The sequence below is a fragment of the Sus scrofa genome, chromosome 7 (genome assembly GCF_000003025.6).
Source record: "Sus scrofa isolate TJ Tabasco breed Duroc chromosome 7, Sscrofa11.1, whole genome shotgun sequence".
Classification (NCBI taxonomy): Eukaryota; Metazoa; Chordata; class Mammalia; order Artiodactyla; family Suidae; genus Sus; species Sus scrofa.
The window spans coordinates 74,943,825-75,010,660 of NC_010449.5; the positions used below are offsets into that span (position 1 = coordinate 74,943,825).

A 66,836-nucleotide genomic window follows, 5' to 3' on the forward strand; every position below is an offset into this window, starting at 1 on the left:
GAAGAAGAAGAAGAAGAGGCGGTCTATCCCCCCTCCTCCACTTTCCTTGAGTTATAAAAATGAAGCCCATCTAATACTTGGGACAGAGCCTCATTGCCGGCCCGCTTGTATCCCTCACAAGTGTTCTGTCTTAATAAATCTATTTCTTGCCTATCACTTTGCCTCTCACTGAATTCCTTCAGTGCTGAGACACAAAGAACCTGAGCCTCAGTCCATCCAGACACCAGGTGAATGATGCTAATTTAAAAAACCGTGGGTTCAGAGTTCCCATCGTGTCTCAGCAGTTAACGAATCTGGCTAGCATCCATGAGAACGCAGGTTCGATCACTGGCCTTGCTCAGTGGGTTAAGGATCCGGCGTTGCCGTGAGCTGTGGTATAGGTCACAGACACAGCTAGGATCCTGTGTGGCTGTGGCTGTGGCATAGGTCAGCAGCTACAGCTCCGATTCGACCCCCTAGCCTGGGAACCTCCATATGCTGTGGGTGTGGCCCTTAAAAAAAAAAAAAAAAAAAAAAACCATGGGTTCAAGTAATCTGTGTTTAGGCTGGGTTCGGGTCAGAGGTGTTTTGATTTCAACAACTCTAAGTTATCACCTGGGTTTCTAGCCAACAGGCCGTTCCAATAAATCTTGTCTTGAATTCAATTAATTTCCTAGAGCAACTCACTGAACTCAGAGAAACATGTGCTTACTAGATCAGCAGTTTATTATGAAAGGATATAACTCAGGAACAGCCAGATGGATGAGGTGCACAGAGAGAGGTGTGTGGGAAGGGACACAGAGCTTCCAGGCCCTCTCTAGACACCACTGCCCCCCAAGATCCATGTGTTTACCAACCCAGAAGCTCTCCCAACCAGTCCTTTTGGGGTTTTATGGCGGCTTCATGACAGAGGCACGATTGTTAACTCATTGCCATTGGCATCTGATTCAATGCCCAGACCCTCTCTCCCCACCATAGTTTGTTTGGGGTGGTAGGGTAGATACTGAAAGTTCCAACCCTCTAATCACAAAGTTGGTTCCCCTGGCAACAAGCCCCATCCCTAAGTTACCTAAGGGCTTTCCAAAATCACTTCAATAATATAGCAAAAGACATTTCTTTTTTTTCTGCTCTCTGCCCTGGCAATTTCAAGTGTTTTAGGACCTCTGTGCCAAGGAGAGAGTCTAAGACCACCTAGCCATTTCTTGTTGTAAATCAGAATATCACAGAACCCTTTCCAAATAGAACATTTTCTCCATTACTATTCTCTGCTCAAACCATGGGGTTTTGTGACTTTTTTCTTTTCTTTCTTTCTTTCTTTCTTTTTTTTTTTTTTTTTTTTTTTTTTTAAGGGTTGCATATGCAGCATACGGTAATTTCCAGGCAGGTGCCGGCCTACACCACAGCCACGGCCATGGCAACACCAGAGCCGAGCTGCATCTGTGACCTATGCCACAGCTTGCAGCACCACTGGATCCTTAACCCACTGAGTGAGGCCAGGAATCGAACTCCTATCCTCATGGCTACTAGTTGGGTTCTTAACCAGCTGAGCCACAATAGGAATTCCTGTTTTGTGACTTTTCTAAGTTGAGTGCAGCCCAATCTCCAAAAGAGACAGTTAATTTGCCCATAGTTGCACCCTTTCCCCTTCTGGGGAGGGTTTGTTTTTCAGCAGCTGGGAACAGAGATAAAGGTTACCCTGATAAGCGGGAGCAGGCTTGCATCAGTGGGAGGGACCTGCACTGCCACAGTGGGAAAAAAAAAGTTTCTTCCCTTAAGTTTGTTTTTTACATCCATACCTAAAGAAAAAAAAAAAAAAGGCCTTTGTATTTCTTCATCTGCAAAATTTGACAATAGGTCTGACCTCAAAGAATTGTGACAACTTTCTGTGAAAGTGCTTAATGAACCATCAAGCGTAAAAGACTAATTAGCTCTTTATCATCGTTGATGATAACCATGGTGATAACGAGGCCTGTGGTGGGAGGGGGAGTGACTCAGCCCATCTGGACTCCTTGTTTTTTCCAAAGTTCACACTGTAAAGTTCGCACTTTTGCTCATGACATCCTCTGATGGATCACTTCTCTCAGGTTTATGTCTGCCAAAACCCTACTTGTCATTGGAACACCAAGGGCTAACTACAATCAGGTATTAAATGTGATGCCAAAAAAGTGGAAAATGCACCAAAAAAGAAAACAAAACAAAGAAATGTGATGCCAGCAGACCGTATAGCTGCAAGAGGGAGCATCGGGAGTCAAGTTCTAGGTTAGGGTGGTGGCAGGCGGGAGAGGGAAGCTGTTGCTGCATCTCTGGTCCATGTCTTGGGGGAAAAGAGGAGGCTGAAATGCACAATTACTGTACACTTTCATGAATTCATTTTAGGAAAATTGGAAAATACAGAAAAAAATATAAATATAGGAGTTCCCATCAGGGCTCATCAGAAACAAGTCTGACTAGCATCCATGAGGATGCAGGTTCAATCCCTGGCCTGGCTCAGTGGGTTAAGGATTTGGCATTGCCGTGAGCTGTAGTGTAGGTTGCAGACTCAGCTCGGATCTGGCGTTGCTGTGGCTGTGGTGTAGGCCCGCGGCTACAGCTCCAATTGGACCCCTAGCCTGGAAACCTCCATATGCTGCTGGTGTGGCCCTAAAAAGCCAAAAAAAAAAAAAAAAAAAAAAAAAAGTAAGAAAATAAAAATCACCTGAAAACTAACCACCAGTACTTTAAACATTTTTCTATTTGTCCATTTAGATTTTTTTCTAAGCATATATATATATATATATATATATATATATATATATATTCTTTTTTCCCAATAAAATTTAATGTTCAAGTCAAATAACTAAATGTTTATTGATAAATCATCCCATCTCCCTATCTAATACATGAAATCATATTTTTAGAAGGTCATTTTTGTGGTAGAATATACATTACATAAAACCTACCATTATCTATTTTTTTATTTTTTAAAGTTCTATTGAAGTATAGTTGACTCACAAGGTTGTGATAATTTCTGCTGCACAGCAAAGTGATTCAGTTATACATGTACACACATCCATTCTCTTTCATATTCTTTTCTCACATAGATTATCACAGAATATTGGGTAGAGTTCTCTGTGCAATACAGCAGGTCCCCACATTAATCATTAATCTACTATTTAATCATTAAGTCCACAGTTCAGTGGCATTAGGTATTCACATTGTTGTGCAACCATCACCAGTGTCCATCTCCAGAAATTTTCATTTTTCTCAAACCAAAACTCTGTGCCCATTAAACAGTAATTTCTCATGCCCTCCTCCCCTTAGCCCCTGGCAACCACCATTCTCCTTTGGGTCTCTATGAATTGATTATTCTAGGTACTTCGTATTAAGTGGGATTATCCAATATTTGTCTTTTCGTGACTGGCTCATTTCACTTAGCATAAAAGCTTTTAGGGACTTCCCGTCGTGGCGCAGTGGTTAACGAATCCGACTAGGAACCATGAGGTTGCGGGTTCAATCCCTGCCCTTGCTCAGTGGGTTAAGGATCCGGCGTTGCCGTGAGCTGTGGTGTAGGTTGCAGACGTGGCTCGGATCCCGCGTTGCTGTGGCCCTGGCGTAGGCTGGTGGCTACAGCTCTGATTCAACCCCTAGCCTGGGAATCTCCATATGCCGCGGGAGCGGCCCAAGAAATAGCAACAACAACAAAAGACAAAAGACAAAAAGACAAAAGACAAAAAAAAAAAAAAAAAAAAAAGCTTTTAGGTTCATCCACATTGTAGCATGCGTCAGAATTTTATTCCCAGAGTTTCCTTGTGGTGCAGTGGGTTAAGGATCTGGCATTGTCACTGCAGTGGCAGTGGCTTGGGTTGCTGTCATGGCACAAATTCAGTCCCTGTCCTGGGAATTTCCACATGCCACAGGCATGGCCAAAAAGGCTGAGTAATACTCCATTGTACCTATTTACATTCCCAACTATACTTCAATACAAATTTAAAAAATGGAAAAAAATATGAGTTCCCATTGTGGCGCATGGGAAACAATCCAACTAGGAACCATGAGATTGTGGGTTTGATCTCTGGCCTCGCTCAGTGGGTTAAGGATCCAGCACTGCCGTGAGCTGCGGTGTAGGTTGCAGACGCGGCTCGGATCCCACGTTGCTGTGGCTCTGGCATAGGCCGGTGGCTACAGCTCCGATTCAACCCCTAGCCTGGGAACCTCCATACGCTGTGGGAGTGGCCCAAGAAATAGCAAAAAGACAATAAATCAATCAATCAATCAATCAATCAATCAGTGCACTCACTGATTCAGCTGTGTTCTTTTTGTAGATGGATGATCTATGTGTTTTCTCTCTAGCCTTTAGATTGTCTTAATTGTTCTGTTTTTTTTTTCATCTTTCTCAGCATAACTGTTCTTCCTATATTTGCAAATTCTTGTCTTTCCTCAATTCTTGAAATTTTTCAGCCATTTGCTTCTCAAATATTGCCTTGCCTCCATTTTTTTCTCTTCTCCTCATGAGGTAGGCAATTTGATGATTGTTATTTGCCTCTAGATTTTTTATCTCTGTGTCTCTGCTGATGTGTTCTGATGTTTTTTTGTTTTTGTTTTGTCTTTTTAGGGCCGCACCCGCGGCATTACGGAGGTTCCCAGGCTAGGGGTCCAATTGGAGCTACAGCTGCCAGCCTATACCACAGCCACAGCAACACAGGATCCAAGCTGCTTCTGCAACCTACCCTGCAGCTCATGGCAATGCCGGATCCTTAACCCACTGAGAGAGGCCAGGGATCGAACCCACAACCTCATGGTTTCTAATCAGATTTGTTTCTGCTGCACCACAATGGAAGCTCCTGATGAATTTTTTTTTTCAGATCCATCTTTTAGTACACTTTCTTCAGCTATATCTTCTGCATTGCAGTTTTAATTTTAACGGATGGGCACATATAATTTTTTTTATTTCTTGATATTCTGTTTTTTCCCTAAGTCTAGTTGGACATTTTTATAATCTCTTATTTCATGCTAATTTTTTTTCTATTCCATCTTTTATTTCTTTAAACATTTCGCAATAACTTCTTTAGAGTCTTCATCTGATTGTCCCAAACTCTGAAATCCTTAAAGATTTAAACCCGTTGATGGGAGTTCCCATCGTGGCTCAGTGGTTAACGAATCTGACTAGGAACCATGAGGTTGCAGGTTCGATCCCTGGCCTCGCTCAGTGGGTTATGGACCCAGCCTTGCTGTGGCTCTGGCAAAGGCTGGTGGCTACAGCTCCGATTAGACTCCTAGCCTGGAAACCTCCACATGCCACCAGTGCAGCCCTAGAAAAGACGACCAAAAAAAAAAAAAAAAATGCCAAGAGAGTTCAAAATTTACGGGGCCCTGAGGTCCAAGCTAAGGAGCAAGTGGAGGCCTGGAAGATTGTAGCTATGCCCAAGGCAGGCAGATAAACACAATAACACCTTTATGGCTTGAAGGTGTATGAACAGCACCTCAGCCTGTACACCTACCTGCACCTGCAGCTCAGAATGGACCCCTAGCCTGGAAACTTCCATATGCTGCAAGTGCAGCCCTAAAAAGAAAAAAAAAAAAATCCTAAATAGTTTGCAAATAGCATGGACTGACGTCACTAGAATTCATGATGTAGATCCCGGAGTTCCAGTTGCTCTAGAAACCTCAGTTAAACGCTGGCCACTTTTGCTCCAACTAACAGAGCCCATGAACCACTGGACAGAATGGAAAGTTCATACCAAGGTGAGCACCGTCCTGTGAGAGCTGGCCCATGACCCACAGGGTTGGGTCTCCTGTAAAGGAATGAAAGCCCAAGACTAGCCATATCTAGCTCTACAACCTCCAGCTATTGTCAGGCTTTGGGCAGGTAATCTATGGACACCTTTTATCTACTCTAAATCCTTAAGGTTCCCCCAAGCTCCTGAGTTCTCCAAGGCCCTTGTCCAGAGCACATGCTTGTCAGGAATATTTATTAACCAGAGAATTTTCCCTGAGGAATTGCTGCAGGAGGAGAGGGCAGGCAGGCTCTGAGGTGTTCCACTGCAGTGTACACCACCAAGTCAGCAATTCTTTTTGCTGGGTCAATTCCTCTCGCTGACCACAATGCCCTAGGAGTGGGTCTTGGTCTTGCCAGCAGACAAATCACCACCAGTGGCAGGAATACATACAGGGACTCCCACTACACTGCTGGATGCTTCATACCTTCCTCAGACACCTTCACGACCAGCTGAAGCTTATATGAATATAGCAAAGTTTGATGGTTCAGAGAACCCTCCTGCACTGCTGGTGAGAAATTAAGCTGGTACAGCCACTACGGAGAACAGTATGGAGGTACCTTAGAAATCTATACATAGAACTTCCATATGACCCAGCAGTCCCACTCTTGGGCATATATCTGGACAAAACTTTCCTTAAAAAAGGCACAGGCACCCATATGTTCATTATAGCACTATTCACAATAGCCAAGACATGGAAACAACCCAAATGTCCACTGACAGACAATTGGATTAGGAAGATGTGGTATATATACACAATGGAATACTACTCAGCCATAAAAAAGAACAACATAATGCCATTTGCAGCAACATGGATGGAACTAGAGACTCTCATACTGAGTGAAATAAGTCAGAAAGAGAAAGACAAATACCACATGATATCACTTATAACTGGAATCTAATATACAGCACAAATGAATCTTTCCACAGAAAAGAAAATCATAGAATTGGAGAATAGACTTGTGGCTGCCAGGGGGAGGGATGGGAGGAGGAGGAGGGATCAAGAGCTTGGGGTTAATCTATGCAAACTATTGCTCTTGGAATGGATTTACAATGAGATCCTGCTGTGTAGCATTGAGAACTATATCTAGATACATCACAACACAACAATGGGAGGGAAAAGTATGTATACATGTATGTTAACTTGTACCCCACGCTGTACAGTGGAAAATAAATAAATAAATAAATAAGTACTTATCCCCTTAGAGTTGACATGCGAATTAAATAGCTAATATATGTACATGGCGTGTGGTGCGCTTTAGAAATGTGTTAGCTCTGACCTTAGGGCAGCTGTAGGAGAGCTGAGTCCTAGGCCCCTAACATGCTCCTCAGCACTGAATCCTCAGCACCAGCAGGCTTGGTGGTTGAGCTAGGAATCCTGCGGAAGAAGGAAACGACACCATTTGTAGGAGGCTGTTGATTATATGTTCCTGGAAAGTGAGGACGCCTTCTGTGGCGATCTAAAAAGGGGCAACTAACCCGGAAGCAGCACGTTCTGAAAACCACTTGCTTCCTTTCTGCACCCCGCCCGCATCCCCGTCCCGGTCTCCCCGCCCCCGTCCGTCCCCCCCCCCCCCCCCCGCCCCCAAGGGCAGGACTGCAGAGGCCTCCGTCAAAGAGGAAGTCGGTCTGGCTGAGTAGAGAGAACAACCTGGGGAGCCGGGAAGCGGATTCCGGGAAGCGGAGTCTGTGACGGGGCTTGGAGATTGATTCCTCTCCCAGCGCCGCCCCCCTTTCCGTGTGGGCTCTCAACTTCCAGAACCCTCTGCACCTACCAACTTGATGTCCGGCGTTAAGTTATGGTGAGTAAAGAGTGAGATATGGATCTGGAGCCACCCCCCCACCACACACACACACACACACACACACACACACACACACACACAATAGGCACCCCGCGGGCTCACTCAGGGGATGCCACCCACCCATGTGCCAAGGCCCCGGGGCATAGTGGGTTTCACGGGGGAGGCTGGGGATTGAACTGACCATATGCAGTCATGGGGGTCACGGGGATGGGGTGGCATGGGGAACAGCAGTGCTGACTTGGGGGTCATGGCCAGCTGATGACCAGGCCTCCTCTCACAGGCACGTTGGTGCTTCAGCGCCCCTGGTGCCCATCGAGGACTTGGAGAACCCGAAGTTCATCGGCAAAGGAGGATTTGGCACGGTCTTCCGGGCGCAGCACAAGACTTGGGGTTTAGACGTGGCGGTCAAGATCGTTAACTCGTGAGTGACCCAAGCTGCTGGCAGCTGGTGCCAGCCAGGTGTTTGGTGGAGAAGGCAGGCCGCTGTAACTCAGGGCCAGGGTGGGAAAGGGAAGGGTCTACCCAGAAGCTGAGCAACTTCTCAGAAGCAGACTCCAACTCTCTTCTGATTGCAGGCAGGCGATATCCAGGGAGGTGAAGGCCATGGCAGGTCTGCATAACAGCTATGTGCTGCTCCTGCTGGGGATCACAGAGAAGCTGGAGTGGGACTATGTATCTGGGCCGGCTCTGGTGACTCAGTTCATGGAGAATGGTTCCCTGGCGGAGCTGCTACAGCCCCAGTGCCCTCGTCCCTGGCCGCTTCTCTGCCGCCTGCTCCAGGAGTTGGTGCTCGGGATGTGCTACCTGCACAGCCAGGACCCTGTGCTCCTCCATCGGGACCTCAAACCCTCCAACGTCCTGCTAGACTCAGAGCTCCATGCCAAGGTCAGCGCATCCCCGCCCCAGCCCAACCTCTGGACAAAATCCTGCTCCAGAGCTGCTCCAGCTCCACTCACTGGACATGAGACCTATCTGCTGCAGCCCAGGATACCCTCAGCAACTCCCTCTGGATATAGGGCTGCCATCCAGGAGCTTTAGCTGCTGCCATACCAGGTGATAGAGGCCTTGACCAACATGGTCAGTTCCACTGTGTTAGAACCCACTAGGACCTCCAAACACCCATGGCTAACCTAGCTTAGGAGGCTCAAATCTTGACCCAGCCCCATGGAGAGAGGACCCAGACCTCCAACCAAGGGCCCCACTTGTCCTACCACTTCTCTAACCCTCCACACCCCCTTTCCAGGGCTGGACCTAAACATTCTATGGGGTAGTGGGAAGAAAGTTCTGGAGGCTGCCTGGCCCTATCCATCCGTATCTCTTCCTTCTTATCTCCCTTTGCAGCTAGCAGACTTTGGCCTGTCCACATTTCAGGGAGGTTCACAGTCAAGGGCAGAATCTGGGGAATCAGGTTGCACCCCAGCCTACTTGGCCCCAGAACTGCTGGCTGATATAAACCGAAAGGCCTCCATGGCCAGTGATGTCTACAGGTAAGGTACCCACTCCACATACACATCCCAATTTCTACACCTCTCTGGGTCCTTCTGAGGGACAATATATGGAAGGGAGTCTTGCCAGCAGTTGGGTCAGGCCTCAGCTTTTGTCTCCTGCAGCTTTGGGATCCTGATGTGGGCGGTGCTAGCCGGAAGAGAAGCTGAGGGTAAGACTCCAGGCAGACTCTGGGATCCCGAATCTCAGGTGTCCCCCTCCTCCAAGCCCCCACCCCCCCAAGCTCTCCTCTTCCTATTGACCTGCTCACACTGCCCTACTCCCTCCTCACCTCTCCTTGGACTGTACTCCCTGCCCCTTTCCATGATGGGCAGGTGGCCCTCACTCTCTGAATGCCTTCTCTCCACGTCCCCCACCCCCTCCCCAGTGGCGACCCAGATATCACTGGTGCGGGAAGCAGTGTGTGAAAGGCACGTCCGACCCCCATTGGATGAACTGCCCCAGTCTGGCCCTGAGAATCCTGGTTTGGAAGGACTGAAGGATTTAATGCAGCGCTGCTGGAGCCATGACCCCCGGAATAGGCCCTCCTTCCAAGGTGCGCTGGCCATTTAGTTGGCAGCTGAGGTAGGCCTGGGTCTGTCCGCAGGGGGCTCTTCCCTGATAATGAAGCTATGCTCACCCACCACCCATTCTGCCTTCTCTCCAGACTGCCGACCCAACACCCAGGGAGCCCTCGATCTGGTAATGAAACAAGATGTAACTTGTAAGAAGATGAATGCCGCGGTCTCCACAGTGAGTGTCTAGCACCCCTAGGAGCTGGGCAGGGAAGGCACAGCATGGCTTCCTTGGCCACCCAATGACTCCCCGCTGACTGTTGTTCTCTAAGCCTTGACTCTCATGCCCACTCCCCCCAACCCATCCCTGAGTTCCCAGGCAATGGACATGGGCCAAGAGGCTCCTCCCTTGGGTTAACCCTGGCTCTCCCACCTCCATGCCCAACCAGCTCTCCATCCTTACAGGTGAAGGAGTTCTTGTCTGAGCACAAGAGCAGCAGCAGCTTGTTGTCTGTCCGTGAGCCAGGCCTGGAAAGTCCAGAAATGGATGGCCTTAGGGGGAGCACAGGAAGCCATGATTCTGTGGTCTCTGAAATGATGAACAGCCTGAACCTGGAGGAGTACCCCAGCTCTGTTCCTGAAAAATGTACAAACCCTCCTGAGAGGATCAGGGCCCAGAAAGAGCAGGTTCAGCCTACCTGGACAGCAGAGATACCTTCAGATTCAACAGCCCAACCTCCTCAAACCCCAGAGACCTTACCTTTCATGAGCCAGAAGCCCAGCCACACCTCAGCTTGGCCCCCAGGCCCTGGACCCCAAGAGAATCAGGTGAGACCTTGGCAGGACTCAAGGATGCACTAGGACTCCTGTGAATCCTGTCCCCTTGCCAGGGAAAACTTGGGGCTGCAGTAGGGGAACAGGCCCAGGGACAGGGAGCCTGATGGCACTGTGTTGTCTGTAGGGGCCTGAAAGACGTGGCACCAACTGGTCTCCCATGGCACCAGGGCCAAATCCAATATCAGGTACCCATTCCCCATTCCCTCCTTTCCTCTGCTCAATTCTTCCACCAGCTTCTTCCTCAAGATCAAATATAGATCCAGGGTACTTGGGGAGGGGGATGAGAAAGGGCTAGAGGTCACCTACCCCAACTTTCTCATCTTATAAATGAAGAAACTGGGATTGGGTCCCACTTAGGTCACACAGCAAAGCCTGGATTTGCCCCTGAGCCTTCTGACTTTCCAGCTCTGTGAACCTCTAAATTCCATTGCTGCTATGTAGGCCCAGAGGGCCACCCAGCAGAAAAGACCCAAATGTCAGCGTCTCAGATGTTCGTTGCCACTCCTCTTGAGCTTCTGCAAACCCAATTCTGAAACCCGAAAGGGAAGACCCAAGGCACTCCTTGACACAGTCGTGGGCAGGCCCAGAGACTGCCTACTTGCATTTCCCCAGGGTGAACACAAGGTGCCGCTGCCCCCCACCCTGCCGCTCCTCCTCGCTTAGACTCTCAGATCTGTACCCTTTAACCCTCCCTCGAGCATCACTGTTTCTCTTAAAGGGCCATGGTCTTCTCAGTTACTTTACAACCAAGGGGTGCAGATTGGAAACAGCAACTACATGGTTATAAAAGGAAGAACTGCCTCATCCACGCGGGGCCCGGTACCTTGGGGCATGAAGAAGGGCCCCCAGCACAAGTAGCTTTCAAACAACTAGAAAGAAGGACTGCAAGAAACGGAAGCCTGGAGTGGGCCACAGGGCTGGTATCATGATAGCAGTATCAAAGCAGCTTCTGAACTGCCTTCTGGAAAACCCAGCATTCTCTGAGGGTCATTAGGCCTGTACCCGAACTGTCTTTGTTCCCCCAGGACTCAATAAACTTGGTGGAATTTTAGCCCAAGCACTGTACAGGAGGCTAAAGCTTCAGCCAGGGGAGGGAAAGGGACATGGATGAGAGACCGGGGAGCTGACATCGAGGGAGTGGGAGGTACTGCCCTTCAACCACAACCACGGACCACAACCAACCGGAAGCAGGATGCTGGGAATGGGCAATGTTGTGGCACACAAGGTCAAGGCCCAGCCGGTGGCAGGAAGGAATCCTGGAGGCCTATCTCCTGGGGCTGCTCTAATCTCAGGGCAAAGCATTTCCTGTAGGGCAGGTCAAGACCCCACCCCAAACCAAACCCTGGATGTAGAGGCTGTGGCCCAGCCACCCACCTTTTCTTGTGGGCTATGGAGGCTTGGCAGTGGGGTCCTGGGGAGGGGGTTCTCCATGGGAACTCGCAGTCCCCAGCACATCTTTGCCCTGCACGATGCCCCTAGTCTCTCACAGGTCAGCCTCCATATTACCACTCCCTCCCCCAGGTACACCCACGCACACATTGCTGTAACACGGAGGCCTCAGAACCCTTTGATTCCCTGCTGGTGTCTAGGAGTGGAGAGCAATGGCTCCACAAAGCTACACACACACCCCTCCCTTGGAGTTGGACATCACTGGAGCATGGACCGGTCAGATGGGGCCACAGCACTGCCACCCAGTCTGGAGGGGCAGGGAATGAGCAGCCCTCTCATCTTGACCTAGACTTTAGCTCCCATACAGCACCATGTGCTTCTTCCCTGCATTTTTGCCAGTCTTCCTTCCAGCCCTCCCTCAGTCTCCCCACATCCAAGGTTCTGAGTCCATTTTGATACTGGCCCAGCACCCCCATGGTCTGCATTCTCATTCCTTGAAGGGGTTGATGGGAGGAGGCCCTGGTGCTGGGAGAGACAATCAGACTGGGGGAGGAGGCCTGTGGAGTCTGGCTAGGGCACAGGAAGGGCCGGGCTGTCCCATCAGGGAAGTGGGAGGGGGCTGAGGCGCCGGGAGGGAAGCGCCTGTGGCCCAGGGCTCAGAGCTACCAGCCCAGAGACAGGCGTGACTCCAGAACCTGCCCTGGGGTTAGTCCGTTCAGCTGCGGCAGCATCGTGGGCAGTGAGTTGAGGGAAAGAGGGAACCTGGGGCTCCTTTGCTTCCACCCCAACTCCCCTGCCCCTGGTGCTGAGGCTTTTGCTAGGGCACCTCTGCGGTCTGGGTTTGAGGGAGGAGGGGTGAAGGATTGGGCACTCCCCTCCCCTCGGACTGGGAGACGGGCAGGGAGGCCACGGGGAGTGCCTGGAAGATGGGATTGCTGCGAGGCCATGCGGTCTGGGTGGAAGTGGCTTGGACCCGGTGAGAAGGGCACAGTTGAGGCTGGCAGGGGCCAGACAATAACCCACTTTGGCCCTCCCCAGCCCGGGGTCCACCCCCAGGCCGTGCAGCACTGAGCTGGGGAGACCATGGCCCGCCTCTTCAGTCCCCGGCCGCCCCCCAGCGAAGACCTCTTCTACGAGACCTACTACAGCCTGAGCCAGCAGTACCCGCTGCTGCTACTGCTGCTGGTGATCGTGCTCTTCGGGCTCCTGGCACTGCTCGCTGTTGCCTGGGCCAGTGGCAGGGTGAGCAGAGGGGGACGAGGATTTTGGTGTGGGGTGCCTCCCCTGGGGCGGCTGGAGGGTTACTGCTTAGAGGACATTTTTGGGGATGAGACTTGTGGCATCTTCTTTTTGATGTGCTCTCTTTGCTGGGACCCAGGAAACAAATGCTGGACCTTGCTAGGAACTGTGCAGTGACCCTGCGCAAGTCACTCTCTGGGCCACAGTCTCTGGGTTTACACAGGGAGGTAGCTGAATCCTCGATGCTTCTGATTTCTCTCTGGGTACTGACAGACCTCAGACCTTACAAGCTTCTCTGGTCTACTGGTTCTAGAATAAATCCAACACCGGATTTTCCAATTTTCCAGGGGGGAAATTACACTGGGCCCCCTGGGAATCTGCTTCCTGGTTTTCTTTCCCTCTTAGGGACTGTGGGGCAGTTGTGCCCACAGACTCCCCAGAAAGCACCCTCCATCCCACTCTCATTTAGTTCCCAAAGAAACCCATTTCTAGTTTCTTCGGCGGGGTGCAAGGGGGAGGGAGCTTAAATTCCGTTTCTGGAAATACCCTGCTCCAAGTTTTATTTTCTTACTTTGGGGGCAAGGTGGAAAAGCTTTGGATGCGACTGATCCTTGACTGTCCTCCATAAAGTCCAGGAAGAGGTGGGGACCAAAGGCAGAGACAAGGGAGGGCAGACTTCTATGCCTTGAGGCGGTGGGGTCTGTAGCTCCCAGGCAGGCAGGGGAGGTTCTGGGCGCCCTCTGCTGCCCAAGCCCTGCGGGGTGGGTATGGGGTGGGGCCTGAAACTCAGAGCCTTGGCCTCAGGCAGGGAATCTCCCAAGCAAATTGGCCAGATTTAGAAGGCTAAATGCCTTCTGTGAGTTAGGATTTTTCACTTGCTTTATAATCTCACGTGCTGGGTAGGGTGGGGGTGGGAGGTACTTTAATTCCTATTTGACAGGTGAGAAAACTGAGGCCCAGAAAGGTCACGGATTCACAAATGGCCAATATGAGGTTAGAGCCTGGTCTTCTGGGCAGATGGCCCAAGGCTTAGTCTTCCTGCAGCATGCAAGTGAGCTATTAGGTTGAATTCTATGATACTGCTGGTCCTGTACATTAATAACAGACTACCGCCCATTGCATGTGATTCAACCTAATATGAATGGCAAATGGAGGTGTCCTGTCTGCTTTTTGTACTTGGATTTGAGACATTTTTCAGAATGGGTCTGGAGTTCCCATCATGGGGCAGTGGAGACAGTGGAACCTTGAGGTTGCTGGTGTGATCCCTGGCCTCACTCAGTGAGTTAAGGATCCGGCGTTCCCATGAGCTGTGGTGTAGGTCACAGATGCGGCTGGGATCTGGTGTTGCTGTGGCTGTGGTGTAATGTCAGCTACAGCTCTGATTTGATTCGACCCCTAGCCTGGGAACTTCCCTATGCACTGAGTGCAGCCCTAAAAAGACAAAAAAAAAAAAAAAAAAAGCACTGCCGGCTCCACCTGTCCTTGGAGGAGCTCCCCAAACTCTACACCCCTATCTTTCCTCATATGCTCCCTCCTCCCAGGAGCTGGCCTCAGACCCAGGGTTCCTGACCACTGTGCTGTGCGCTCTGGGCGGCTTCTCGCTGCTGCTGGGCCTGGCTTCCCGCGAGCAGCGACTGCAGCGTTGGACTCGTCCCCTGTCCGGCCTCGTGTGGGCAGCGCTGCTTGCGCTAGGCCACGGCTTCCTGTTCACGGGGGGCTTGGTGAGCGCCTGGGACCAGGTGAGGCAGATGGAGCAAGGGGGAGGGGCCTACCGGGCCTTGAACTCTCACCCAGGCTCCAAGGAGCAGCGCCACAGCAGCAGCGTAAGCTTGCAGCTTCCCCTGCCTCTCTCCCCCAGGTGTCCTTTTTCCTCTTTGTCATCTTCACCGTGTATGCCATGTTGCCCTTGGGCATGCGGGACGCCGCCGCTGCGGGCCTTGTCTCCTCGACCTCACACCTGCTGGCCCTCGGGCTGTATCTTGGGCCTCAGCCAGGCTCACGGCCTGCGCTGCTGCCTCAGGTGAGCACGAAACGAACCCAAGCTGCGTCCAGGGCCGGCTCCGCTAGGTGCTACTTGGTTCCCCTGGGCATTCACCAACCGTCCATGAGCTGTGACTCCAAGGCAGGGCGCAACGCTGGGCGCGGGGTACAAACACAGACCCCGACCGTGCCCTTGGGGAACTGGTACACAGTGCAGTGTGACGCCTGCAAACGCCAGAAGAGGGCTCTGGGCCTAAGGGGAAGGGAGTGCGCCTGGGGACTAGGGTTATGGGGACAGATGTGGATGGGGGAATCTTTAGAGAGAATGTAAAAATTGCAACTTAAGTAGTTTTGTGCTGTGGCGGGGGTGGGAGGTGGGGATGGTGAAGTGTATTGCCGGCAGAGGAGACGTTTGTGCAAAGGTTTCTAGACCTAAGACGCCGTATTGGTGCAGCAGCCAAGTCTGGAGCAGGAGGAATGGTGTAGGGAAAGCGCCCCTGACGGATTCCACAGTGTGGCTGGCACCTCTTGCCTCGAACTACTTCGGTCTCCTAACTATAGAGTCGTCCCCTGTCCTCTTATTAGAGACCAATCCAGCTACACACAATAGCCACCCCACCCCCACCCGAGTCCAGCACCCTCTAAAGCTGAGCCTCCCCGGCAGCTGGCAGCAAATGCAGTGGTGTTCCTGTGCGGGAACGTGGCTGGAGCCTACCACAAGGCGCTGATGGAGCGCGCCCTACGCGCCACATTCCGGGAAGCGCTTAGTTCCCTGCACTCGCGCCGGCGGCTGGATACGGAGAAGAAGCACCAGGTCGGCAGGGCCTGGGAGTTGTTTAGACCACACAACCTGGCTCTGGAAGCTGAAAGACTTTGGGCGGGTCGCTTCGTTTTCTGTTTCCTCCTTTGTAAAATGTAGCCATTGCTCACTTTGGAAGGCTGCTGTGAAAGCACTTGAGAACGTTATGACACTAAACGAAGGGTTCTAATTCCAGTTTGGGTGCTGGGTTGGGTCCCTAAAGGTGATCATTGCAGGGTAGGGCTAGAGCCCAGCTATATGGGGCAGGGGTGGGGACGGACTTGGGCCAACACCCTAGGGAACACGTCAGGAGGCTGGGGAAGTCTGTAGGCTCTTAGGGGTTTGGGGGAACTTGGGGGGGGGTTAGTGCTCATAGTGACCTCCCCCAGGAACACCTTCTCTTGTCCATCCTTCCTGCCTACCTGGCCCAAGAGATGAAGGCAGAGATCATGGCACGGCTGCAGGCTGGACAGGGGTCACGGCCAGAGAGCACCAACAACTTCCACAGCCTCTATGTCAAGAGGCACCAGGGAGTCAGGTAGGAGGAAGAATGGCGGGAGGGGGGGGATGTGGGCTGAGACCCCGGCCTCACTGACTCCATCTGTCCTGCCCAGTGTGCTGTATGCTGACATCGTGGGCTTCACGCGGCTGGCCAGTGAATGCTCCCCCAAGGAGTTGGTGCTCATGCTCAACGAGCTCTTTGGCAAGTTCGACCAGATCGCCAAGGTCAGAGGGGGCTTCCTTCCCTGCCTTTAATCTCCCCACCCTCGAGAGCCCCTTCTGAGGGAATGTCCTGCCTTGTAAGAGGCAAGTCCCACTTCCAAGCCCAAGGGGACTCCTTGTATGGGGATAGAAAACCCTCTCACATAGCCCAGGTTAGGAAGCTGCTCACTGCACACCTTAAACCTGAGAAACCTGTCAACATCCTCACAGATGTCCCAACCACAACACCCCGAAATACACTCTGAGCCCCAGCATAGGTAGTTTCTGGATACCATGGACCCTACAACCAAACCTAGATAGATTTTCTAATGCACTGACCTTAAGAGGCCCTTCTCAGGGAAATCTCTGCCCTCTGCACCCTTAACCCAGCTGCCTGCTCAGTCCCAGCGATGTCCCCAAACAACTTAATCTTGCGTAAGACAAAAACAAAAACAAACAAACAAACAAACAAAAAAACCCCATAAAAACCTCAATCCAGAGGTGATTTTTGTATGCTCAGATCTGAATACATCTTACACATGCCCCAGCTGGAGAGAACCACAGACATCCCAACCCTTGGGACGCCCTCCTGGGAAAGATGGCTGCCTAGGAGAGCTCAGCCAGCCCCATTTCAAGTTAAGGGAGTCCCTAGATCTGACCTAGACATTGCTAACCTCAGAAGTTCTTCATGAGAGTTCTCCATATGGCTCAGTGATAACGAACCCGACTAGTATCCATGAGGACACAGGTTCAATCCCTGGCTCCACTCAGTGGGTTAAGGATCTGGTGCTGCCGTGAGCTGTGGTGTAGGTCAGTCACAGACGAGGCTCGGATCTGGCATTGCTGTGGTTGTGGCACGAGCTGGCACCTGCAGCTCCAATTCGACCCCTAGCCTGGAAAGTTCCATATGCTGCAGGAATACCTTCAAGAATACATTTGCTCCCACTTTTCCCAACTCCCTCCTGCCTCCTCTGGCCCCTAACCAGGTGCCCCCCTCCCCCTGCACAACCCACCCCACCCCCAGGAGCATGAATGTATGCGGATCAAGATCTTGGGAGACTGTTATTACTGTGTCTCCGGGCTACCACTCTCGCTGCCAGACCACGCCATCAACTGCGTGCGCATGGGGCTGGACATGTGCCGTGCCATCAGGTCAGCTGAGGTGGGCGGGCAGGAGTAGGAGGGATGCCTATGAGGGAGGAACAGGCAGGGTGGTGGAAGTTCTCCTGGAGAGAGGGAAGTGTGAGGCTGAGGTCGGGCTGAAGGCAGCACTCAGACTGTTCTCCACGTGCTCTGCTTAGGAAACTTCGAGCAGCCACCGGTGTGGATATCAACATGCGTGTGGGCGTGCACTCGGGCAGCGTGCTCTGCGGAGTTATTGGGCTGCAGAAATGGCAGTATGATGTCTGGTCCCATGACGTCACTCTGGCCAACCACATGGAGGCGAGTGGAGTGCCAGGGTGAGAGCTGGGGCTCCAGGAGGCTACAGGAGTCAGGCCTCCCACATGACTGGTTTTCATAATTTCCCCCCAACCCTCCCACCCTGGGTGTACCCATGACATAGGAAAGTTCCCAGGCAAGGGATAAAATCTGAGCCAAAACTGTGACCTATACCACAGCTAAGGACCGCAGCAAACCTGGGTGCTTAACCCATGGTGGCACAGTGGGAACTCCCCATAGTTCTTTAGAATGAGCAGATTCCCAGAGTTCCCTGGTGGTGCAGCAGGTTAAGGATCTGGTGTTGTCACTGCAGTGGCTTGGGTCACTGCTGTGGCATAAGTTCAATCCCTGGCCCAGCAACTTTCACATACTGCAGTGGCCAAAAAATAGTAATAAAATAAAATGAGCAAGTGGGGCTCAGGGAGATCCTAGGGTGCAGGGAGGGGAGCTGGGAGATACTCTCCATAGCACAGGACCTTGCTTGAAGTCAGACATCCAGGAATGATCCCTGAAAGAAGTGGGAGGATTCGGAGGCCCTCCCTTCTGACTCCCACTGCACCCTCCCTCTAGACGGGTACATATCACAGGGGCTACGCTGGCCCTGCTGGCAGGAGCCTATGCTGTGGAGGATGCAGTCATGGAACACCGGGACCCATACCTTCGGGAGCTAGGGGAACCTACCTACCTGGTCATCGATCCCCGGGTAAGAACCCAGCCTGAACCACATGGGTCAGCCCACCCTAAACACCCACAGCCATTGGGCCTGATCGCTTCCATGCCAGAGATTGAGTTCCTGGGTCCTTATGTATGTTGCGGAGGAGGAGACACAGGCTTTAAGGGGTGTTGGGAGAATGGGGAAGGGTCTGTGATCTTGACTCTCAGGCCTCATGTGACCCAGGCTGAGGAGGAGGACGAGAAGGGCACTGCAGGAGGATTGCTGTCCTCCCTCGAGGGCCCCAAGATGCGTCCATCGCTGCTGATGACCCGATACCTGGAGTCCTGGGGTGCAGCCAAGCCTTTCGCCCACCTGAGCCACGTAGAGAGCCCTGTGTCCACCTCCACCCCCCTCCCGGTGCGTGCATGTCCTTCTTGAGCCCAGCACTTATACACACTCCTCCCACTGCCCACGCCCAGCCCTTCCTGCTCTCACCACCAGTGAGTCACTTGATGACGTCCCAAGGTCCTGAACTTTCTAGTCACTGCTTCAGGACCTTCCTTGCCCTTCTTTCCAGAGAAAGGGCAAGAAAGATGCCTGTCCTCTGAGCTCAGCTCAGAGAAGACTCAAGACCCCACAGTCACCATGTCCATTGCCCCCTAGCCTCCACTCAACAAGCCCCTTGCCCTGGTACCATATTGCCTCCTGACCCTGAGGCCAGCGCTCTACACCCATTCCCACCAGGAACTTTCTCTGTTTAGCTCAACTCCCACCACGGCACACTGTCTTCTCCAGTCCCCCACTGGAAATGGGGGGGCAGGGGGGATGCAATCACTTGCTGCCCCTACTCTCTAGCACTTGTACACAGATAAAATGAGGTGAGAGTGAAAATCTCACAGGGCCTTGAAGAAGGAAGTCACCATGAGCAGGCGGAAGTGGGGGAGGGGGGAGAGGAGCCAGTCTACCCCTTGTCTGCGGGAAGCTAGGGCAGGGCCAGTTATTGGCAGACCTATGCCTCGTGCCAAAGGGTAATCAGTGATTCACCAGCTGCTGGAGGAGCCTGGATCTCCCCCACTGGCTGGCTCTTGGGATTGGTACTTGATGATGAGCGGCCAGAATCCCCACATGCAGGGACCCAGGCTCTATCCCTCTGAGCCCAGGGTTAGATTTCTTAGACCGTTCTCTTCCATTTTACTGGATTTTCCCCAAACCTATTCAGCATTGCAGGCTACCTATCCACAGATCTTCCCAGAATCTTCTCTACTAGATAGACCTGCTTGGATTTACAGGTGGTCCCAGAATACCTTTCTTGTGATCCACCCCCCTGCCCCCAGCTCCCATCCAGCAGGAAAGGTGTGAAGTAATGGAGAGGTTGCTAGGAGCCAGGGATTTCAAGACAATGTTGGGTTCAATCCTCGTGGTGGGAAGCCCCCACCCCAGAACTGGTGCCAGACCTCCCAGACCCCCCAGTGGTGTGCAGGCTAAGTGTCAGGGCAGAGGAGTGGGCACCCCTCATTCTAAGGTGTCTCTGGAGGCAGGACCTCACCCTCTCAGAGACTCCCCTCTCAGTCCCTGGCGTTCCGGCACCTCAGTCAAATGTTAGGAATCCTTAAGAATCCCACTCGGCTTACTATTAAACAGTGCGGAACTTTGGGGTGACAAGGTGGTGTTTGTGTGGTGGCTACCATCCATGCATTCACTTCTTCCACAGTCTTTGAGTACCTACTAAATGGCAGGCATTAGGTTAGTTCTTGAGAAGACAGAAATGAATAGGTTTTCCCTGCCTTTGAATAACTTATAGGCATGGGGCAGGGGCACGTAAGTAGTTTGATAAAAGTTAGGACCAGGTGTAGATGCAGGGATGGCCTCGTGCCTAGAACACACATGTCAATCACTCTCAGTCTCTCCCTCTCCATCCCCTCACATACACAAGGTTTTGGGTTGGGGGGGTGATGTGGCTCCTTGTGACACTGCTTCCTTCACATGAGCCAGGGGACCAGGGAAGGATGGTTGCTGTACAGCTTGCCCTGGGCAGTGGCCACTTTGCCCCTTTCCTTGACGCTTGTCCACACCTGCTTGCGTGCTCATTCTCACATCTCTGCATACATTGTGTATTCCTTGTAGTGCAGAAGAGAGCTACTGTACGGAGGCTTGTTTCTCTTCCTCTTTCCCTCTCTTCTCCACTTGTGTTTCCCACCCCCATCACCCCCCAGCTCAGCCTGACCATCACGAAACGGCAGAGGGGATTCAGTGTTTTGCATCACCCTTCCAGCTTCAACCAACAGGGGATTTTTTTGGCATGGGGTGGTGGGCAAGTTTCTGCCTTTGGAATCTGTGCTGTCCTTAGGGAAGATAAAACACAAAGAATCAATAGCCACTCACGCCTACAGAAGATCCAGGGTTTCCTCCTAAGTGATAATTCTGGAGAAGTCAGAGAGTATAGAGACTCTGGGAGTCTCAAGAGTCAGGAGGAAACTTTAACAAGTAAATATGGATTGAACTTTCCCTTATGGGCAGGTCAGATTTATTTATTTATTTATTTATTTATTTATTTTGTCTTTTTGCCATTTTTTGGGCCGCTCCTGCAGCATATGGAGGTTCCCAGGCTAGGGGTCTAATCAGAGCTGTAGCCGCCGGCCTACGCCAGAGCCACAGCAACCCAGGATCAGAGCCGCATCCAAAACCTACACCACAGCTCACGGCAACGCCAGATCGTTAACCCACTGAGCAAGGGCCGGGATCGAACCCGCAACCTCATGGTTCCTAGTTGGATTCGTCAACCACTGCGCCACATGGGAACTCCGCAGGTCAGATTTAGAAAGATACAGATGGAGATAGAGATACATCTAGAGATAGAGATGGATAGAGACACAAAGAGAGATAGAGGGCGATAGATCGAGATAGAGATAGAGAGATAGAGATAGAGAAAGAGTTCATTAGAGGCAAGAGGAACAGCCAGATCAGATGCTCAAGTCAAGGCCATGTGTAGAAATGGAATGTCTCACTGTAGAGGCTCCATCGTGGTGGAGGACACTCACCATTTCCCCATCTTCCCCCATCCCTGTTTGCCCTGCAGGAGAAGGCCCTGTCTTCCTTCAGCCCCCAGTGGAGCCTGGACCGGTGAGGAGGCCAAGCAACCTTGACAATGGGGCTGTCTGGGTGACCTACCTCCATCCTCCCCAGGGGTGGGGGAGTGGGCTGCTCATGATTTGCCCAGATGCTTTGGAGGGTCTCACTGTGCAGGAGCCGTACCCCCCGGGGATTCGATGACGAACTGGACACCGGGGATGCCAAGTTCTTCCAGGTCATCGAACAGCTCAACTCTCAGAAGTATGGAGAACGGAAGAGGGCTGGGAGGGCTGGAGGCCTGGGCTCAGGTGGTAGAGGAGGGGTGGTGCTCCTGGACCTGGAGGGAACTCACCTGACCATGCTCCCCCCTTGCCCTTTCCTCTTCCGGGCTCACTGCCCCCACCTCCCACCAGACAGTGGAAACAGTCAAAGGACTTCAACCCACTGACACTGTACTTCAGAGAAAAGGAGATGGAGAAAGAGGTGGGCTGAGGTGGTGACACCAGAGGATTTCCCAACCTCAGTTCCTGGGCCCTGGGGAGGGAGCAGGCCTTGTGGTCCCACCTACCCCACCCAGCTCTGCTGTGTTTGTGCCTCTGGCGGGTGAAGGTCTCTTACCTATCCATTGATGGGAGGGAGGAGGGCAGCTCCTCAAAGAACCAGTAGATGTTACCTGGGGCAGAACTGGAGGGTGGGATGGTGACACTGGGGACCCACTCCTTGCCTGGGATTGGCACTTTCAAGGTCATGGGCAGCACCGGTGCCCTGGCTCCACCTGACCCCCTCCCTTGCAGTATCGGCTCTCCGCACTCCCCGCCTTCAAATACTATGCAGCCTGCACCTTCCTGGTTTTTCTGTCCAACTTCATCATCCAGATGCTGGTGACAAACAGGTGAGAGAGCCCCTAGGCAGGGGAGACCCTAATTCTCAAAAAGAGCTCCCCCCCCCACCCCGCCGGCTCTTCTAGACCCCTGACCCACTCTTTCTTCCTTTGCTACTTCCCCTTGGTCCAGGGCACTGAGCCGCAGAGGAAGTGGAAATGTGTGCTCTGGGGAACCAGGGATCCTAGCCCTCATCTTACTGTCTTGCATCCTGTGAACTTTCTACACACCCCAAGTATTTTCACACGCCTGTCTCTCAATTTTAACAACAATCCCACCAAGGAGGTTTTGTTCTCACTGAGAGCCCAACTCTCACAGCAAATGAGTTTAGAAAGTAGGTCTAAACCTACTAGTGAACTAGGAGGGGTGTGCACTTGTTCAAAACTCAGCCAAGTGAAAGAGCTTTGGCCTGAAGGCCCAGAGACCAGTCTGATGCAGCCTTGGCCACTCTTGGGAGCCCCCTGCCCCCCAGGATCGAACCCAAGCCACAGCAGTGACATTGCTGAGTCCTTAACCGCTAGGCCACTAGGGAACTCCCTGCCCCTTCCAATATGGTCCCAGTACTGCCCTAGACCCTCAGTCTTCCCAGATCATCAACCTGTATTGTCTGTCTTCCATCAGCCCAGATCCCATCAGCAGCCGATTCAGATCCGCAGGACCACTTCTCTCCATGTCTCCTAGCCAGAGTGCCTGGCACCCTCCCAGCACACAGAAAGCCTGTTCTGGCTGGTCAAGGCTTTGCTCTTGTCTCCCTTTAGGCCTCCAGCTCTGGCCATCACCTATGGCATCGCCTTCCTCCTCTTCTTCCTCCTCCTCTTCATCTGCTTCTCAGAGTACCTGACGGTGAGGTGGGCTTGGGAGCAGGGTGGCGAGCTGGGGCCCTGACCACGACCCGGCCTGCAGTGGGTGCCCCAGCCCCACAGCTGAGATTCCCATATTCCTTCCACAGAAGTGTGTCTTGAAAGGCCCCAAGATGCTACACTGGCTGCCCACACTGTCTGTCCTGGTGGCCACACGGCCTGGACTGCGAGTTGCCCTGGGTACCGCCACCATCCTGCTCATCTTTGCCATGGCCATTGCCAGCCTGGTGAGAGAGAAGGGGCCCTCTGCACCCCCACCAGGGCATGCTGGGCCTGCCACAGGCTCAAGGGGGGATCCCTGGATTTGGGAGGACAGCTGGCCTAAGGCCAGGGGATGCTAGAAATGTTGGACAAATCTGAAAAAATTTACAGTCACCCATAATCTACCACACGGGCATAATCACCGTGGATAAGACATCCTGCTATCTTTTTTTCTATGTGCGCAGATCCTCATTTCTTAGCTTACTCACTGTGATTTTGTAAGCTGAGTTTGGGTGATTTTTCAGAACTTTGAATCATTCCTACCATTCTATTCCCGAAAGGCATCTTAGAACTCATCCCCCAGCCAAGTGACAGAACAGGAAGCTGAAGCCCAGAGAGGTTAGGTGTCTGGCAAGAGATCACACAATGGATCCTTGACTGATTCTATGGACCCATGACACTGACTCCCCCAATCCCTTTTCCTGCCAGTGAGGACCGGGTGCTGAGGCTCCCTCACCAACCAGAAATAGCAGGATCCACCCCTTTGAAGAAGAGAGTCGGTTAAAATGCAGCACAGGCCACCAATGTGCCAAAGGAGCTGCTTGCAGGCCTTAGCTCCTCATCTCCTTCTGTAGGTCTTCCTACCGGTGGCATCACACTGCCCTTTCCAGGCTCCCAATGTGTCCTCCATGGCTTTCAACCTCTCCTGGGAGCTCCCTGGATCCCTGCCTCTCATCAGTGTCCCTGTGAGTGTCCTTCACAGCCCTGAATCCCCTTCTCCAGAGCCTTCCTAGGCGCCTCTCCCCCGTCTCCAATGGAAGAATATTCCATCCAGTGGACCGGGAGAGACATGAGTCACACTTGATGTATGTTTGAGTGGATGACACCCCCTGCCCCCTTGATGGGACTGAGCCCTGGGAGGTGCAGTGCAGGAGCCCTGGGGTGTTCCCCACCCCCACCCATGGGACACGCCCCACCTCCTGACTACCCTGCCCGGCCCCACAGTACTCCATGCACTGCTGCATGCTGGGCTTCCTCTCCTGCTCCCTCTTCCTACACATGAGCTTCGAGCTGAAGCTGCTGCTGCTCCTGCTGTGGCTGGCGGCCTCCTGCTCCCTCTTCCTGCACTCCCACGCCTGGCTGTCCGACTGCCTCGTCGCCCGCCTCTACCAGGGCACCTTGGACTCCAGGTGAGCACCAGCCACTGCTCAGGGGGCCCAGGCTGGGATGGGACAGAGCAGGACTGTCTTCATCTCGCTGCCTGAACCACCCACAGGGCAAAGGGAGAGGGAAGCCGAGAGCTACATGGGCACTGGTGTGGGGGGAGGGGTGGGGGAGGCCATTGGGAAGGGGCAGGGCAAGGGGCAGCCCTGATCCGTGGCCTCCTCAGGCCAGGGGTGCTGAAGGATCCCAAGTTGATGGGAGCAGTCTCCTTCTTTGTCTTCTTCTTCACCCTCCTGGTCCTGGCTCGGCAGGTAAGTCACCCAGTTCAGCCCTCCAAGCGCCACCCGCCCCCAGCCCCACTAAGGGTGAGGTAGAGTCCCCATGTTTGTGACTTAGTCTTTCTGTTTCCCTTAATCTTACATCTCCAGGGTGGGGCCCAAACAGTATATGCCCACTGGAAGCTTCTAAAATTCCACTGTGAAAGGTTTACTTCCTGCTCCCTTTCTTTCTTTTTCACTTCCTCAACTCTCCCCTCCCCTCCTCCCTCCCACCCCTAATCTAGGAATATCTTGCTTAAGAAAAACTGCTGCCGATGCAGCCTTCCCCAGTTAGAATCTAGATTCAAGGCAGTCTCCCCAGGAATAGTTGCACCTTAAGCCTTTAAACTAGGTGCATGGTGTGGTTTCAAGTCTTGCGGGTAAGGAGCTGGGGCCTCCCCTACACACCGTCTCCCCATGGCCCCCTGGTGACCCTCCCCAGAATGAGTATTACTGCCGCCTGGACTTCCTGTGGAAGAAGAAGCTGAGGCAGGAGCGGGAGGAGACAGAGACAATGGAGAACCTGACTCGCTTGCTCTTGGAGAACGTGCTCCCCGCGCACGTGGCCCCCCAGTTCATTGGCCAGAATCGGCGCAACGAGGTGACTCCCCACACCCATCTCCTGAGCCCCAGATGCCACAGGGACTCATTTTGGAGGAACATCTTGGCTTGGTCCACCCTCTCTGGACTCCCACACAGGGAGTGGCCACCCACCCCCTAACACGTGCCTCCACTTTCATGAGATCTTAGGCTCTGTCTTTGATGAGCACAGATTCCCTGCATCCCAAATTCTTACTTGGAAGGAGTGTCCTCTCCAATGGCTACTCTCTATCCTTCAGAAGAGTGTTGACGGGAATTGTGTGAAGGACACAGTCCGCCCATCTCTCTAGCCCTGTGCCATCCAGTATGGTAGCCATTAGCCTGGTGTGGCCATTTAAATTTAAATTAATTAAAATGGAAAATTCAGTTCCTTGATCCCACTGGCCACGTTTCAAGTGTTCAACAGCTGCTCATGGCCAGTGGCCACCATATTGGACAGCATATGTAATTGAACCTTTCCATCGCCACAGAAACTTCTATTGGATGAGGTTGTTCTAGATCCTCAAATATCTTGGTACAGTCAGACCAGCAGAAGATCACTCACATATCAGTACCATCTTACCTGAACCACCACCATCTGCTATTGGAAATGCTCTCAGCCTGTATCAAGGGGGTGTCAAAAGAAATGGTTCAGGGTCTATTCACAGCCTTATTCCCCACCCCTTCTTTCTGCTCTCACGATCAGGAGTAGCTCTACTTCTCCTGGTTTCTTCTTTCATAGACACTGGAAATCTGATGCTATTTTTATCTTCTCATTGGCTCCTAGAAAGCCCAGAGCCAGAATCTAGGACTAATAGGGACGTGATGGCCTCATTGTGTGAGCCAGCCTCAAACAAATGACTCCATCTTTCCCATCTTTCTCTTCTTTCCTTTTGCCCCCTTTCCCTGTTATTGCTTTACGTTGCTTTATTATTGTAGCTACATCTGTAAGCTGACTTAACTGGCCGTACTTTTTAGCAATAAGATAGGATATGAAGATAATTCCCACAGGTGTGATCCCAGTTCCAAAAGTGACTCCCTTCCCGTTGCTGTGAGGTGATCTTGACCCCCAACCTCTGTCTCTCCTGGAATCACAATGAGCCCCAGTCTTTAACTCCCCAGTCACATCCCTGGGGTAACCTGGCCCTACCCCTCTCCCTCCCTCCCAATCCTTCATAAACTTAGGGGGAGGAGTGTGGACCAAGGGAGGCAGGCACAGTCCCTCACCCCAGCCTCCCACCCTCCCAGGACCTCTACCACCAGTCCTACGAGTGTGTCTGTGTCCTCTTCGCCTCAGTCCCAGACTTTAAGGAGTTTTACTCTGAATCCAACATCAACCATGAGGGGCTAGAGTGTCTGCGGCTGCTCAATGAGATCATTGCTGATTTTGATGAGGTGACAACTCCAAGGGATCCTATGTCCTGGATTCTAGAATTCCCCCCACCAGCCCCTCCTTCCACTTTGCTCTCCCAGCCATGAGGCCCATCCCCCTCCCCAGCCCTCCTGCTCCTCCTCTGATCCCCCAGCTCTGCCCACCCCAGCAACTCTGCCCATTACCACCTCTCCTTCTGCCACCATCCCTGCCCCCACAACTGGTTCTTTAGCTTCTGGGAGAGAAGAGGGAGAGACTGGGGACCCAACCTCCTTTCTGTACAGCTACTCTCCAAGCCCAAGTTCAGTGGGGTGGAGAAGATCAAAACCATCGGCAGCACCTACATGGCAGCTACAGGCTTGAATGCCACCTCTGGACAGGACACCCAGCAGGTACAGCATCCCTTCTTTGCCAACCAACCCTCGCCTCTCATTGGTGGGCCCATAATTGGGCCTTATCCCGATGTCCTCATTGATCCTGCTGGTGGGCTGGCCCATTGCCAGGATGCTGAGCGAAGTTGCAGCCACCTTGGCACCATGGTGGAATTTGCCGTGGCCCTTGGGTCTAAGCTGGACGTCATCAACAAGCACTCATTCAACAACTTCCGCTTGCGTGTGGGTGAGGACCCTCCCTTGCTGGGGCAGTCTGGGACCTCCTCCCCACCTTCCCAGGCTCTCCCCCCTCCCAGGTCCTTTGTTAGCTACTCCCCAGTTCACCCCTGGAGCCCCCTCCAGACTCACCCCTGAGATGGAGCTTGAAACTGCTGGGCCAGGAGCTCTGAGGCCCACCCACTTCTTTCCCTAAGCCGCCCTCCTCCAGCCCCACCTTCTTTCCTCCAAGGCCCCCAGGCCCTTCACTCTAGTTCCTTGAGCCTCCTCTTCCCCCTCCTTTCTCAGGTTGCCCTATTCAGGGCCCTTTTTTACCACACCTCTTGTCAGGGTTAAACCATGGACCTGTAGTGGCCGGAGTGATTGGGGCACAGAAGCCACAGTATGACATCTGGGGCAACACGGTGAACGTGGCCAGCCGCATGGAGAGTACAGGCGTCCTGGGCAAGATCCAAGTGAGGGAGCCACATTGGAGGCATGGAGGCAGGGGGGGTAGGGGTAGGGCAGCCCTCACACCCCTCCAATTGCAGGTGACTGAAGAGACAGCCTGGGCCCTGCAGTCCTTAGGCTACACCTGCTACAGCCGGGGTATCATCAAGGTCAAAGGCAAAGGACAGCTCTGCACCTACTTCCTGAACACAGATTTAACACGAACTGGACCTCCTTCAGCCACCCTAGGCTGAGACCCCCCACCCCCTCCTCTCCACCTGTAAGATCCTCAATAAAGAGACTGTGGTATGACTAGGTTAGAACTGATGTCAGAAGCTGCTAGTATAGCTGGGGATTATCTTCTCTTTGCCCCTCCGCAGGATGACTTCTTCCCAAGCTGAGTGTGTGTGTGCACAAGTGTGAGCAGGAGTATGTTCAAAAGGAATGATTCTTTTTCACAAGCGCAGGAGAAGAAGAAGACTGCCTCAGCCTCCCTGCCAACCCGATCCCAGTATTTTGTACCCTTGGAAGTATAAAGAATTTTAGCCATGTGACTGAGAACAAAGATTAGTCCCTTCCTTGCTCCCCATCCCCAAATATTGGAAAGACTGTCCAGGAAAAAGTCATTTGAGGTTTATGCATTCAAACACTAAATAAGCACCTATTATGTGCTTACTATGCAGCATGGACAGGAGGCCTGGGAAATACTCTATTAGGTCCCTCCCCATTTCAGCTGCTGTTCTCAGATTGACTCATCATGCTTTCTAGCAAGGACCTGTAAACAGTTTGGGGGTCTCCTGTTCTCAGGTCCCTCAGATGTCCCCTTACTTCCTTTTTTGTTTTTTTTTATTTTTTTTAACTTTATTGAAGTATAGTAGATTTGCAATATCATATTTCTGCTGAACAGCAAAGTGACTCAATTTTACATATATTTATATTCTTTTCCATTTTGGTTTATCACAGGACATCGAATATAGTGCTATACAATAGGGTCTTGTTGTTTATCCATCCTTTATATACTAGTTTGCATCCACTAATCCCAAACTCCCAATACTTCTCTCCCCTGTCCCCCTCCCCCTCAGAACCACAAGTCTCTTCTCTATATCCGTGAGTCTTTTTGTTTCGTAGATATGTTGACTTTCATAGATTCATTGCTATGTTGATTTATCCACATATAAGTAATATCATATGGTATTTGTCTTTCCCTTTCTGACTTACTTTGCTTAGTACGATAATGTCTAGGTCCATCCAAGTTGCTACAAAGTCCCTTGCTTCCTTCTGCATCCTTCTGTACTGATGCTGATGTTACATAGGTCTTGAAGCGTCCATGGCTTATTCTCACTTGCTCATATTTTGGGGTCCACAGGAGATATCTTGACACCCTAGGTTTGTTGCAGGTGTTGCACATGGACCTTTGGCTTTTCTCCTAGTTGTTCTTTCTTTTTTATGGGAGAGATACTACTGCTCTGTCTTCCTAAAATGCTGTCAGAACAGAGCCAAGGTTTTTGTAAGACAACAGTCATCCCTCAGGAAGAATGATTCATCTGTCTCATTTTTGCAAATCTTCATTTCCTAGAGGGTGACCACATCACAGAGGGCCCTCAACTCTTGAACCTACACCAGAGAATGTTTTAGGGGCTGGCAGAATGCTGATGCACAGAATTCTAGGGAATGAGACCTGATGACTTGGTTCTCAAGGGAGGCCTCCTTGGCAGAAAGAAAAAAGGAAGGCCAGCCCTAGGACATCTCCCACTGAGGGGACAAAGATTACTCAGGAAGGTGGAGTCCTGCTAATAAGGATACCTATCAGAGTCTTCAAGGTAGACACCTCCCAACAGTGCTAAGTGTTCTCAGAAGGCCGGATGAGTCAGGGAGACTGGAATGATGAGACCACATGGGGGTGGGGGTGGGGGGGTGTCTTCCTTGGCCAGCCCCTTCAAGGGTCTGCAGACTTGTGTTGTTCTAAGTAGGAGCTGCAGACCACCTGCCTCAGAACGGGAGAGGGAAGACAGTCTGATGTCTTTGTCTTTGTGTCTCTTCCCAAATTGAAAATCACGAGAAACTAAAGGATGTGCCTCTCAACTACTGAGAAGGACCCCCATAAGGGCAACCAGAAGCACCCCAACCCCCCATAATACACATAACCCACGCACAAGGTTGACCCAATTTCAGACCTGAGTTTTAACTGTAAAGCTGCCCGCGCGGGGGCGGGGTGGGGGGAGTGCAGCTTCTCATTCTGCCCTGACTTGCTCCTCCCCTCCCTCTCTTCCGCTCCACCCCCCACCCGCATCCTAGGGTAAGGGGAGTTTAAAGAATTGGGTCAGGCCCGCCAGGCGGGGAGGCATTCCCCCAGAAGGAAAGGGAGCGTCCTTCCTCGGCCACCACCCTCGCCACCACCCCGCAGTCTTTGTTGATTGAGTCCGTTTCACTCGAGAGGGTTGGTAGAGACAGTGAGGCTCTCGGTGGGGCCAGGCTCCGGAGAGGCGACGTCGCCCCTCACCGTCTGGCCCAGGGTGCCGCCGCGGCGGGTGCTGGATGCCTCGGAGCCGGTGCCCTCCAACAGCTTGGCGACGAAGCCCACACCAGCCGAGCGCAGCAGGCCGCCGCCAGCGCACGCGTACAGCACGGGGTTCACGCTGCTGCTCAGGAAGGCCAACGTAATGAACACTTGGCGGGCCAGCCACAGCCCCTTCCCCACCGCCCCGGCCCCCGAGGCCTTGCCAGTCAGCGCGCGGACCGCCTCGGCCAGGTTCACCACGTGATAGGGCAGCCAAAAGGCTGCGAAGGCCAGAATGATGAGCACCACCAGGCGGCCCATGCGGCGGCTGCGGCGGAAGCGCCGGGTCCGCAGCCTGCGCCCAATGTCGGAGTAACTGGCCACCACGGCCAGGAAGGGCAGCAGGAAGCCGGTGATGACCTCGAAGAAGAGATGGAAGGCCCTATGTCCTTCGCTGGGGTACATAGGGAGGCAGACCAGGCTCCTGTTGTTCTGTTTCAAGATCACCTTGCGGTATACGATGACCGGCGTGGCCAGGAGAACAGACGCCACCCAGATGCCTGCCAGCACCCGCCAGGCCACTGCTTTGGTGCGCAGCTTCTGGGATACAAAGGGGCGTGCCACTGCCAGCGAGCGGTCCAGACTCATGGCTGTGATGAGCAGGACGCTGGCATACATGCTGACTCCACAGATATAGTGGAACAGGCGGCAGCCAGCCAGTCCAAAAGTCCAGTTGCCTTGGGCCACAGAGTGAAGGAAGAAGGGGGCAGTGAGCAATACGGCCAAGTCTGCCAGGGCCAAATGCAGCACCAACAGGGCAGTGACAGAGCGCTTTCGCATCTTTGCCAGGATGCTCCATACCACAAAGCTGTTGCCAGGAAGCCCCACAGCCAGTGCCACTGACAGTGGAATGATAGCCAGCAGAGAGATGAACATGACAGGTGGTGAGGAGGATGCCGCAGGAGATGTAGTGTTCATGGCCATTGCAAGGACCTGGAGAGTGAGGGCGGACACATACTTGAAGGAAGGGACCAAGGGCTTCCTGACACCCTGGACACGCCTAGCCTGGGTACTTTAGTCTGTTTCCAAGATCAGCAGCATCAGATGCATCTCTGCAGTATACTGCTTTCATCACTGCCAACTGACCTGTCTTAAGTGAATCTGGCTGAGTAGAAAGACTAATTTCCTAACAGGGCCCCTTCCTGCCCACAGACCCAATTGCAAAATATACTCAATAGCAGAAGCAGTATTTCCAGACCCTTCAGCCTCCCTCCCTTTGGAGACCCTGAAGTCCAGCTCCGAACTTTGGGCTTTCCTTACCAATGCTGCACCCCTCAAAAGGCTAGCTCCTTTCCCCCTCAAAAGGCCCTTTGCCCCCTCAGTCCCTCTGACTTCTTCCATTCACCTACCCACTCGCTCCAGATATGCCCAGGGTCCACCAAGAATAACAAGGATGGGGAGGACTCAGTCTTTTTTACCAGTGATCAGACTTTCTTTGCTTTTTTTTTTTTTTTTTTTTTTTTTTTTTTTTTTTTTTTAGGGCTGCATCTGTAGCATATGGAAGTTCCCAGGTAGGGGTTGAATCAGAGCTGCAGCTGCCGGCCTACGCCACAGCCACAGCAATGCCAGATCCTTAATCCACGGAGCAAGGCCAGGGATCAAACACACATCCTCATGGATACTAGTCAGTTTCACTGCCACTGAGCCACAACAGGAACTCCTGGTCAGACTTTCTTTGGATATTCCTTTAGATGTTTTCTGATGGTTGCCCACCCCCTGGCCATCCGCCCTCCTCCCAGGATACTTACTTACAGGCTTTGCCAGGCACTGGTTGGAAGCTGGTGTCAATCCTAGGGTGAGGGCCGAGTGGTGTAGCTTATTCCCAGATAAGCACTGTCCCAGTGCTGGGGTTCTGGCCCAGGGTCTGGGTTTTGTCAGCTAAGTCAGCCAGAGAGGAAGTACCACGGAGCAGGGGAGGGAGACGACACATCTTCCTGAGGGTGGGGCTGAAACTCCTACCTCCTCCTTTCATGGGAGGGGGGTGACAGTGTTCCAGAAGAGCCCAACAAGAAGGAGGACTCCTCAGGGGTTGGGCCAAGAGAAAAGAGCCCAGGAAGGGGCAGGGAGAGAGGAAAGAGGGGTGAGGGAGGGGTTAGGCTGGGTGTGGCCTCAGATGCAGGTCTGGACTGGAGAAATGAACAGAATAGTAAATTGTGTCACACAGGAAAAAGAGGAAAGGAAGCCAGAGAGGGGAAATGGGCTTAGATTGATAGGTCAGAATGTCAGGTATCTGTACATTTTCTGTTTACGATGTTGATTTTTAGATTAATAGGAAGAGTAGGTTGGTGGTATGGCTAGATTCTGGGTTTGGGTCAGGTGACATCATGACTTGTCCTTGAAGAGGACAGCAATCTGTCTTTGGCTTGGGTTCAAGCCATGACTGGGGTTTCTAGGCCTGCACCCTCTGATCCCTCCCCTCATTTAAAAGGACTAGTTCCATTCAAGGTCAATCTCCCTTCTCCTCGGTAGAAGCAAAAGTCCAAAGGGTCTTTCCAGTATCACACAGAATGGCAGTTCCCTCCCTTCCCAAACCATGCATGTGCCTTGTGCTTGACCATATGGCTACTCTGCCACATGAATTTTGACTTCAGGTCTCAGCGCTGGGCAGGGAAGTCAGCACCACCTCCTTCCTATCTTTCCACAGCTGACTGTTCAGTCCACCTTAAACATACAGAGGAAGCAGGGGCTCAGCACAGGGAGCAGGCACGAGGGAGTCAGGGGAGTGATGCCTTATGCCCGCCCTGCCAAGAGGGGAAACCAGGAATGTGGAAAGGGAAACAGGCCCCCAGACTCTTCCGCCTCCCTGGAAGGAAGGCAGTCTTCTCTTCTTGAACTCTCCTGCAGAAGCTAAGGACCCAAAATCTTTCCTTCACTCTGGCCAGGAGCCTTCCTGCTTCCCTTCGAACTCTGCCACGTCTCAGGAAAGATACTGAAGGTCATGGTGGTCGTGGAGGTCCCTTACCCTTTGCAGTGCCCCCACCTTTCCTGATTTGACAAAAGCCATAGCAGAGTTGGCCCGGCAGCTATCAGGGAGAGGATATGATGAAAAGAAATGGGCTGAAACCGCAGCAAGAACTGAAGGCAGAGTTGAGGAAGGGCTTTCTGACCACAGAGGGTGTGTGGGATGGGGAATGCATAGCAGAAGCTAGGGAGACTCTGCCTCGGTGCGTGAGGACAGGAAGAGCCCCTGAAGTCGGTGTTTGGGGATAGAAGCTTCCTGCTCATAGCCAGTGTCAACCAGAGGTTGCTTCTGACAGGAACTGGGTTGTCTTTGCTTTATCTGCCAAGCTGCTCCCCACCTCCATCCCCCTCAGTGGCCATTCCTCTTCCACCTGACTAGAGACCCTAAGCATACTCTCTGCCCCCCCAAATCCAGAGCTCCACCCTAACCCCAGCTTTGTGGCCTGAGGACTAGATTTCCTTCACGTGAGTGCACTCTCTCTCTCTCTCTCTCTGTCTTTGCATGGGTGGTGGTGTGAACAGTCACTAAAGCAGAAGCTGGGGGATGGTCAGAGTGACACTCAGGTAACCAAACATCTACGTTTGCCAAGGACTGAGGGGGTGGGACAAGAGAGTTTCCGTGATAAAACTAGGACATCCTGGGCAATAAGGATGAGCTGAAAGGGGGATGAGTCACCCCAGTGGAAAGGACCCCATCCTACATCCCCAAACCCCAAAGTATCAGGATCCAGAACAATTTTGAGACCTAAAGATAGAGAGATTCCTGGAGTTCCCGTCGTGGCGCAGTGGTTAACGAATCCGACTAGGAACCATGAGGTTGCGGGTTCGGTCCCTGCCCTTGTTCAGTGGGTTAACGATCCGGCGTTGCCGTGAGCTGTGGTGTAGGTTGCAGACGCGGCTCGGATCCCGCGTTGCTGTGGCTCTGGCGTAGGCCGGTGGCTACAGCTCCGATTCACCCCCTAGCCTGGGAATCTCCATATGCCGCGGGAGCGGCCCAAGAAATGGCAACAACAACAACAACAACAAAGTAAAAAAAATAATAAAGATAGAGAGATTCCAAAAGACAGGGGCTGAGAAGCACTGGGAGAGGTGAGGAACAGCTAGTGGTCTTGGGAGGAGTTAAGACTTGGCAGAAAAGGAAAAGAGAGAAAGGAGAAGTGGCACCTCCCTGAAAAATTCTCCCTGTCCTCCAGATATCCACACCATTCCCCATGCCCCTGGGTGAGTGAGTGTCTGCTCCTGGGCCCCTTTTTGAGCCAGGTGACCATTGCAGGGAGCATTGGATTTAGAGAAGAGGGTAAAGTCTCAGACTCCCATGGCCCCTGTATCAACCACATGACCAACAGGAAAACCTTCCTTTTAGACTCCACAGATTGACTTTCTCCTTCCAGAGCCAGTGTCCCCTCGGCCGGTCTCTTACAGACCCCAGAGAATCAAGCCCATCACCACCCCTTATACAATTGCCATTCATTAACTTTCCTTCCTCTTTCTCCCTTTATTTCCAGAGTGGTTATATGGGTTAGCTTGGGGGTACCAGGCCACCTGGGCTGGGGAGGACACGTCAAGATGCCACTGAAGGCTGGCCTTGCCCATCCCTGGCCTGACCCAGCAGGGAATGAGGTGGCTTCACTCAGGTATCACTCAGGTATGATGAACCACTAGGGGGAGCATGCTTAAGCCATCACATTATGGCCACCCAGTGTATTTCACAGTAGCTTTTGGCAACAAGTAAGCAGTCCTGGCACCTGGGCACATGCCAGCCTGCAGGTGCGTGACATTCTTTTACATGGACCATCACCATTCGCAGTGCCTCAATTTGGAGGAAGCTGAGCCTGCCCCGGATATATAATACTTCTGCCCAGACAGATCCCAAACTGTGGTCGGAGAAGGACCCCAAACCCACCAGTGTGGTTCCCTGGGTTCTAGGAGGCAGATGCAAGGGGATAGGAAGAGCAGGTCCGGTTGTAGGGTCGACGTCAAGGGTCCCATCCCTGACTGTCCTTCTCCGCCCCGCCCCCTGGGTCTCCATTGCCATGACCCTGCCCCACCACTTTGAGCCGAGGGGTAGCTCGGAGCTCCAGAGTCCCTTCCCGAGAGCGGCCGCCCCCTCGGGCCTCTCCGGAGCCTTCAAAGAGCCGCGTGAGGAAGCGGGGACCTGCCCTGGGCAGCAGATCCCCAGCAGTGAAGAGGTAGAGCAACGGGTTGACGCTGGAGCTGAAGAAGGCCAGGGCCGTAGTTCCTGCTCGTGCCGCCTGGCCCGCCCCGCCGAGCTTCGCAAAGGTGCCTCCGGGTGGAGCCAGCGCGGCGACAGCCTGCAGCACATTGACGGCGTGGTAGGGTGCCCAGAGCAAGCCAAAGGCCAGCACGATGGCGCCCACCAGGCGGCCCACCCGTGCCCCGTGCCGTCCGGCGCCCCAGCGGGCGCCCCACAGCCGCGCCAGCGTCACACCGTAGCAGCAGAGCACCAGCCCGAAGGGCAGCACGAAGGCGGTCAGGGTCTCCAGGCTCAGGTGGGCGGCGGCGTGGGCAGGCGACGGGTGGCACAGCTGGCACACGCGGTCCGCCCAGAGGTGGCGGTAGACGGCGGCCGGGATGGCGAGAACCAGGGCGGCCAGCCAGACGGCCAGCAGCAGGCGGCGGGCCAGGACCGGGCTGCGCAGCCGGGGTGCCAGGAAGGGGCGGGTGACGGCAAGGCAGCGCTGCAGGCTGAGCAGGGAGGTGAGCAGCACGCTGGCGTACATGCTGAGCGTGCACACGTAGTACACGGCCTTGCAGCCCGCCTGGCCCAGCGGCCAGGCCTGCCCGGTAAGGAAGGCCACGAAGAACGGCGTGAGCAGCAGCACCGCGCCGTCTGCCAGTGCCAGGTGCAGCACGAGCGTGGCCGCCAGTGGTCGCCCCCCTGCCGGCCGCCAGCCCGCCAAGCTCCACACCACGAAGCCATTGCCAGGCAGCCCCAGCAGCGCCGCTAGCAGCAGGAAGGCGGTGCCTGTGGTCCGCGAGGTCTTCCAGCTCAGCAGCGTCTCATTTCCCGGGGGACGGTAGCAGAGCGGCATCCTTCTGCGCCCACGGGGTCTGGAAAGAGCCATAGGGCGCATTCAGGTGGTGGGGCCAAAGCCCACGTGAGGCCTGAAGCCGGGTGAGAAGGGACTGTGCCTCCCTCACTTCTCTTCCACCGCCCTCTCCTCTGGCTGGGACCTTCTGTCTCTTCCTTGAGGACCCCAGCCCAGACTGCAACACAGCTTCTTGGAACCCAGATCCCCTGCTCTCAGTCAGCCAACCTCCCCAGTCCTGACTTGCAGGCTGTCACTACCTCCACCTTCACCCTTCTAGTCTGGCCTCTCTTTTGACTGAGCTGTTCTTTATACCTCAGGGCAAAAGTGAGTAGAGGAGCATAAAGTCCTGTGAGCTGATCTACTTACCCAGAAGGGAGCTAGAAGAGTGGGGGGCCCTCAAGCGGTCTGGGGGAGCTGAGTGGCAAAGTGGCAGTGGGAGAGGTGCCTGCTCCTGTTCTGGCCCGTCAGGTTGGCTGCTGTGAGGTGAGAATAGGGAGGGACGAGGTGGGGCTCCTCTTGGGCCTTTCCTCCCTCACCCAGCTCCTTCCCATCACCAACACGTCCAGGCGTGTGAGAGCCCGCCTCCCCAGGAAACAGGATAAGCTGAAGGGGTGCAGATAAATTTCCCTGGTCTTGTGGGTGAGTAGGGACACTGCAGATCTTGCCCTTGAGTCCTGCTTCTACACTTACCCCCCTCCCTCCCCACCCCCAGCTGTGGTCCCCTTCCTCCCACCCTGTAGCCTTTAGGCTCTCTGGCCTCCCTGGCCTGCACTCAGCAGAGAAGGTGACCCAACTACTCACTTCCCCAGCTGCTCTATCTTTGCCTGTTTTCAGACTCCTGAGCCTGCTTACCCCCCTTTATCCTCAGCTTTCTACGCACTCCTCTTGTCTTGGGCCCTGCCCCAGTCATTCTGCCCTCACAACTCTCAGGGGGCTGTCAGTGAAAGCCTTCAGTGTAAAGCATGGGGTTAAATCCAGGGGAGAGGGAATGGTGGATGCATGGGGGTATGAGGGGTTTATAACCTGGTTGAGGGGTCCTAACACACAACCATGAAGAGGCCACACTGCTGGGCTGCACCAGGATACAAAGCAAGGAAAAAGGAAAGGGTGAAGTGTTGAGATATACTGAAAAGAAGACTTCTCCGGGTAGAGAGGCCTGGCAAAACTTGGAAATAAATAAATTTGGTAGATTGATAAAATTGAGGGAAGGGGAAAAAAGGCTCCAGCCTTTTTGTCAAAAGCCAAACGGGGCCTCTTTGGGAGTCTTGTCTCAGTTTGAGTTTCCTCCAAAGCAGAGCCTGAGTTGAGGGCGTGGGTACAGGTAATCCTATTTTTGGAAGGTCAGCTCTCGGGAAGCAGAAGTGAGGGAACAGGGGAAGAGAAGGAAGAGGAAAGCCAATGAGAGCATGTTATTGAGTTCCTTTAGTGGGCATCAGGAACCTCTGAGTGCACAGCATACCTTCTAGAAAGACGGAAGATGGAGGCATTCATGCCCAGCTTGCATTCCCCACTGTTTGAGGTTTATCCTAGAGGCATTAATGCCCTTATACACTTGTATACTTGCAGCCTGTACTTGTCAGGGGACTTGAGCTGCCATGGCTTCAGACAAGGCTCCTCGGCAGGAAAGCAGAGAGACTTATGCTCATGGGAGCTGTTCACTGACAGTGAGAGTATGAGCTTCCACACAACTGTTCATCACAACTGCAGCTGAAATCAGAGATGGGGCATGGGATACCGAAAGCTGAAGTCCTGACGCCATCAAAGGATGCAACCCCTCTCCCCGCCCCCCCCCATCCACACTTCCTTCATGCCTATTAAGGGGCCAAAGGAAAAAGGTGGGAGAACGACTAATCCAGCATGGCTGAAGCAGGCAGTTCTGGAGAATGAAGCCAGAGAAATGTTGAAAGCCAGCCCCTCCCCTAGACCACAGCGGGAAGAGCAGGAAAGTAGGAAGGCCAGGGTCCCAGATAGGATCCTAGTAATTCTGGATCCATGGATCAGGACTCATCTTCCCCTCACACCCCACCCAGGTGCACTGCCTCACCTATTTTCTCCAAGCCCCGCCCATCCTCTGCTGGGACTCCCTTTTCCTGATGTTGCAGTTCATGGCTTTTTCAGTAGGTGGCAGCACGTACAGAGCAAATCTCCAGTGCAGCTTTCACAGGTTGGGAACTAGAAACTGTCCCTAGAAATTCCCTCCATATAAAGAAAAACACCAGAGATCACAATCCATCCTCTCGAATAGTTCCCATTTAACCCTCACATCACACACTACCACTAGTGACACACACAAACTTCCATGGCTTTTCCCAGGCCCCTCTGGGCCAGATCTCGGCCCTTCCCCTCCTCCCTCCCCTTGGACTTTGCCCTTCTTACTGGCCAGGTGTGGGGGCAGAGTCCGGGCTTGACTGACTCATCCCCCACCTCACCGGGGCTGAAATCCCGGGTCTGTAACAGAAAACGCCAGCGCTCAGCTCCAACCAGTGCAGAACCACCCAGCCCAGAACTCCCAGGACGGGCCACTCTTAGGCTCCTTCCCTCCACCATGGAGTACCTCTCTGCCCTGAACCCCAGCGGCCTGCTCAGGTGATTTATAACCCTCCTCTCACTCTCCATCTCTAGGGATACGGGCAGGGCCACAACACTCCACTCAGCCCCCAGGAAGCTCTGGAATTTGTACCCCTTCCCCTTCCTGCCCCCACTTGCAGCAAAAGGTCTGTCCAGCTCCTGAACCAACCCCTACCCCAACTCCAAGTTCTCTCCCTGGGATACTTTTTTTTTTTTTTTTTTTTGGCCACCCTGGAGCGTCCAGACTAGGGATTAGATCTGAGTCAAGGTTGAGACCCAAACCGCAGCTGTGGCAACTGAGGGATCCTTAACCCACTGTGCCAGGGAAGGATGAAACTGCATCCCAGCTCCCAAGAGGCTGATCATCGATCCCATTGTGCCATAGTGGGGACTCCCCTAGGCTACTTTAATCTGCAAATCTAGATCCCTCCCTCCCAACCTTCCTAACTCTCCAGTTACCCCACCCCCATCAACCCACCACACTCACTGAACCCCTCACTCCTCCTTGATCGTTCTTCTCACCTACCAGGTCAGTATCCAACATGAGCTCCGACTTAGGCCGTAAGGTCTGGACCTCCACTCCACCACCCCAGCGACCTTTCCGTATCTGTGATCACAAGCGGACCACCCGGAAAGGCCTGACAGCCGCCACCCGCCAGGAACTGCTAGACAAGGCAAGTGAGCCAAGTCCCTGGGTTCCAAATGCAGGGACAGCCAAGGGGCTGATGAAGAACGAGAGCCTGAGATAAAGAACAAAAAGGAACAGAAAGGGCTGACAGGGCTGCCCCTCCCTCTGAGGGCTAAAAGCAGGGGTGTGAACCCAATGGTTTCTGCTGTTTGGGTCACTTCGCCTTTTTTTTGTTTTGTTTTTTTTTTTTTTTGGAACAGGCTTTTCTTTGGGGATGGGGAAGGAGTAGGGAGAGTTGGAGGGATGGATTTTAGAACTCGGTATGGAATGGCAATTTGTATCAAATTCAAAACCCTGAATCTGTGGCTTCCTTGAGTCAAACCCTGGGAAGTTTTTCAACATATCAAAACTTCAGTTTCTTCATCTGTAAAAAGGGAACAATAATACAACTACCCCCCTAGGGCTGTTGATACACAGATATTTGACACTAGTGGAGATTCAAAAAGATCTTTCCAGAAAGAGTTCTGGAGAACTCTGTGAGGGTTAGGGAGAGGAAGGTGGGACACTAGAGATAAGACTCCATTGTGACAAGCCCCTTCAGCATAATGCCTATAACCATTCAAGAGAAACTGGCTGGCTTTTCAATTCCAAACCAGTAGGCATGGCGTGGAGGGAAGCTGGGAGAGATGACAGTGACGTGGTAGGAGCAAAGCAGGAACTAACAGGAAAAGGACAGCCCTGGGTGAGCAACCCCCAACAACTAAAGAACACCATGAGCTGGAACCATTTGAAGGGATGGCAAAGCACCAGGAAGGAGAGTTGGGTGCTGGGCAGCTGGACAGGGGAGGGGCGTGGGAAAAGCTCTGCCCCTTCCTTCCTCCTTCTGGCCTCCGGGTAGGCGCTGGGGACTCTGATGCTGAATGGAGTGTTAACACTGGTGCTTGAGGAGGACGGGACCATGGTGGAGAGCGAGGACTTCTTCCAGCTGTTGGAGGATGACACATGCCTGATGGTGCTGGAGTTGGGACAGAAATGGAGGCCCAGGAAGGTGAGAGACCCTCACTGGGGCTGCTCCAGGCCACTGACCCTTTATATCTCTTCCAAGGCTCTTCTCTCGCCTAACCCTGATCTTGGGGGCAGGGGCATGGGAGAGGTGAGGAGTTGTCAAGGACTCTGTCTAGTAGATGAACAGTCCAGGCAAGGGTGGGTCTGTCCCAGTGCTGATGGGATTAGTGGTGGGTGTCAGTATGTGAGGGTCCGTTGCCCTGCTTTGGCAACAGAGTGGGGTGCTGTCATATGGCCTGGGCCGGGAGAAGCCCAAGCACAGCCAGGACATCGCCTGCATCACCTTTGACGTATACAAGCAAAACCCCCGAGACCTCTTTGGCAGCCTGAACATCAAAGCCACATTCTACGGGCTCTACTCCATGAGTTGTGACATCCAAGGACTCGGCCCAAAGAAAATACTCAGGTCAGAGACCAACATGTCACATCTCCCCATCCCTATCCAGTCCCTGTGATTCCCTCCCCTGCACTCCCTTACCCAGATAGCTCTCCACGGGCCCCCAGGTTTCCCCACCCATCTGATTTCCTCCGGTCTCTGCCCTTCAGGGAGCTCCTCCGATGGGCCTCCGCACTGCTGCAAGGCCTGGGCCACGTCTTGCTGGGAATTTCCTCCACCATTCGTCATGCAGTGGAAGGGGCTGAGCAGTGGCAGCAAAAGGGTCACCTTCACCCCTACTGAGCAGGAGCTCTGACCTTCTGCCTCTAGACTCATTCCAAGAGACAGATTGTGACAACACCAAGTTTGGGGGCCTTCAGACAGTGCAGGCTCAGTAACTCACCTGATTTCCCCACTGTCCCTCAATCCTATGGGACAGGCCCCATCAGCATAATGTCCTATACCCCCACCTTATGCCTCCTGGCCACCTTTCCAGTCTCCTGCTCCCTGAAAGACCACAGCCTGTCCCCGGACACCTGGATCCCACCCTGACTGCTGCTATACCTAGAGGTCCTTATGACTCCTCCTGTCCCTAAGCTCCTCTACCTTGAGATCGCTATTTCTCTGTATCCTTCCTCCCCAAAATAACAAAGGTGCTTTCAATAAAAATATAAAAGTGTTTATCAGTAAGACTTTTGACTCCGGTTTAAACTAGGAATGAGACAGGATAGGTACTCCTTTCCCCCCTCCCCCATCAACACCCAGTTCGATCCAGAGGCTTCAGTCTTCAAGAATGGAGCTCAAGGCCCGCCTCCGCTTGGCCACTGCTCCCTGCTGCTGTTCCCAAGCCTCTCGACGCTTCAGGAAGGTAGTCAGGGCCACATTTCGAGCCACATGGTGGCCAAAAGGGTCTCTTATCAGCTCCTGGTTCCGCTCCCCTGCAAAGGGAACCATTCATGTTTAGTTTTGCCATGCAGTCAGTCACCCATGCTTGGAGAAATTCTACTTGGGCTGAGGGTCCCTCCATTTTTCTGGGACCCTGGGCCTGTCTTAGGATAGAGTTAACACCTCCCCGTGCAAAGAGCAGAAGTCAGGAGGTGGGTGGGAGCACAGGGCTGCACACTCAGCAGAGGGGAAGGGGAGAGCAGACCACTGAGAATCTACAGCCAAGACCACCCTCTGCTGAATTTAGGTCCACCCTCAGCCACATAGCTCTTGGGAGTGAGGAACAGGAGTGTGAAAACATCAAAAAGAGGTGCTGGTACTCACCCAGTTCAGCAGCAATTTCCTTCCGGGCCCCCAAGGCTGCTCCATTCCAGATGGCATCTAGCACACGGCTACCATGGCGACTACAGGCCAGAGCCACATATTGTCCCTGCATTGAGACAAGCAAGGTGGGTTCCTCTAGGACAGTCCACAGCAGTCTAGCAACTACCTATCCTCCCTGTGACTCTGAAGGACAGTGCAAGGGGAAGCTCACATTCTCTAAAAGGAGGATGGCAGAGTGATCAAAGTTTTTAGAAGCCAGGAAACTCTAACCTTTAGGGTCTTCAGCACACGGCGGCGCTGCTTACGCGTCACGGCAGGACTGGCCAAGACCGCATCAAGCACATGGGAACCAGCAGGGCTCTGGGCCAGAGTCAGAAGCTGTGGTCCTGTCAAGGCACCCAGACTCCGAAGCACAAGACTAGGACTGGAGAAGTGCAGCAAATGCTGGAGCAGTAGAGACCCTATGACTGTCACTTCCCCCAGGTCCCTGGCTGTGGCCATTTCTACCTGGAAGGACAGAGACAGAGCATTAGGAGCCAGCCACCAAACTTCCACCTCCACTTGGATGAAACTAGAGTGGTGAAGGGCTTCCAAAGCCCTGGGAGGCCTGGTCCCCAATCGGTCACACCCTTGGCCTCTCCTCTGCCTCACCTGATGCTCCGCAGGCACGGCCCCTTCCTCCTCCACCAGTCCATAGTACACCTCATAAGCCATCAAAGCAGCAAAGAGAGGCACACAGGCCACTTGCCGGGAAGCGGGCTCTGCACAGTGGAAGGCCTAGAAGGGAAGACGAAACATGATGAATCTGAGAACTACCTCATCCTTAGCCCCGGCCTTGCAGACGGGGGACAGCATTCAGGAGAGCTGAGAATGCCTAACTCCACAGGATATGCTGCATGTGGACAGGATCCCATCCACCTTGCTGTATCCCCAGCCTCTCTAAATATAATTTTTAAACATTTATCTCTTAGAAATGCTTCTCTCTTTATTCTGAGAGAGAATTTTCATTCCAGAGCTATGAGATGGCTTTTGCCTCACTTACCCCTGTATCTATGAACTCCCCAGGGCATTAGACCTGTTGGGTTCACGAATACAACCACTTAAGATTAGAAAAGTCCTAACAGGTAGAATTTGAACCCAGGCCATAAATGGGTTGTGGGTAACCCCCACTCACCTCCAACAACAGCTGCAGGACCTGGGCTTGGTGGGTCCCAACTCTGCGGCAGGCGCCCACCAGGGCAATGACCACCCCTGGGTGACCCTGGGCCAGCACGGCTTCCAGGGCAGGGCTCAGCTCCTCAAACACAGGGGACAGCTGAGGGGAGACATAGAATAAAGAATCTAGCACTCTAGAGAGTTCCTGTTGTGGCTCAGCGGTACTGAACTCTGACTAGTATCCATGAGGATTTGAGTTCAATCCCTGGCCTCACTCTGTGGGTTAAGGATCTGGTGTGGCTGTGGCTGTGGCACAGGCCAGCAGCTGCAGCTCCAATTCCACCTCTAGCCTGGAAACTTCCACATACCACAGGTGTGGCCCTGAAAAGCAAAATTATAATAATATCCTGCTGGCATTGGCACCTGAGAGAAGCGAAAGCAAATCCTTTCTGGGAAGAAGGTACCTTCGCCCTAAGTTCTGGGAAAGCTCCAGGAAAAACTTCTCAAGGGGAATGGCCGGCACACTGTTGCAAATACAGAGGCAGGCACACGGTAAAACAAGTCTCAGTGAACAAGAACCAACAGAAACAATGAAGTACACAAAGAGACTCAGCCAAGTTCCCAACTCACCAACTCAGTGGTGGTGATAGCATCCAGAAAACGCTGCAAAGGGAAGTTGGCTATAGGATGTGCAGCCAGGGTCTGCAAGTGTCCTTGAAAGTGATCTTCAAAGAGACTCTGAAGCCTCGCAGGCTCTGACACCAACAGCACCTGCTCCAGGAGTCTGGAGCTTGTCTGATCACGCAGAAATAGCAGTAGGGGGCTGGGAACAAGGAGAAAGTGATCAGGTAGTCTTAACTTCATTTCATCCAAAATATCCACATCACTGGATTTATCTCAATGATCGTTTTGAAGTGTACAGAAATATCTAATCACTATGTTGTGTAACTAACATAGTGTTGGAGGGCAATTATACTTCAAAAACAAACAAAACAAACAAACTCATAGCAAAAGAGATCAGATTTGTGGTAACCAGAGGTGGGAGGGTGTGTGGGGGGGAAGGGAATTGGCTGAAGGCAGTCAAAAGGTACAAATTTCTAATTATAAGATAAATACTAGGGATGACATGTGAAAAATATAGCTAACACTACTGTATATCACATATGAAGTTGTTAAGAGAGTAAATCCTAAGAATTCTCATCACAAGAAAAAGAAATTTGTTTTCTATTTCTTTAAATTTTGTATCTATATGTGATGATGGAGGTTCACTAAACTTCCTGTGGTAACTGTCTCATGAGGTAAGTGAAATCATTATGCTGCACACCTTAAACTTATACAGTGCTGGATGTCAGTTATAACTCAGTAAAACCAGACTTCCAAAAAAGTGGCAAAAAAAAAAAAAAAAAAAAAAAACCTTCATCCTTTAAAACAGACAGAAGTTCCCTTTGTGGCTCAGTGGTTAATGAACCAACAAGGAACCATGAGGATGAGGGTTTGATCCCTGGCCTCTCTCAGTGGGTTAAGGATCTGGCATTGCTGTGAGCTGTGGTGTAGGTTACAGACGCAGTTTGGATCCCATGTTGCTGTGGCTGTGGCTCTGACTGGACCTCTAGCCTGGGAACCTCCATATGCCTCAGGTGCGGCCCTAAAAAGCAAAAGAAAAAAATAAAAATAAAAAATAAAAAGACAAACAAAATACCCACATCATGTCATTCATTTCTCATAGCCCACGAACCCTGGTCAATCCTGAGGCCCTGTCCATACCTGCCATCTGCTGATGAATTGCGGCTACTCAGGTAGCCAATCACAGCACTACAGAGGTGGGCACAAAACTGAGGCAGCTTGCGGTGTAAAATCTGTAAGGCCATTTGAAGGCAGAAGCTGGAGATCTTGTCAGTGATAAACACTGTGGGGAGAGGGCAGAAATAATAAGAGCAGCTTTCTCCAAATCCAGATGATGTCTACAACCTCAAACCCCAAGCAATAGGCAGAAGGAACTATGGACACAAATGGTCTATATAGAGTTTTCACATCAAACCAGATCAGATTTGAAAAAGAGTATTAAGACTGATCAAAATAAGAGACTTGTTTGATGGTAATCACCTCCAGAAAAAAAGATCCTAGATCTTCCCCCTATTTCCCTCCTTACCAGCAATGTCCTTCACAAAGCAGGAGCTCAGGTCCTGAAGGCAATTCAAGAAGGTTTCAGGGACCTCGAAATCAGTTGGCTTACATTCCCGAGATGGGGCCCTTTGGGCCTCTGAAGGAAGATCAAGAATGTGCGCAGTGATGAGATCACAAACAGCCATCCAGGAAAGAGACGAATGCCACAGGTGAACTAGCATTCGGCTTGGAGATACAGAACACGTACGCCTCAACTCAACGTCTTTTCATCTGGGTGACTAAACTGAGACTACATTTCCATTTTAATTTTTCTAAGAAACTTAAACCAGCCCCCCATGGTCCATAGGAGATAGTTCAAACTTTTCAGCCAGGAATTCAAGGGGTTCCAAAATTAGGCCTCACCTAAACTCACCTTATTTCTCAGTGTTTTCCAAAATGTAAATCATTGCCTATGAGTATATCATGAAATCAATTAAGTGGGTCTCCACAAGGATTATTGTTATTATTACTTTTTTTTTTTTTTTTGGCTGAACCTTTCACATATGAAAGTTCTCCAGGAGTTCCCGTCGTGGCGCAGTGGTTAACGAATCCGACTAGGAACCATGAGGTTGCGGGTTCGGTCCCTGCCCTTGCTCAGTGGGTTAACGATCCGGCGTTGCCGTGAGCTGTGGTATAGGTTGCAGACGCGGCTTGGATCTCGTGTTGCTGTGGCTCTGGCGTAGGCCGGTGGCTACAGCTCCGATTCAACCCCTAGCCTGGGAACCTCCATATGCCGCGGGAGCGGCCCAAGAAATAGCAAAAAAAAAGACAAAAAAAAGAAAGTTCTCCAGTCAGGGACTGAATCTGAGCTACTGCAACCTATGCCTCAGATGCAGTAAGGCTGGATCCTTAACCCACTGCATGCTGGTAAGGGATCAAACCCAAGCCTCAGCAGAGACCCAAGCCACTGCATACAACGCTGGATACTTAACCACAGTGAGAACTCCCACAACAAGCATTTTTAATGGAACACAAAAGAATTAAATAAGAAAAGAAAGAAAATACCAAAGTGGGTTGCATGTAGTAAGGGCATGGTTTCCTGAACTTTTGCTTGAATCCAATATGTGCATATAAACGCACAAGAATGTTGAGTTATATTTAAAAAATTTTTTTTCTTACTGTGAATTTTGGTTTAAAAAAAAAAAAAAAAGGAAATCCAATGTTTGAATGAATCACCTCTTCCACTTCCTCCCATTCTTCTAACAGCTCTGTCCCCTAAACACACCTATGCATCTTACCTCTGGGCCTCTATGCACACTAATCTTTCACCTGCTATCCCTGTCCTAATTTCTCTGATAATTCCTCAAGGTCATGAAGAAATATTCTGCTTATTCTCTACTTCTGAACTTCCAAACTCTCCTTCCCTCTAGGTCCACATCCCTCTCCTGTAATACTTACCAGGTGACTGGGAACCTCGATGCCTGGCTCTCTCAGAATCCAGAAGAGTGCCTCCCAATACCTGCAGCAAAGTTCTGACCACGAAGCTGCCATGTGTGTCTCCACAGTAGAAAAGAAAATCATCACACACCTCAGCAGCTAGTCCCAGGACCAACTCCTCCACGGTCTCCAAAGAATCATCCTTCCCATTCTCCTCCTCTTCCTCCTCCTCCTCCTCCTCTGCAGGGCTCCCTAGCAATCGAGGCAGCTGCAGCAAAGCACTTTGCAGTACATGGACCCCACATCGATGGCAGGCCACAAAGCGCAAGTTGGGGCGCAGAACAGCCCATACTCGACACAGCGGTTTCAGGGGACTGAACCCTAAGAGTTCCTGCAGCATCTCACTACCAGTCCTGTTTGTAGCCAGGGCCAGGGCCTGAGCCTCCACTTCTTTCAAAACATTGTGCACCATCAGCTCTGGAAAAACAAAAAAAAGAAATATATCGAAGAGACCGAAAGGAGAATAAGGTTATGTTCCATCACCTATCCAAGGGGCGGGGAGTAAGAAAGGGGATACAGGAGATAGAAACTAAGTCCCTACACCCCGGGGACCCACGAAAATGTCCTTGCCTGTCCTGAATTTTATGCCCAACGAGCCCCTTCCTTGATCTCACCCCGAAGTTGCTTCCTACCTCGTTCTTCTCCTGCCTCGGGGGCCTCTTTCAGCGCGGAGAGCGCCCGACGGAAATATCCTAGAGCTTCGGAGCTCAGGTGAGGGTGGGCATCTGTAGCTGGCTCCGAGCGCCCCTCCGGAGGCGGGCAAGGTTGCTGGCGGCTTGATGCGGGGCGCCCCGAACCCTTGGCTCCGCGTCCTCGTTTGCCGCCAGCTGGGAACCCTCGCCCCGCCGGGTGGCAGGAGCGCGGGCCCAGCCCCATGGCTGCTCCGTGCCCGCTCCGCCAGCAAAACCTTCCTTAGCGGCCAAGGAACACTCACGCAGCAGGTGAGGGCTGGGGCAGGGTAGAGTTTAGACACGCCGGCACGCTCAGGGCGCAGCGTTACACGTCAGAGCCGCGCGACGGCCCCTTCCGGGGTGGGCGTGGCTGGGCCACGGGATCGCCCCGCCCCTGTTTGTGGGGTCCCCTCGCACATCTGAAGTCGTGCTTCCCTCCGCGTCCACGGCGGAAACCCGGCCAGAGCGCGGACTTCCACCCCAGCGTCGTATTCTGACCCGGTTGACGTCGCCTTGTCCCGCCCCTGAAAACGGAATTAAAGTCCTCCGAGAACGAGCGAGACGGTGTGACGAGTCCAGAGGCAGCACAGGTGGCAGGTAAGAGGCACGAGCCCCCTCCACTTAAGGCTTACGGTCCCTGGGCCCCCCGCCCACTCCACTGCCTCCGGACCAGTGGCCAGAGCTCTAGATAGTACAGGACTCTGCGTGGACGCGCCAGAACTGTCCTGCCACAGTCTCCCACCCAGTCAGCCCCACTCATAGTCCCAGTAGGTGGCCGGCCTGGACAGCCTCACACAGTCCCCTTCTAAACTCCTTGGCTTCCCAGAAAGGACAGCCAGCCTTGTCCGGGAGCCTGCACTAGTTGGCCCCCTCTGAAACTTCTCTCCCTTCAAAGGATCTCAACCTTGGCTCTCCCTCTTACCTTTGTCAGAGGCCGCCCCCGACATACACAGTCTTTTCCTCAGAGCAGGTCTTTGCTTCCACAGATTTAACCCCTTCTCTTGTGAGTCATGGTAGCACCCATGCAGGGCCAAGTGTGCGTGGTGACAGGTGCTTCCAGGGGTATTGGCCGTGGCATCGCTTTACAGCTCTGCGAAGCAGGTGCCACAGTTTACATCACTGGCCGCCATCTTGACACGCTGCAGGTCACTGCCCAGGAGGTGAGTGCGTCCTCTGGGACCCCAGGGGCAGAAACCACCTGAGGGAGCTCTTCCCATTAACTTCCCTCTAATTCCTTACCTGAAACCATGATATTCCTCAACAAAGCATGAATATGTACCGAACGTGGGATAAATAAACGCCCTAGCTTCAGGTCACATTTTGCCACTGAGTGAATTTTATGAAAAAAACTTTCTGTTGAGTGTTTCAGGGATTTTGAAATTGCAGCTAAAAGTTGTGGACCTATGCCTTTTCTCTAATTTAGTCAAGACTTTATTGAATCGTATATTTTTGCTTGACTTTTCTACTGGATTTCATTTCAACATTGGGATGATTTTGATTTGCTAGGCACTGGGTGAAGCACTGGAATTAACAAGATTAGTAAGACATAACTTCTGCTCTTAAAAGAGTCCAAGAGTTCTCTAGTGACTCAGTGGGTTAAGGATTTAGCATTGTCACTGTTATGGCTCTGGTTACAGTTGTGGCATGGGTTCAGCCCCTGGCCCTGGAACTTCCATGTCTCAGGCATGGCCAAAAAAAGAAAGAGTCCAACAGGAAGTCCAAGGCAGAAACGGATCATTTCAATGTAATATTAATGCAGTAAGTGATAAGATAAAAGTAATTGATGTGATTATGGAAAGTGATATGTGTGCACAGAATGTTCTGGAAATGTGGGTGAGAAGTTAGGCAGGAAGGTCTGACAGTGGGACCCAGTGCACAGATCTGGAAAATGTGAGGATAGTTCTTTTAAATATAATGATTATTATTTTTTTCCATTATAGCTGGTTTACAGTGTTCTGTTGATTTTCTACTGTACAGCATGGTGACCCAGTTACACCTACATGTATACATTCTTTTTTCTCACATTATCATGCTCCATCGTAAGTGACCAGACATAGTTCCCAGTGCTACACAGCAGGATCTCATGGCTAACCCATTCCAAAGGCAATAGTCTGCATCTGTTAACCCCAAGCTCCCAATCCATTCCACTCCCTCCCCCTCCCCCTTGGCAACCCCAAGTCTATTCTCCAAGTCCATGATTTTCTTTTCTGTGGAAAGGTTCATTTGTGCCATATATTAGATTCCCGATATAAGTGATATCATATGGTATTTGTCTTTCTCTTTTTGACTTATTTCACTCAGGATGAGAGTCTCTAGTTCCATCCATGTTGCTACAAATGGCATTATTTTGTTCTTTTTAATGGCTGATCAGTATTCCATTGTGTATATATACACCACATCTTCCTAATCCAATGGTCTGTCAATGGACATTTGGGTTGTTTCCATGTCTTGGCTATTGTGAATAATGCTGCAATGAACATGCGGGTGTATGTGTCTTTTTTAAGGAAAGTTTTGTCTGGATATATGCCCAAGAGTGGGATTGCTGGGTCGTATGGTAGTTCTGTGTATAGTTTTCTAAGGTACCTCCATACTCTTCTCCATAGTGGTTGTACCAGTTTATATTCCCACCAACAGTTCAGGAGGGTTCCCTTTTCTCCACACCCTCTCCAGCATTTGTTATTTGTGGACTTGTTAATGATGGCCATTCTGACTGGTGTGAGGTGGTATCTCAGGGTAGTTTTGATTTGCATTTCTCTAATAATCAGTGATGTTGAGCATTTTTTCATGTCCCTATTGGCCAGCTGTATAGAGGATAGTTCTTGAATAAGGTATTCTTTTTCTGAAGTTAGAGGATGGGGACACATTTGTAGAGGGTGAGGTAGATCAGGAAGTAGAACTAGTTTATGTCTGAGAGTATTGATTTCTCACTTACCAGGCAAGTGAATTGATGGATTGAGGGTAAGAGGGCTGCGACAGAGTTGAGATTCCATGTGAGATGTGAAGGATGGGAGCTAAGGGTATGCCAGATGGAAATGATCTAGAACGAATAAAAAGATACTCATTTCTTTCTTTTCTTTCTTTCTTTCTTTTTTTTTTTTTTTCATCTTGTCTTTTGTCTTTTTAGGGCCACACCCGTGGCATATGAAGGTTCCCAGGCTAGGGGTCTAATCAGAGCTGTAGCTGCCAGCCTACGCCAGAGCCACAGCAACACCTAATCCAAACCACATCTGACCTATACCACAGCTCATGGCAACACCAGATCCTTAACCCACTGAGCAAGGCCAAGGTTCAAATCTGAAACCTAATGGTTCCTAGTCAGATTCGTTTCTACTACACCAAGATGGAAACTCCATACACTCATTTCTTTTTTTTTCTTTTTTTTTTTTTTTTTTAATAATGCCATTTCTTGGGCTGCTCCCATGGCATATGGAGGTTCCCAGGCTGGGGGTCAAATTGGAGCTGTAGCCGCCAGCCTACGCCAGAGCCACAGCAACACCAGATCTGAGCCACGTCTGCGACCTACACCACAGCTCACAGCAATGCCGGATCCTTAACCCACTAAGCAAGGCCAGGGGTCGAACCCGCCACCTCATGGTTCTTAGTCGGATTTGTTAACCACTGCACCACGACAGGAACTCCTATACACTCATTTTTTAAGAGCAGCCACCAAGCCTTGTTTCTCCCTCACCCTCCGCACACAGACTACAGTGCCTTGCACATGGTAGGCCCCAGTAAATGTCTGTAGATTTTAAACCTGGGATCCCCATCCATCTGGCTACACGATGGGAGGGCTTAGCCTTCCTGAAACTCCTAAAACAGCCACCAGAGGGCAGTATTGCCCACAATGTTTCCTCAGCTGCTAGCTCTGAGCCCTGTGCCAGGCCTTCTCAGCTGCCACCCTGGGAGCAGTGGGGAGCTGTTTTGTGTCTCACACAGTGTATGACTGGGAGTTCCTTTCCCCTCTGTCCCTCTCTAGGCGCAATCCCGAGGGGGCCGGTGTGTGCCTGTGGTGTGTGATTCAAGCCAGGAGAGTGAAGTGCAAAGCCTATTTCAGCAGGTGGCTCGAGAACAGCAGGGGCGTCTAGATGTGCTGGTCAACAATGCCTATGCTGGTGTCCAGGTGCTCTTTGAACTTCAACTCTGCTCCGAACTCCTGACCTCCCCCTCTGACCTCTGAGTCCTCCTCTCCACTCATTATCCCTTCCATTATCCAGCCTCATATACCTTCCTGCTTTCTGATCAACCTATTCTTCACTGTCCCTATGCTTTCCAGGCGATCATAAACAATAGGAAGAAGGCATTCTGGGAAAGCCCTGCCTCCGTTTGGGATGATGTCAACAACGTGGGACTCAGGTGGGTGTTCCCCTCCCCAGCCCACCCCTATACCCACAAAGGCCTTCCCCCCACACTCTCAGCCCAGCTAGGAGCCCAGACCTTTCCCCATGTGCCCGCTCCTTTTCCTTCTGACTTCTTTGTCTCTTTCTTCTCCTTTCTGTCCCATTTGTCCACTAACTTCTGAAGAAGTTTCATTCAGGTGAATCTGTACCTAGGAACATCACCTTCTGCCTTGTTTCTGTCAGTAATGTTCACCTGAAGTTGCCCTTGCCCTCTTCCTTACCTCAGTTTCTGCCCATTCAAATGCACGGCTCAAAAGGGAGCCTCTTTCCCTCAATAAAGCACACCATCCATAGTCAGTGTTTCCAGAGATGGTTAGAGGAAGGAATTGGTTTGTTTTAGATCGGGGAAGGTCGTTAAGGAAGATTCAGTGCCAGCCGTCTTAGCCTCTAGCTCCTCACTCCAGACCCACAGGCAAGGGCACCCCCAGGTCTGAGTTGATAGGGCAGGGGTGTCATGGATTTACACCTACGTGTGACACAGGGGTGAGATGAAACACAGCATTTAGAGTTCACCCAGCATGATATGTACTAGTTGGGTCTGTGTTTATTGTTGGAAAGAGGGCACCCTCTCAGAAACTACGCTGTGTGGGTCATGGGTGTGCACGGCCACCTGTGGGAGTCACCAAGCAATTATATGCAAATCTCTCTCTAAAGCATCTAAGAACACCCACAGCTTCTAGTGGCACTCCCAGGGAAGCAGGATAGAATCCAGGAGTTCCCATTGTGGCCTAGCAGGTTAAAACCCAACTAGTATCCATGAGGACGTGGGTTTGATCCCTGGCCTTGTTCAGTGGGTTAAGGATCTGGTGTTGCCACAAGCTGCAGTGTAGGTCACAGATGTGGCTCACATCTATCATTGATGTGGCTGTGGTGTAGGCTGATAGCTGTAGCTCCAATTTGATCCCTAGCCTCAGAACTTCCATGTGCCACTGGTGTGGCCCTAAAAATAAAAAAAAAATACAAAAAAAGGATTAGGATCCAGTTGTGATTTCCAAAGTGGAATAAAGGTTGTGGGGACAGAGGTGGATGGTCAGTTAAGAGTCAAGAGAAGAATACCCAGGGAGCTGGAAATTGACAGCACCCATATCCTTAGCCCTCCAGAACCTTCCTCACTCTCATCTCTTGCTGGTCAGGGTTTTGAGCCTACAAGGCAAAGGCCCAGACCTTGGCCCCTGAGCCCTGGTGAATTCCTCAAGGTGAAGGTCACTTTGTGAGCCTCTAAGAAGCACACAAACATCTCCCTTGCACGCATGCACACACGCATTTATTGTGTCTTTCTTCTGCACTACCTTAGGCTGGGTCTCCTTTTGAAACCGTAGCTCTCTACTTGTTTTCATTTGAAGCATCTTATTTCCCATGTGAAAGAAATTTTTTCTGGTTACCGGGCATTTATATATCACATACTGTGAAGGACAGGATGATCTTACTCCCTCATCCCCACCCCTTTCTCCCTTGCCTGAGATAGAGCTCCTGTTAATAGCCTAATATATATTCACCATTCTTTTAAATAGTCCACTGGGAAGAGATACCATAATTTATTTATCCCCTTATCTAGTGCAGTAGTGGAATTCTTATGTCAAAAAATATGTACTTCTTGGAGTTCTCGTCGTGGCACAGTGGTTAACGAATCCAACTAGGAACCATGAGGTTGCAGGTTCGATCCCTGGCCTTGCTCAGTGGATTAAGGATCCGTGAGCTGTGGTATGGGCTGCAGACTCGGCTCGGATCCCAAGTTGCTATGGCTCTGGTGTAGGCCAGTGGCTGCAGCTCTGATTAGACTGGAGCTGGAGAAAAAGTAGGGCCACACCCACAGCATGTGGAAGTTGCCAGGATAGGGGTCGATGGAGCTACAGCTGCCAGCCTACACCACAGCCTCGGCAACGCAGGATCCAAGCCACATCTACAACCTACTGAGCGAGGCCAGGGTTCGAACCCACATCCTCATGGATACTAGTTGGGTTCATTACCACTGAGCTGCAATGGGAACTCCGATATGTACTTCTTAAAGACTTAATAAATATTATCAAACTGTCTTCCAAAAAAGACCCTGCCAATTTATAATCTCTCAGTGATGAAGGAGAACATCTGTTTCCCCATGTCCTCAATCATACAAGACAGTATCAGGCCCTGAGATCAGGCAAGTTTTGCACCTCTGATTGGCCAAAGATGCCCAAATCTGTTTTTTATTGTTTGGTTGGGTTGGGTTGGGTTGGGTTGGTTTTTTTTTTTTTTTTTTTTTTTGTCTTTTGTCTTTTGTCTTTTTAGGACCGCACCCAAGGCATATGGAAGTTCCCAGGCTAGGAGTCTAATCAGAGCTGTTGCTGCCGGCCTACACCACAGCTCACAGCAATGCCGGATCCTTAACCCACTGAGCAAAGCCAGGGATTGAACCCACAACTTCATGGTTCCTAGTTGGATTCATTTGTGCTGCACCACAACAGGAACTCCAGTTTTGTTTTGTTTTATTATTATTTTTTTTTAAGGGCTGTACCCGTGGCACATGGAAGTTCCCAGAATAGGAGTCACATTGGATCTGCACCTGCTGGCCTACACCACAGCTACAGTAATGGCAGATCTGAGCCACATCTGCAGCTCATGGCAATACCAGCTCCTTAACCCACTGAGCAAGGCCAGGGATCGAACCCACAACCTCATGGTTCCTAGTCATTTTCGTTTCCACTGCACCATGACGGGAACTTCATGCATTCATTTTTTTACCTTCAAAATATATTTGGACTTCGTTTTAAAATAATAAATGGGTAGAGAGCCAATCCCACCCACTAAATACCTGACTAGTTGTCCCAAATCCATTTACTGAGTGGTCCATCTCTCCTCATTAGTTTGAAATGCTCCATTTATAATCTGCTGAATTCTCTTTTACATTTGGATTCATCATTGACTGCTTTGTTTGTTTGTACCAGCACAGCATTTTTTAACTCTTATGTCATTGCACGTTTTAATGAAGGCTGGCAGAACAAGGGCCGCATATCCCCCTCAGCCACGAGATACCACTCTTTCCTTCTCAGAATTTTCCTGGCTTTTCTCACGCATTTATTCTCATTGAGCTTTAGATTATATGATCAATTTCTCCAAAAGTTTTATTGAGATATAACTCGGAGTTCCTGTCCTGGCGCAGCAGAAACAAATCCGACTAGGAACCATGAGGTTGCAGGTTCGATCCCTGGCCTCACTCAGTGGATTGAAGATCTGGCGTTGCCATGAGCTGTCCTCTAGGTCACAGATGTGGCTTGGATCCCGAGTTGCTGTGGCTGTGGCATAAGCCAGTGGCTACAGCTCCCATTCGACCCCTAGCCTGGGAACCTCCATATGCCGTGGGTGTGGCCCTAAAAAGCAAAAAAAAAAAAAAAAAAAGAGAGAGAGATAAGGTAAATTGACTGACTCTATGGATTAATTTAAGTAGAACTGATGTTTTTACACATTGATTCTTCTCAATAAATTATGTCTGTACTTGCTCTTTGATATTAAACCGAACTTTATAGTTTTTCCTTGTAGAAACTATGTATTTATTATGTTGTATCCCCCAAAGTTTTGTAGGTTTGTTATTGCTGTCATGACAGAGTGCTTTTCTTCCATTATAGTCTTCTAAAGATTGCCGTTTCTCATCCTTTGGTGGTTAATTTTACCAATGTCCCTCTCAGAATGTGGCCTCAAGCCCTTGATTCACCAGGCTCACAGCAGCCCCTATGTGGCTTTCTCCCAGCTCAGAAGCCAGCAGGGGGCAGAGGAAGCTTCCCTGGGCAGCCCTGACCATGTTTCATTCCTTCTTCTTTGCCTCACATTCTAGAGGCCACTACTTGTGCTCGGTGTATGCAGCACGGCTGATGGTACCAGCTGGCCGGGGGCTCATTGTGATCATCTCCTCCATTGGGGGGCTGCAGTATCTCTTCAGTGTCCCCTATGGTGTGGGCAAAGCTGCGGTGAGAACCCAAGAGCACGGGTTGGGGAGGTATAGGACAATGACAGTACCCATAGCTCAGGAGACACCCCAGTGATCAGTGATGAGGCCGACCGGCCCTTGCCTCTCCCTCTGCCCTTGCATGGATGGTGCCTTCGCCCAGGTTCCTCTCAGCTGGCTAGAGTTGGCAGCTCACTGGGGCAGGTGGACAGCTGAGGCAGGGCTCCTGGGCAGGCCAGGGGCCTGGGACGTCTTCATCAGAAGCAGGGAAGACAGGAGGAAGGTGACACAGCCCGGTGTCCTGGCTTTCTCTCAGCCTTCTGTCCCTCTGCAGTGCGACAGGCTGGCTGCCGACTGTGCCCAGGAGCTGCGGCGCCACGGGGTCAGCTACGTGTCTCTGTGGCCAGGGTTGGTGCAGACAGAAACGCTGAAGGAGTACATGATAAAGGCTGACACTGCTGATGACCACATGATTGAGCAGGTTGGTGAGGGGAGGGCAAGAGCGGCAGAGAAGGCCTCTCCATCCTCAAAGACAAGGCAATAAGAACAGCAAAGAGTAAATCCCTAGCTGCTTGGGGCTGAGCACTGGCACACATTATGTTCTTTGCTCCTGTAAAGGACTTGGTATCTCCAATCTACCGATGGGGAAACCAAAACTCAGGGAGGTTAAAAAACTTGGTCAGCAGAGCTTCCATACCTGCCTGCCTGCATCTCTCACAAGCGTCCTATCCTCATAAATCTATTTCTTGCCCTTAAAAAAAAAAAAAAGAAAAAAAAAAAAAACTTGGTCAAAGTCACAGTGGAAAGATTGTCCTGCTCCAAAGCCCATGCTCTTGACCTCGACACTGAACTAGTCTAGAAGGTCCAGACATAGTTGGCATCCCCACATCCTTCCACTTAGGAAAGGCAGAAAGGCAGTGGGTCCTGGCGCCAGGCTGACAAGGACCTCTCCCTCCTGGGACAGAAGCTGAAAGTGGGAAAGGAACTTGGGCAGCACTCTTGGAAATTAACCCTCCATTGTCTCTGCCCTGTGTTTCAGATCAAATTGCCATTCTCATCCGCGGAGACCACAGAAATGAGTGGCAAATGTGTGGTGGCACTGGCAACAGGTGAAGAGGTTGGGGCAGCTGGTAACAAGAAAGGGCATGGAAGATCTGTAGGGTTGTGGCAGCCGGTTCTGGGTCCTGGCTCAGGGTGTGGTTGAGGAATATACCTTCTTTCTCTGGCTTCTCAAGGCCCAAAGGATCCGATGCCCAGTTTGAGGGGCGGGGGCCTCAGGAACTGGCTCCTGGGAGGTGCAGCCAGGAGCCAGAGGCCTGAACCTTTCTAGGAACAGAGAAACAAATCTGGGCTCCTAAGCCTGTCTCAATAGTGTCCTGTGCCATTGGGCCCAAGCCTGTCACAGTGCACCCCTCCCATGTCAGCTCAGCTGTCTATGTGCCCACAGACCCCAATATCCTGAGCCTGAGCGGGAAGGTGCTGCCATCCTGTGACCTGGCGCGGCGCTATGGCCTACGGGACGTGGATGGTAAGAACTCTGGCCCAGCAGCTGGCCTGGACCTCCCTCCCTCTTCCTTCCTCCCTCACATCCCACCCAGTCTTTCAGCCAAGGGGAGGACGTCTGAGGTGTGGGAAATGTGGCCCTCATCCTCTTCCTGTGCTCCACAGGCCGCCCCGTCCAGGACTACTTGTCTGTGAGCTCTGTTCTCTCCCACATCCCCAGCCTGAGCTGGATGGCCTCCTTCTTGCCCAGCTTCCTCCGAATGCCCAAGTGGCTTATGACCCTGTACACCAGCAAGTTCTAACTGTCCTGGTTGGACACCACTCTGCTTCCCTTCAGACTGAGTGGTCAGCCTGTCTCCGTGGAGTCGGGCAACCTTTCCCCCCTGTCTGCTGATACCCCTGATCTGAAGAGAAGGCCTCCGCCATGCGTCCTGGCTGAGCCCTAGGGACCTCTTGAGGTCCTTCTTCAGGTTTTCCTTGCCCCTGCCTTTTACTTTTTGCCTTGGTATAGAAAAATGCTCTAGGGGCTAATAAAGGGTTGTCCTCCAGCACATTTCTGAGTGCTGATTCTGTGCTCAGGGTGGTAAGTACTTGAGAGAAAGACGAAATGATATGCAAAATGCTTAAGTTCTCAAGGAGCTGCATCCCCAGGACAAGGCCCCTTTCCTGCACATCTGCTCCTGCTCTTGCCTGGAGAGTTGCCTGCCTCAGGGGCACTGGTCCTTTGGCTGAGAGGCCCGTTTCCCATGCCCTAGCCGGGGAGCAGGGGCCCTCCACAGCCAAAAGCAGGCACACCCCAGCCTTGAATTTCTTTCCCACCCCCTCATTCCACCATCTCCCCAGGGAGAGAGGCCTTTTGCCTCATGTCGGGCCTGACCTCCAGCTGAGGCCTGAGCCAAGGAGGGCCCATTCCTTGGTGCTTACAATTTCCAGGAATTAGAGAGGAAAGTACTACCCAATTCCAAGTGAGAGGTGGAGAAATAGCTGGGGGCACTGACACACTCGTGTCTTCCCTTGGATGGCACCACCTGAACTGCCTTTTTTTTTTTTTTTTTTTTTTTTTTAATTTTTTTCGTGGGTTTTTTTTTTTTTTTTTTTTTTTTTTTTTTTTTTTTTTGTCTTTTTGTCTTTTTGCTATTTCTTGGGCCGCTCCCACGGCATATGGAGGTTCCCAGGCTAGGGGTCGAATCGGAGCTGTAGCTGCCAGCCTACGCCAGAGCCACAGCAACGCAGGATCCAAGCCGCGTCTGCAACCTACACCACAGCTCACGGCAACGCCGGATCGTTAACCCACTGAGCAAGGGCAGGGACCGAACCCGCAACCTCATGGTTCCTAGTCAGATTCGTTAACCACTGCGCCACGACGGGAACTCCTCTTTCGTGTTTTATTTCAGGGCTTCACTGGCAGCATATGAAAGTTCCCAGGCTAGGGGTCAAGTCAGAGCTACAGCTGCTGGCCTACACCATAGCCACAGCCATGCCAGATCTGAGCTGCACCTGCAACCTACACCACAGCTCACAGCAATGCCGGATACTTAACTCACTGAGCGAGGCCAGGGATTGAACCCACATCTTCATGGTTGCTAGTCAGGTTTGTTACTGCTGAGCCACAGCAGGAACTCCTGAACTGCTTCCTGAGGAGCTAACTGCAAGAGCCCTTTAGGGCTGCCTTTCCTGCTTGGGGGTAGTGGATCCTGATCCAGCTTGAAGCAAGGCAACAGGGGGTGTGTTCCAAAGAGAAGCCAGGGGTACACTGAAGGAGCCTTTCCGCCAACAGCCTCGAGCACCAAGGTAATGGGATGGTTGCTGTAAATCAGAGCAGCAGAGACCATTTCTAATCTTTGTGTGTATGTGTGTAGTTATTCTTTTTTATGCATTTTTATCATGAAATAATGCAAATTAATTCAAATGTATACACAAGAAGGAACATAATATAATGATGACTTTATACCCACCACCCAGCTTTATCAAACATTAACTTTTGGCAGTTGTTACAGATTGAAGGCGCCGGATCCTTGACCTGATGGGCAGGGCTGGGGGGGTCGAGCCTGAATCCTTATGGATGCTGGTCAGGTTGTTGCTGCTGAGCCACAAGGGAACTCTAATAACTGGATTTAGGTGAGGTTGTGAGGGTGGGGCCCCCTGATGGGATTGGCACCCTTATAAGAAGACACAGCAGGGAGCTCACTGGCTCCCCATCACTTGAAGGTCCAAAGAAGACAGCCATGTACAAATCAGGAGGAGAGACCACAACCCCACCACACCACCACCCTGATCTTAGACCTCCCAGCCTCCAGAACCAAGCAATAAATTTCTGTCATTTAAGCCTCCAATCTGTGGTACCTTGTTATGACAGCTCTCACAAACTCGTAGTTAATTTCCTTATCCTTAGTGCAACAGATTTCAAACGTGATTACTATTCCTTCTTCCAGGAAAAACAGGCCACAGAGAATGGTATATTTCAGATTTACAAACATGGAGAGAGTGGTCAGAGCACACTGCAGATGGTGTGGCTCGGTGAGGAACGTCACTGTGCCCACCCAAGGCCAGGGAGTGTCCCTTCCCGGTGACATGCTTGGTTTTCTGCTTCCCCATCTGCCTAGTCTGCCTAAGGCCTCCTCCTGGGTTCTTCCTATCCCAGACAAAATATATGTTAAACCCTAATGCCCAGTGTGATGGTATTTAGAATCAGCATCTTTGGGAAGTAATTTGGTCAGGAGGGTGGAGCCCTAATTGATGGGACTAGTGGCCTTATACCACTTGAGGATATTACAAGTGTTTGGCAGTCAGCCACCTGGAAGAAGGTCCTCACCGGAACTCAACTGTACTGGATTCCTGAACTCAGACTTCCAGCGTCCAGAACTGTGAGAAAGAAATTTCTGTTGTTCATACGCCACCTAGTCAATGGCATTCTCTTCTAGCAGCCTGAACTAAGACTAATATTCACTTAAGATCTTTTTTGGAGGAAGAGCAGAGCACGGCCACTGGAATTGGCATTTCTAATCTTCAAAAAAGGTGGACTGAGAGCTGAGGCTCCCCAAGGCTGCCCATAGAATCTGCAGAAGCTGTGGTCTTCCTGCAGTCAGTGACTTCATGTTGGCTGCTTGAATTCAGCCACTGTGAGAGTATGCCACAGAAACCAACAAATGCTATCAATCAGGGCCTTTTTTATTTCGAGAGCACATGACTAGAACTGTGTACCTAAGCTTTGCTGTTTGTGCAGGCACCCGCTTTAGATCATGGTGATCAGATTTCCTCACCACCCTCTCATCCCTATCCACTCACCACCCCAAATTCTTCTCATCCCCTAAGGCTGGTGAGGGGCAGCAGCAGTTACCTGTATGCCTGAAGAAGAAGAACAAGGGCCTCAGGATCTCCAGCCTTCCACAGCCATCATTAAAAGCCATCACTCACTCAACAACGACAAAAAATAACCCAATCAAAAAATGGGCAGAGACGTAAATAGACATTTCTCCAAAGAAGACATACAGATGGCCAACAGGCACATGAAAAAATGCTCAACGTCATTAATTATTAGAGAAATGCAAATCAAAACCACAGTGAGGTACCACCTCACACTAGTCAGAATGGACATCATTAATAAGTCTACAACAAATGCTGGAGAGGGTGTGACGAAAAGGGAACCCTCCTACACTAGTGGGAAGGTAAATTGGTAAAACCACTATGGAAAACAGTGTGGAGTTACCTCAGAAAACTAAAATAGAGAACTACTATATTACCCAGCAATCCCACTCCTGGGCATATATCTGGACAAAACTTTCATTCAAAAAGATACAGGCGGAGTTCCCATCGTGGCTCAGTTGTTAACGAATCCGACTAGGAACCGTGAGGCTGCTGGTTCGATCCCTGGCCTTGCTCAGTGGGTTAAGGATCCATCGTTGCCGTGAGCTGTGGTGTAGGTCGCAGACGGGGCTCAGATCCCACGTTGCTGTGACTCTGGTGTGGGCAGGCGGCTACAGCTCCGATTCGACCCCTAGCCTGGGAACCTCCATATGCCGAGGGAGCGGCCCTAGAAAAGACAAAAAAAAAAAAAAAGATACAGGCACTCTATGTTCATTGCAGCACTATTCACAATAGGCAAGACATGGAAACAACCTAAATGTCCATTGACAGATGAATGGATTAAGAAGATGTGATATATATACAAGAAGATATATGTATATATATGTATATACATGTATATATGTATATACATGTACATATGTGTGTATATGTATGTGTGTATATATATACACATATTATGTGTGTGTGTGTATATATATATACATATATATATATGTATATATATGTATATGTATATATATGTATTCCACACACAATGGAATACTACTCAGCCATAAAAAAGAACAAAATAATGCCATTTGCAGCAAAATAGATGGAACTAGAGACTCTCATACTAAGTGAAGTAAGAAAAAGAAAAATACCATATGATTTCATTTATATCTGGAATCTAATATATGGCACAAATGAACCTTTCCATAGAAAAGAAAATCATGGACTTGGAGAACAGACTTGCGGTTACCAGGAGGGAGTGGGAGGGACTGGGAACTTGGGGTTAATAGATGCATACTATTGCCTTTGGAATGGCTAAGCAATGGGATCCTGCTGTATAGCACTGGGAACTATACCTGGTCACTTGTGATGGAGCATGATAATATGAGAAAAAAGACCCCTAAAAAGCAAAAAAAAAAAAAAAAGTTTTAAATCATAGGCAGCAGGCTTCCATGCAGGGGACTCATCTTAGAGAGTGAGTGACTATTGAGGCAGTGCTCCCAGGGATGGTCAGTTGACAGGGGAGAGACCAAGCAAGAGCTCCAATTCAGCTGTGGAGAGTGGCATCCCTCAATCTCAGGGGACCCCTGCCTGGGGCAAGGGAGCCAGGCTTTCATTCCCCACCACCACGGCCCTAGCAGTCGCCAGTCACACTTTGGCCCAGGTGGGGCCAGGCAGGGCAAAGCAGCTGCAGGAGATTGAGGGCAGCCCTCCAAGAGGCACTGCAGGTGTCAGCCTTGAAAGCACATTGAAGGAAGTGTTATGCACAGAAATGGAAAAGGGCATCTGAGGGGATCGGGGACAGGAGGATTTAAGCAGGAGTAATATGAACAGATTTGTTTTTGAGGAAGCTCACTGGGGCTGAGATGTGAGGAGGATGGACCAGAGGGAGGAGAGGCAGGCATCAAAAGAGCCACCTGGAGGCTGGCAAGCACCCCAAGATGTGATGGCAGCAGAGGTGCAGGCTGAAGAGAGACTGTGGGAGGCAATCAACAGACAGCCCTGTATGGAGGGAGGTGAGGCTGGTGCAGGGCTACTGTGCTGTTCCCACCAGCATGAAGGACCGTGAAACCAGAAACTGGTACAGAGAAAGAGAATGAGCAGGAGCCATGAAAGAGATGCCCTGAGGTCAGCCCTGATGGGGCACAGAGGGTGACTGAGATGCAACATCTACCCATCAGAGCAAATCAAGGGGCCCAGCCAGTCCCCAGAAGATGCTTAATCCCCAGGAGAAACCCAGGGAGGGAAGAGATTTTTGATTAGCATTCTTTTTTTTTTGGAGGGGGGGGCACCGCACCCACAACATACAGAAGTTCCCAGGCTAGTGGTCAAATCGGAGCTGCAGCTGCCAGCCACAGCCATAGCCACAGTCACACCAGATCCAAGCCGCATCTATGACCTACACCCCAGCTCATGGCAATGCTGGATCCTTAACCTACTGAGAGGCCAGGGATCAAACCAGCATCCTCATGGATACTAGTCGTGTTCGTTTCCAATGAGCCACAATGGAAACTCCTAATCACATGGGTCAGAATCCAAAAGGTATATAAAGGTGTACAGTGAGAAGTCCCCCCACCCCCCAGTCCCTGCTCACTAGTGCCCAGTCCCCGACCAGAGGCAGCCAATGCTACCATATTCTTGGGTAGCCACAGAGAGAGCCCATGCTGGGACAAGCAAAGAGCTAAGTGTATTCAGAGAAGAGATTTGACTGTGGGCAAATCTGGGCTTTTCTTTCTCTGGCTAAAAGGTCGTATTTTTCAGTCCTGAGGCCTTTTCTGGCCCTTGTGTCCTTACACTTCTAAGCAAAAAGCAGCCCTGGGCCTAGAGGCCCCACTCCTTCCAAGTCCTTAGGCACAGGCACTCATCACCAAGAACTTCCCTACTCCACTAGCAGGGAGGGTAAGAGGAAGAGCAACTAATGGCCTAAGGAATGGAGAAAAATGGCTGCAGAGAAGCAGTGGCAGTACCAAGGAGCCCAGCCTAGCAGCCTGGCAGCCCTGGCCTCCTCACAGAAGTGGACCCATGCGGTACCTGGGAGATTCACCCCCCCCCTCTAAAGTGGATTCCTTTTTCTAGAGCAACCACCCAAGGGTTAGGGGGACAAAATGAGACCGACCGTGGAGCCTCTGTCCCCAGGGTATCCTCAAGGATGTAGTTCTGACCAACTGGCTGACACAGAACAAGAAGATGATGGAAGCAGGGCTGGACCACTCGGTCTCTGATTCCAGCTTTCAGGACAAGTCACCAAGGCCTTCCCATCAGCTCCTGAAGGACCCTCCGGGTGATATAAGTGACAGTGGTGGTGGGGATTCAAGCACGGGGAATGAAGAGCCCACACAAGGCCCCACGGGAAACCCAGCCCCATAGACAAGTCAAAGTGAGGTGGTCGGGCCCAGACCTGCCCTTTTCCCCTCCTCCTCCTGGCAGCTACCCACCCATGGCCCCCATGACACCATATTGGATGTTGTAGAAGGTTTCTTCAGCTCCTGCCTCCTTGCCCCTGGGGAGGGCCCCCACTGAGACCTCAGAAGTGGCTTTGTTGCAGCCTGCCCCCATCCTGTCTGGCCCCTAGTCCTCACCCTGTAAGTTGATCTATGCCTCCATGACTCCCCTCCTCCCTGGACCATTCTGCCTCCACCATCCTCTCTGACTTCCCATCCTTCCATGGATCCTCCTGGCCCTTCAGCACCCCCTCACCTGCCCTTCACAGTATCTTCTCCCCTTCCAGCTCTCAGTAGTCTGACCTTTGTTGCAGCCTCCTCAGTTGCCCAGCCCTTGTCAGGGAGGGGCGGATGGCCACAGGCAAGCTTTGTAAGACAAAAGGCTCATTCTCAAAGTGCTTTCAGTTACTATCCTGAAACAATTAAACAACCACGTTGAGACCCTGGGTGGGGACTCATTGGAGCAGGAGGGTTCAGGCAGCCAGGCTACTCCCCAGGCCACACACAAGTCTTGTTCTTTTTTTTTTTTTTTTTTTTTTTTGCTTTTTAGGGCACACCTGAGGCCTATGGAAGTCCCAGGCTAGGGGTCAAATCAGAGCTACAGTTGCCAGCCACAGCCACAGCAACGCAGGATCCGAGCTGCGACTGTGACCTGCATACACCACAGCTCATGGCAATGCTGGATCCTTAACCCACTGAGCGAGGCCAGAGATCGAATCAGAAACCTCATGGTTTCTAGTCGGATTTGTTTCCACTGTGCCACGACGGGAAATCCACAAGTCTTGTTCTTTTCAGGTTTCTCCTTCCTTGGCTCAGGGGTTGGGGCGGTTGGGGAGTAAAAATCCTTATCCTTGCCTTTCTCTGCAAAACCTCCAATCTGCCACTGTTCCGGCCTCTGGCAACCAAGGGCATCCTTGCCCAGGTTGATCAGTCCTGATTCCCTCTAGGATGCCCACCTCAGCCAGGCCCCCTACATATATCTGCCCATGGGTGTGTCCACCCAGGGACCGTCTGCTGAACCTCATTATTCCCGGTTTGACCAGGATGACCTGGCCCATGTTGAGCGGCAGAGGAAGGACTGAGTAGGGGCTAGGGACAGGAAGACTGGGTCCTCTCTGGAGGGATGCCACTGCCCTCTGCACAGAGGCACCTGTGGAGCTTGGAGCTCAGAAGTGGGCCGACTCCAGCCACGACCCAGTGCAGGCTCACTGGGAGCAAGGTCAAGGGATCACAGGGTCTGCATGGGTGTGTGTGCCAGAAGAGGAGAGGACCTGGAAGCCCACCTGAGCTTAACTTGATAATGGGAGAACCTAGGAGAGAAAAGAACCTTGAAATGGAAGAGGATTCAAGGAATGCAGAGGGAAGAAGTGGGGTCAGCTTTGTGCCATTTCTGTTCCAAGTATGAGCACATATGCTCCTATCCTTGATGAGCAGATCTTGGTTACCCTTCTAGAGGTGGTTCTAGAAGAAACAGGCAAAGCTGGGCATCCACAAACAGATAAGGTCCCAGCAGTTCTGGAAGGGCTGGTACAAGCAGAGAAAAGGTGACAAGGCTTCGGGCTTTCACTGTCTATGTAGCACAGCTGAGCCGGCCAGAGACTAGAGATGTTATAAGGGCCAAGGGAATTCGTGTTTAGTGAGTGCAGCAATGACCTAAACCCTCTGCCTCGGTCTGACTTAATCTATATCATCTGCCATCTGGGGTACATAATGTCTTAGAGCTGAGGAAACTGAGGCTCAAAAAAGCTGAGGTACTTGTCCAGAGTTGCAAGTCTTTAAGGCAAAAGAGTCTAGATTCAACCAAAGACATATATGACTCCAGAGTGCGAACTCTTTCCCCTGCACCGTGCTGTCTCTGCTGCTTATTTTAGTTTATTGTTGTTGTTTGGTTTTGGAGGTGCCTTTCTTTTTATCTGAGAGAGTTGGGAATTGGGCAGAATGGTGAAAGCCTTCCCAAGTTCATTCAGCCCAAGGGCCCTTCTGTCAAAGATAGAGTTGCCCTTCTCTCATTTGACCATATTTTCTATCCTCTGCATTTTCTTTTTTTTTTTTTTTTTTTGCATTCTTTTTTTTTTTTTTTAATTTTATTTTTATTTGTCTTTTTTTTTTGCTATTTCTTTGGGCCGCTCCCGCGGCATATGGAGGTTCCCAGGCTAGGGGTCTAATCGGAGCTGTAGCCACCGGCCTACGCCAGAGCCACAGCAACGTGGGATCCGAGCCGTGTCTGCAACCTACACCACAGCTCACGGCAATGCCGGATCGTTAACCCACTGAGCAAGGGCAGGGACCGAACCCGCAACCTCATGGTTCCTAGTCGGATTCGTT

The 66,836-nt window shown here is 51.5% G+C and overlaps 7 protein-coding genes and 1 long non-coding RNA gene across 16 annotated transcripts; 5 read left to right on the plus strand and 3 right to left on the minus strand.

The window, feature by feature from the left end:
- Positions 7,321-11,431, plus strand: RIPK3 (receptor interacting serine/threonine kinase 3). Its single transcript, XM_001927424.4, has 10 exons — positions 7,321-7,534; positions 7,818-7,958; positions 8,113-8,422; positions 8,879-9,024; positions 9,148-9,194; positions 9,411-9,578; positions 9,690-9,775; positions 10,003-10,365; positions 10,499-10,559; positions 11,093-11,431. The coding sequence occupies exons 1-10, from the start codon at positions 7,515-7,517 to the stop codon at positions 11,230-11,232; spliced, it is 1,482 nt and encodes a 493-aa protein (XP_001927459.3). The 5' UTR covers positions 7,321-7,514; the 3' UTR covers positions 11,233-11,431.
- Positions 11,586-28,616, plus strand: ADCY4 (adenylate cyclase 4). Of its 3 annotated transcripts, XM_001927556.7 has the most exons (27): positions 11,586-12,502; positions 12,802-13,005; positions 14,544-14,741; positions 14,861-15,022; positions 15,647-15,796; positions 16,171-16,319; positions 16,396-16,507; positions 17,508-17,635; positions 17,785-17,943; positions 18,494-18,626; positions 18,822-18,995; positions 21,655-21,698; positions 21,822-21,908; positions 22,061-22,130; positions 22,442-22,539; positions 23,287-23,371; positions 23,478-23,615; positions 24,225-24,335; positions 24,595-24,779; positions 24,980-25,064; positions 25,513-25,671; positions 26,898-27,044; positions 27,306-27,413; positions 27,525-27,639; positions 27,960-28,084; positions 28,160-28,338; positions 28,439-28,616. In XM_001927556.7, the coding sequence occupies exons 2-26, from the start codon at positions 12,847-12,849 to the stop codon at positions 28,310-28,312; spliced, it is 3,234 nt and encodes a 1,077-aa protein (XP_001927591.4). In that variant the 5' UTR covers positions 11,586-12,502; positions 12,802-12,846; the 3' UTR covers positions 28,313-28,338; positions 28,439-28,616. The 3 variants fall into 3 exon arrangements, with proteins under 3 accessions (XP_001927591.4, XP_020954860.1, XP_020954859.1); XM_021099201.1 differs by lacking the exon at positions 28,439-28,616 and having other exon boundaries at positions 28,160-28,369; XM_021099200.1 differs by lacking the exon at positions 28,439-28,616 and having other exon boundaries at positions 11,586-12,468; positions 28,160-28,369.
- On the minus strand, positions 28,899-34,442 carry LTB4R (leukotriene B4 receptor). Of its 2 annotated transcripts, none has more exons than XM_013978181.2 (2): positions 32,368-34,442; positions 28,899-31,548 (listed from the first exon to the last, which is right to left on the minus strand). In XM_013978181.2, exon 2 carries the CDS (start codon positions 31,537-31,539, stop codon positions 30,484-30,486), a length of 1,056 nt encoding a protein of 351 aa, XP_013833635.1. In that variant the 5' UTR covers positions 31,540-31,548; positions 32,368-34,442; the 3' UTR covers positions 28,899-30,483. The 2 variants fall into 2 exon arrangements, with proteins under 2 accessions (XP_013833635.1, XP_005666307.2); XM_005666250.3 differs by having other exon boundaries at positions 32,364-34,442.
- Positions 35,047-39,987, minus strand: LTB4R2 (leukotriene B4 receptor 2). 4 transcript variants are annotated; one of them, XM_021099203.1, is made up of 6 exons: positions 39,724-39,844; positions 39,006-39,077; positions 38,674-38,825; positions 38,089-38,336; positions 36,996-37,105; positions 35,047-36,648 (listed from the first exon to the last, which is right to left on the minus strand). In XM_021099203.1, the coding sequence occupies exon 6, from the start codon at positions 36,627-36,629 to the stop codon at positions 35,553-35,555; it is 1,077 nt and encodes a 358-aa protein (XP_020954862.1). In that variant the 5' UTR covers positions 36,630-36,648; positions 36,996-37,105; positions 38,089-38,336; positions 38,674-38,825; positions 39,006-39,077; positions 39,724-39,844; the 3' UTR covers positions 35,047-35,552. The 4 variants fall into 4 exon arrangements, with proteins under 4 accessions (XP_020954862.1, XP_001927768.3, XP_020954863.1 ...); XM_001927733.6 differs by lacking the exon at positions 39,006-39,077 and having other exon boundaries at positions 39,724-39,987; XM_021099204.1 differs by lacking the exons at positions 38,674-38,825; positions 39,006-39,077 and having other exon boundaries at positions 39,724-39,987.
- Positions 39,117-41,952, plus strand: CIDEB (cell death-inducing DFFA-like effector b). 2 transcript variants are annotated; one of them, NM_001112688.1, is given in 5 exon segments: positions 39,117-39,215; positions 39,727-39,871; positions 40,724-40,873; positions 41,106-41,296; positions 41,437-41,639. In NM_001112688.1, coding segments are annotated over 5 exon segments (660 nt in total). In that variant the 5' UTR covers positions 39,117-39,174; the 3' UTR covers positions 41,570-41,639.
- On the minus strand, positions 41,924-48,284 carry NOP9 (NOP9 nucleolar protein). The gene is made up of 10 exons (XM_001927718.4): positions 47,923-48,284; positions 47,252-47,707; positions 45,840-45,950; positions 45,455-45,596; positions 44,321-44,513; positions 43,710-43,850; positions 43,187-43,312; positions 42,806-43,042; positions 42,536-42,641; positions 41,924-42,204 (listed from the first exon to the last, which is right to left on the minus strand). The coding sequence occupies exons 1-10, from the start codon at positions 48,164-48,166 to the stop codon at positions 42,047-42,049; spliced, it is 1,914 nt and encodes a 637-aa protein (XP_001927753.1). The 5' UTR covers positions 48,167-48,284; the 3' UTR covers positions 41,924-42,046.
- DHRS1 (dehydrogenase/reductase 1) lies at positions 48,296-58,330 on the plus strand. Of its 2 annotated transcripts, none has more exons than XM_003128543.4 (9): positions 48,296-48,558; positions 48,948-49,121; positions 51,938-52,081; positions 52,235-52,314; positions 56,164-56,296; positions 56,609-56,755; positions 57,314-57,383; positions 57,722-57,802; positions 57,943-58,330. In XM_003128543.4, exons 2-9 carry the CDS (start codon positions 48,972-48,974, stop codon positions 58,077-58,079), a joined length of 942 nt encoding a protein of 313 aa, XP_003128591.1. In that variant the 5' UTR covers positions 48,296-48,558; positions 48,948-48,971; the 3' UTR covers positions 58,080-58,330. The 2 variants fall into 2 exon arrangements, with proteins under 2 accessions (XP_003128591.1, XP_005666291.1); XM_005666234.3 differs by having other exon boundaries at positions 48,317-48,558; positions 56,591-56,755.
- LOC106504464 lies at positions 58,903-60,110 on the plus strand. Its single transcript, XR_001297954.2, has 2 exons — positions 58,903-59,895; positions 59,986-60,110. It is a non-coding gene; the product is annotated as an uncharacterized LOC106504464 (long non-coding RNA).

Excerpts from the sequence above, each read along its gene's own strand:
- RIPK3 (XM_001927424.4), top strand. The coding sequence starts at position 7,515 with ATGTCCGGCGTTAAGTTATG. Across the intron at positions 9,195-9,410 it reads AGCCGGAAGAGAAGCTGAGG|TGGCGACCCAGATATCACTG; the intron begins GTAAGACTCCAG and ends CCCCCTCCCCAG. Across the intron at positions 9,579-9,689 it reads GAATAGGCCCTCCTTCCAAG|ACTGCCGACCCAACACCCAG; the intron begins GTGCGCTGGCCA and ends CCTTCTCTCCAG.
- ADCY4 (XM_001927556.7), top strand. The coding sequence starts at position 12,847 with ATGGCCCGCCTCTTCAGTCCCCGGCCGCCCCCCAGCGAAGACCTCTTC. Across the intron at positions 21,699-21,821 it reads CCCCAGTGGAGCCTGGACCG|GAGCCGTACCCCCCGGGGAT; the intron begins GTGAGGAGGCCA and ends CTCACTGTGCAG. Across the intron at positions 23,372-23,477 it reads GCTTCTCAGAGTACCTGACG|AAGTGTGTCTTGAAAGGCCC; the intron begins GTGAGGTGGGCT and ends TTCCTTCCACAG.
- LTB4R (XM_013978181.2), bottom strand. The coding sequence starts at position 31,539 with ATGGCCATGAACACTACATCTCCTGCGGCATCCTCCTCACCACCTGTC.
- LTB4R2 (XM_021099204.1), bottom strand. The coding sequence starts at position 36,629 with ATGCCGCTCTGCTACCGTCCCCCGGGAAATGAGACGCTGCTGAGCTGG.
- CIDEB (XM_021097868.1), top strand. The coding sequence starts at position 40,487 with ATGGCGTGGAGGGAAGCTGGGAGAGATGACAGTGACGTGGTAGGAGCA. Across the intron at positions 40,874-41,105 it reads AGAAATGGAGGCCCAGGAAG|AGTGGGGTGCTGTCATATGG; the intron begins GTGAGAGACCCT and ends CTTTGGCAACAG. Across the intron at positions 41,297-41,436 it reads GGCCCAAAGAAAATACTCAG|GGAGCTCCTCCGATGGGCCT; the intron begins GTCAGAGACCAA and ends TCTGCCCTTCAG.
- NOP9 (XM_001927718.4), bottom strand. The coding sequence starts at position 48,166 with ATGGGGCTGGGCCCGCGCTCCTGCCACCCGGCGGGGCGAGGGTTCCCA. Across the intron at positions 47,708-47,922 it reads CGAGGCAGGAGAAGAACGAG|AGCTGATGGTGCACAATGTT; the intron begins GTAGGAAGCAAC and ends TTGTTTTTCCAG. Across the intron at positions 45,951-47,251 it reads TCGAGGTTCCCAGTCACCTG|AGGCCCAAAGGGCCCCATCT; the intron begins GTAAGTATTACA and ends ATCTTCCTTCAG.
- DHRS1 (XM_005666234.3), top strand. The coding sequence starts at position 48,972 with ATGGTAGCACCCATGCAGGGCCAAGTGTGCGTGGTGACAGGTGCTTCC. Across the intron at positions 56,297-56,590 it reads ATGGTGTGGGCAAAGCTGCG|CCTTCTGTCCCTCTGCAGTG; the intron begins GTGAGAACCCAA and ends GCTTTCTCTCAG. Across the intron at positions 56,756-57,313 it reads ATGACCACATGATTGAGCAG|ATCAAATTGCCATTCTCATC; the intron begins GTTGGTGAGGGG and ends CCTGTGTTTCAG.